General features: G+C 38.9%; 2 protein-coding genes across 2 annotated transcripts; one reads left to right on the top strand and one right to left on the bottom strand.

Annotated features, from left to right (window-relative positions):
• Positions 1-15,907: 15,907 nt before the first annotated feature.
• Positions 15,908-18,460, bottom strand: LOC149260085 (uncharacterized). Its single transcript, XM_089378812.1, has 2 exons — positions 16,671-18,460; positions 15,908-16,560 (listed from the first exon to the last, which is right to left on the bottom strand). The coding sequence occupies exons 1-2, from the start codon at positions 18,412-18,414 to the stop codon at positions 15,965-15,967; spliced, it is 2,340 nt and encodes a 779-aa protein (XP_089234938.1). The 5' UTR covers positions 18,415-18,460; the 3' UTR covers positions 15,908-15,964.
• A 28,331-nt stretch (positions 18,461-46,791) lies between these two features.
• LOC149260084 (U-box domain-containing protein 44-like) lies at positions 46,792-47,244 on the top strand. Its single transcript, XM_089456538.1, has 2 exons — positions 46,792-47,053; positions 47,171-47,244. Exons 1-2 carry the CDS (start codon positions 46,792-46,794, stop codon positions 47,242-47,244), a joined length of 336 nt encoding a protein of 111 aa, XP_089312664.1.
• Positions 47,245-72,089: the final 24,845 nt, after the last annotated feature.

Raw genomic sequence — 72,089 nt, 5'->3', positions numbered from 1 at the left:
TAGTGCAATAAGCCTTCAAAAATCCCTAAGATGAAGCCTAGGGTTAGGTTAGGGTTTCCCTATGAAAAATTCACCCTAGTGCTTGTGACGCTATCCCTAAAAAGGAAAAATTAACTGTGGAAAAGGATGGATTTTGATGCACTGAGAGCTATTCCACATGTATAACCTCGCCACAAGCCAATGCACTCCTCCTAGTTGAATTCAACCCTATTCCCTAGCCTAACGGCTTGTCGCGAAGGGCCAAAAATGTAAGAAAGATATATAGGTTTAATTTTTTTTCAATGATGTATGATCACCTATGTCAATGCTAGCATTTGATCCTTGGGTGATGGAATCTAAGGGAAACCTACTAATGGAAATATGAAACCCTAGGACAAAGTGAGGAAGAAAATCCTAGTTTACAAAAACCCTAAATACTACTTTATGAGGGATAAAATCATGAACAAAGCTTTCATGAATATCTTCAAGGGATGTCATACCTTCTCTAGTTAAGACATCCAATACATTGCTAATATTCCATAGAAAAATATTCAAATTAACAAGAAGATACAAATCCTAGCAACATCCATTCCATACAATAACCATTCAAAAGATAATCAACAATAAAAATACCTACAAGATATGCATAACCAATTCCTTTATTATTCCAAGGTGATGTCTCCACAATAAGAGCTAGTCTCCTAAAAGAAAATTTATCCACACTAGACCACATCTCCACAAGAATATAAGTCATAATATCTAGTTCGAAATCCTCGTGGGAGGCTGAAATACTCCACAAGTGATGATGGGATACAACAATGAGGTGACCTCTATTTATATGAGGTCTACCTCAACTAATTTAAGATAATGAAGCCCCTAAAATAAGCTTGACAACAAATAAACCTTGGGTTCTAAGCCAAACCACTAGCTCAATGCTAAAACATGCCATTAATGCCCACACATGTTAGTTGTAAGCCTCATAAATGTTGAAGTCATGCACTTTTTGGTTCCAAATGCCATGTCATGGTGTGATAAAGCCTGAAAATGTGTTTGTGCATCAGGATCATCCAACATTTGATGAGTGTCCCTCAAATCCACCTCAAATCATCCTCTGTGGTCCCAAATCCAGCTGGGGTGTCACCATGTCATCTCCATGGGTCCCCAATTGTCAACACAAGACCTCCTTTCTCCAGTGTGTTATTTTTCCATAGTACTAAAATCTAGGTTAGCGTATTAGAATCACTGACACTACCAATCCAAATACCACAACAAACTAATTTGCACAGTGGAAGAAAACACAACAGTAAATATACTAGTGCACAAAATTGAAAATATGGACAACTTTTTATAATTTTTAATAACCCAACTTCGTTATATTAACAAACTATAATAAAACTATCTATGGCTCTCATATTAGGGATAATGGCCCTCATATATCCATTGATACAAGGAATACTACTAGGGTTTGGTGTCAACAATTATGATAACTAATCTACCCTAAACATGATACACTGACCGTCTGGATAATGTAGTTCACCATCACATTTGCCTTGGTTGTACCCTGAACACACCCGCTTGGTCCTTTGTCTCCATATCTGTAGCAACACCTCGCTACCTATATCAATGAACCAACTCCTTTATGCCGTTGAACACGGCTCCAATCTGCTCTCTAGCTGATGATATGTCCATCTATGACTCAACACCTCAGGTCTTTGCATCTTGCCACTTGTTGCTCCTCTGTCCTTCAAGAAATAAACACCTTTTGGACTTCTTGCCCAATTGGTGATCCTTAGCCCTTCAAGGACACAACTCTTAGGGACTTATTACCACTATTATCTTCATGTGATGCTTGATGAAGACAAACTTAGGGCCGGAGGGTTGTCACCTATCACTACAAGATGTCCTTCTCCAACAATGAGCTTGGGCTTACTCACTTAGTTTCCTTTGTACTTCAAGGTGTCAACACTAGAGCCTTCAACCTTCACCCTTCCTACAACTATCAATGTCCTTCTTGACAATTGATCTAGGGCTACTCTAAGCACCAACTTGTTACCCTCCAACAACCTCAAGATGTCAAATACAAATCTGTCCAACCTGGACAACTATCCTCTAGCATCAAAACAAGTTTAATACATCAAACATCATACCTCTAGTCATGTGCTCGTTGTTGTAGCTTCACAATTTGGTTAGGTCATCCAACAAACTTGTTTGTCCCTTCCTTTCTACTCGAACAGTCCTCTCACAAGCTACAACCTTCCTTAACCTTATTTCTGCTCCTACTCACAACCCTCTAGGAGTAATTCCAGCTCTAGTTTAGGCCTTACAACCCCCTCCAACCTGAGGTACAAGGCTCGGGCCTTCTCCAAATAGTCACACAAATCTTTGGCCTAGTTATACATAGAAAACACCACCAAATATTAGCACAGACAACCCAAAACTGGTCTCCACCTACGCGACCCTAATTCTTGTTAGTTTTTGTAGCATAAGATGTATTCTAGCCCCAAAAATTGGTGGAGAGGCTACAATACATGAGATCTCCAAAACCCAGAAATCGTTTTTGGAAATTATGCCTAGAAATGACTTAATTAGATTGTTAACTAGTTTTTAAATATTTCCTAAGTCTAAACTTAGGGAATATGGTTAATCAATCAAAATTAATTAAGTCAAGGCGTGAATGATCTAGAAACTCATGCAGATAGACTTCAAGTTAATCCTAGCCATTGATTAAGATTTAATGTTGGTCGTTGGAGTCCCAACATAGGATTATAAGAAGAAGTTGTTGGGCACTTGGAGAAGACACTTGAGAAGTTCGATTTATTGGCAGATCGATTTCCAGAGTAGCAGTAGTCAGTTGCCGTAAAGAGAGCTAGTGAGATCGAAGAAGTGAGAGAGGGGCAAAGAAAGTGAAACTGAAGGAAGGTTTCCAAATCCGATGAGTGCATTTGCAAAGAGGCAGAGGAGCCACAGAGAGGCTGACGTAGAGCAATGCAGTAGCCTCTAGAGGCAAAGTCGATTCACTGGGAAAGATTGACGTTTTCATTTCTAGAGGCTGGAAAGGAGTCCCATAGTGCCGAAGAAGCATTTTTCTAGTCCGTAGAAGGCAGGATGATTTCATTAGAGTTCAGTCTGAGGCTAGATGTCTAGCCAACTACGTAGAGGCCCACAGGGCCGAAATTCTGAAGGCAAGTTGTGCCCGGTGATTCCTTGTGGGGTGAGGAAAATTCCTCTCCAAATTTTTTCTAGTATTTCTCTGTAGGATTGCTGTTGAATTTCCAAGATCTTGGGTCTAGGTTAGAATCTTAAAATATCTGACGCTACCAAACCAAGAATCTCAACAAGAACTACTTACCTCAGCGGAAAATATAAAGTAGTAAATCACATGTACACAAGTATACACATTTTTTAACAAATATTGTACAATAATGTACAACCCAATCTTCTTTGTATTAAACCAAATCTAAATAATACAACAGTCTATGGTGTATAAGATACAATGACAAACATGTTGTGCAGACTTTGAAGTATAAATTTCCAAATAAACAGAATTAAGTAAATATTTTATTAATAATTGAATGATGATTACATTTTTGTGAGAGGCCCTGGCTATATACTGCCTTAGGTGCCTCTTGGTGAATGGGAATGATCTTTGATCATGCCCTTTTGCCTGATAAACTAGAACTAACTAATTTTTACATAATATTAACTAATTTTTACATAACATTGCCTTCCTCTCGAAAGAATGCTTCGTCCTCAAAGCATACGTAACGACGGATGTTGTTGACAAAATGCTTCTGTCTTCCAAGAAGCTTCTTCTTCTGGTAAGTCCTTCCACTTGATCAAGTATTCCTTGATTGTACGATGTCGAAGCTTTCTTTCTCTAGTAGATAAAATACCTTCTGGTTCTAGAATGACCCTTCCCTCATCATCCAGGGATGGAAGTGTTGTTTGCGCTGATTGATGGTCGCCTAGTGCCCTTTTAAGGCAGGAGACATGGAAGATGTTGTGAACATGACTTTCCTCTGGAAGGCTTAAACCATACGCAACTTGGCTGATCTTTTTGTTGATCTGATAAGGTCCATAGAATTTTGGTGCCAATTTGCTTTTTCCTTTATGTTTTAAGGAAAATTGTTTGTATGGTTGGAGCTTGACAAACACCCATTCTCCTACTTCAAATTCTCTTTCGGTTCTATTTCGGTCTACTTGTTGCTTCATATGATTCCTTGCATTATTCAAGTTTTCTTTCAGTATTTGGACGATTTTTTGGGTTTCTTCTAATTGATTTTTAACAGCAGGTAGATTTGTCTGGACAATAGCTAGATCCTTCCATTTTGGGGGCTCATATCCATACAAGGCTTGAAATGGTGTCATTTTTGCTGACATATGATAAGTAGAATTATACCACCATTCAGCGAGATGCAACCATTGAGCCCACTTATTTTGTTTTTCTATAGCGTAGCAATGTAGGTAGGGCTCCAAACATTTATTGACAACCTCTGTTTGTCCATATGTTTGAGGGTGATAAGCGGAACTCATATTTAGGTAGGTTCCTATGTGGTTGAATAACTCCTAGAAATTACCCTTGAATTTGACATCTCTATCACTCACAATGACTTTCGGAAAACCGTGTAATTTATATATATTTTTGCAAAATATTTCAGCGATTTGTTTAGGTGAATATGATTTCTTTATTGCCATAAAGTGATCATATTTGGTGAGTCTGTTGACCACTATGAAAATCTTGTCCTTGCCTTTAGATACGGGTAATCCTTCAATAAAGTCCATCGAAATTTCTTCCCATTTCTGATTTGGAATGTTTAAATGGTGAAGTAATCCAGCTGTCATAATATTTTCGTTTTTATTCCTTTGACATGTGTCACACTCTACTACATACTTCTGAATATCGTGACTCATTCCTTTCCAAAAGAAAGATTGACGTGCATTGTAGTAAGTCTTAAAGAATCCTACATGTCCGGTTGATGGTGAATCATGTGACTCCTTGAATATCTTAAATTTAAACTTGGAATTTGCATTTAGATAGATTCTTCCCTTGTACCATAGAATATCATTCTTCCATTCATATTTTGAGTTGTTGGGAAAGTTATTGATTATCGTTGTTATTTCTGGATCCTTGGCATACTCACTTCGAATCTCATTAAGCCATTCAAGAACGACAACCGAGATTGCAAGTAGTGTTGGTTCTTCGTCTTTCCTGGATAGGGCATCTGCTACTACATTGTCTTTCCCCTTTTATGTAGTATTTCCATGTCAAAGGCAGCAATTTTTTCAATCCATTTTTGCTGTTCTTAGGAAAGTGTTTTTTGTTGAAGGAGGTGCTAGAGACTGTTATGGTCTGTTCGAATGGAGAACTTACTTCCCAAAAGATATTGCCTCCACTTAGCTAGTGCGTGCAAAATAGCGAGAATTTCTTTATTGTATGTGGGCTTGAGGCATTCTCTTTTATTGAGCTTCCTGCTTTCAAAAGCTATTGGATGCCCTTCTTGCATTAACACTGCACCTATACTGAATTCGGAAGCATCACACTCAATGATAAATGGCTTAGAAAACTCTGGTGTTGCCAATACCGGGGCATTAGACATAACTTCCTTTAATTTTTCAAAACACTTTCTTGCTTCCTCATCCCATAGAAATGAATTCTTCTTTAAAAGGTTTGTCAGAGGCGCAGTTATATGTGCATAGTTTTTAATAAACCTTTGGTAATACCCAGTCAAACCTAAGAACCCTCTTAGCTTGGATACATTAACTGGTTTGATCCATTCCTTTATAGCTTTGATTTTATTAGGGTCCAATTTTACGCCTTCATGGGATATAATGTGTCCAAGGTATTCTACTTCTTCCTTTTTCGAAGGTGCATTTGGATTTTTTTACGTAGAACTGATGCTCTTTTAGTAGTGTCAGAACTTTATCCAGATGTTGTAAGTGCTACTTCCAAGTTTACTGTAAATTAAAATATCGTCAAAGAGTACTAATACAAACTTCCTAAGATGTGGACGAAATAATTTGTTCATAGTTGCTTGAAACGTTGATGGTGCATTGGTTAACCCAAACGGCATTACTTTAAATTCATAGTGACCTTCGTGTGTTCAGAATGTCGTTTTTGGTATGTCTTCCAACCTGATTCTGATTTGATAATAGACTGACCTTAAGTCCAATTTTGAGAAGTATTTTACGCTATGTAGCTCATCCAAAATTTCGTCAATAAAGGGAATTGGGAACTTGTTTTTAATTGTTATTTTGTTTAATCCTCTATAATCAATGCACAGCCTGAATGAACCATCCTTCTTCCTTATGAATACCACTTGAGCAACATACGGACTTTTACTTTTCGAGATGATCCCACACTTTAAAAGGTCTTGGATTAGTCTCTCAATTTCCGTCTTTTGGTGGTGCGGATACCGGTATGGCTTGATGTTGACAGGGTCTGACCCTGCTTTGACTTTTATTGTATGCTCAATTTCCCTGTTAGGAGGCATTTTCATGGGCAAGTCTTGAAATACTTTTTCATGCTTCTGAATTAGATCTTGTATTTCTGGTGACTCTTCACTGATCATATTTGCTGAATAACATTTCTAATTGGTGACATTGTACTACATAAGTGGGTGCTCCTTTTCGAATCATCTTCCCTTTTCAAATCATCTTCATCATCTGAGATGATGATACAATTTGATTCTCTGGTGCTTGGAATCCATGTAATTTGTACCTCTGACCTCCCCATTTAAATCTTATGAATTGTACTTGATGGTTGGCAGCATAAGTGCCTAGAGTTCGTAGCCATTGGATACCTAACACTACATCTACTCCACCTAATGGTACAGTGAAGAACGAAGATTCTAAATTAAAGTCTTGAATCTGCAATTTGACCTTATGGCATTTCCCCACCTTTTCAATCTTCTTACCGTCAGCTACCATCACCTTCATGTTTGATAAGAGAAATGAAAAATAATTGAGTCTCTTTGCCATGGTTACATCTAAAAAATTGTGTGTGCTACCAGAGTTGATGAGAACCACTACGTTGTTCTTCTTTATGTGTCCTTTCAAATTTAAGGTCTGAGGTTGTGATATACCTGTCATAGCTGATAGTGACACTTGCGGAATACTTCCGTCATCTAATTCTGGTGAGAATTCTGGGGCATCTTCTGTTTTTCTATGTCAACTGTTTGAATCGTTAGTTGCTTCACAATTATATAGGTTCTTTGGTTCTTTTCCCTTAGCACACCTATGTTTGGGGTCCCACTTCTCACCATAGCGTTTGCATTTGCCTTATTTTATCCTTTGTATTTCCACATTAGATTTTTCACCTTCACGACGATGTGGTGGAACATATCTTGTATTATTTGAATCCACAGACTGGGGCACTCTTCGTCTTGAATATACTTTTTCCGGTTTTGACCACAGTATTTGTTCAAATTTCTTTTCAGCAGTTTTTGCTTTTCGTCTTGCTACTTCTATTGACTTAATGTCATGAAGGTCAAGTTCTACTTGTAAATGAGTTTTAAGTCCGGAGATGTATGATTGAACTAGACGAGACTCTGATAACCCAGGTACTCGTGTCACTAAGGTTTCCCATTCTTGAGTGTACTCATCCACACTTCCTTTTTGTCGTAATTTGATGAGTGATGAAAAAAACTCTTCTTCCCTTACACCTTGGAATCTTTTAAAGAATGCATCTTTAAATTTCCTCCAACTGATGGTGATTGTCGTCTTCTTCCACCACATATACCAATTATATGCTTCTCCTTCCATTTTCATGGATGCGTGCCTAAGCCTTTCGTCATCATCATTGATGTCATAAATCTCGAAGTATTCTTCTGCTTTATTTATCCATGCAACACTGTATTTTTCATTTCCATCGAATTTAGGCATCTCGACTTTTGCCCTTCGCCGATATGTTGCTAATGGCTGACCGAAAAAATGATGTTGATTGGTAAATGTATCCTAGAGTTGCTTATTTGAAAAAATCGCATTACTATTTTCTTGGTGGGGTGTCGCTGATTTTTTGGAGATTCAGCTTTTTGAGAATCTGTTGATTTTGTTGAGTCTAATGAATTGTGCTCTTGATTTTCTCCATCTTCTTGGAGTAATTGTTTGGGTGTAATACCATGCTTTCTACAAAGTGGTTTAGTAATGCCAAGGTCTGTTTTTGATTCATTTTGGTTTGGATATGGTTCTGCCCCATATGTAGTTCTATTCGATTTGTCGTATCCTGAAGCCTCTTGATATTGTCAGAATGCCCATTAAACTTATTCTCGAAATCAGCTAATTTTTTATTCATCGGAGTGGTTAGTAATCCTATTCTCCAATTCAATCAATCTTTTATTGAAATCGGCCATTGACATTGACATGGAGCGAGTTTGTGGGGGTGTAAATTTGTCTGCCAGCTTAAATTATTATTATTATTATTTTTTTAAATAATTAAATTATATAACATATAGTTTTTAAACTATATAATATATGTATATATAAATAAATTATATATAATATATAACTATTTAATATAATCTAGTTATATATATATATATATATATATATATATATATATATATATATATATATAATGAAAATTCAATATTGAATTTAGATCGAAATGAAATGGCACGACCGAGAGTCAACGACCACAATGATTGGCTGTAGACATTTCCAGAATCGAGGGTTAAGGAATGTTTGCGGACGACGTGTAGAGGATGGCGTACAGTGGACGGCCGACAAGCAGAGCAATGAGCCGAACAATGGCGTACAGCGGACAATGATAATGGGTCTAGAAAAGATTCAATGGCAAAGGGGCGGAAAACTGGTGCGGGGCTGTGGACAGAAGCAGAAGCGACAGGGCAGCGAAGGGACTGTGGTCAGGTCAATGTCGTGGACAGAGTGTTGTGGGGGGCCACAGGTAGTGCAGCAGGGATGGGTGCAGGGGTCAACGCAGCGAAGGAATAACAGGTACAACGGCAGGGAGTTTTGATGCAATGGCACGATGTAGCAGAACGGGGGACGATGGTATCCGGAAGGTCGACAAGGCTGACGGCCAGCAGGGTGGCGTGGTGTATGGTGCAACGAACAGGGAGAATAATAGATAATGAAGTGGACAACGAATGAACTGTTGGAGTTTCCCACGTGGGTGAAACCAGCACAAGGAGGATTCGATGCCTCTGATACCAGATGAAGTATAAAACTTCCGAATAAATAAAATTAAGTAAATATTTTATTAATAATTGAATGACGATTACATTTTTGTGAGAGGCCCTGGCTATATACCACCTTAGGTGCCTCTTGGTGAACGGGCATGATCTTTGATCATGCCCTTTTTCCTAATAAACTACAACTAACTATTTTTTACATAATATTAACTAATTTTTACATAACAAACTTGATGTCATATTTTGTCCTGTCGGTCCTTCGCTTCTGTATTGCTCACTAGTTGCCCCTTAGTCCTTCAAAGGACAACACATCGAGACTCCAAGAGGGCTACCAACTAACACTGCTACAAGTCCCTTCTACAACATGTACATGGGCTGATCCAATCTGCTCTCTGGGTAGGCTCAATTCCCGAGCTCCAATCTGTTAGGCTAGTAGTCACCTTTGTCCATCAAGGTATTGCACTTCGACACCAATCTTCACCCAACCTTTAGCTCCTCTTTGTCACGTCAATATAACTTGTCTAGGTCTACTTTGGGTAGCCAACACACTACCCTCCACTAGGTTAATGGCACCCAATACTACATTGCAAGATCTGCTCCAAAGAAGGCTTACGATCACCTAGTCACGCCTCCAAATTGGCTCTCATAGGCTACTAGATAATCTGGTCCAAATCTGACCCAAAAACATGAATCCAACACCTCAACAACACATCTCAAGCTCATTGTTTGAGGTCCACTCCTACGGTGCCACCTAAGCTTGGTTAGAGCATCATTATAGTCCCAAAACCAGCCTTCAATTTTGCCTGGTTTAGCTGTATAGGAGTGCGACTTCCCTTTATTAGGTGGCTGACCCTTCACATTGTAATTCTGGGCAGTCTAACCCTTACCAACACCCTCGACCTACCCTTAACTACTTGCGTCCCGCTACAACAAGGCACTACAGGCCTACGACTGCTTAGAATAGGGTCGGCCTCCCCTCCACTTGATCCTCAAACAACCCAGACATCCCTCTACTGCTTCGGCCTCCAGGAACAGGGCCTCGACCCTCCTTTCTACACTTCAGCCTCCTCTAAAATACCCTAGAACATACCTCAATCTCCTATGCTTGTCATCCTTTTCTGCGACCCAAAACAGTGAGGTCTCCTCTCCAACGAGCCGCTCACATGTGTAGATGTTGCACAAAATGGGTGAGAAATAACCTCTAATTCACCTTGTATATATACACATAAACAAGGGCTCCACGAATTGATGAAGACACATGTCTCTTGGACTAATTCACTTCAAGCCTACATGACTTGACTATCCAAACATTAATTATCAACATCAAAAATTCATAACTTCATTTCTAGAGCTCTGATTTGAGTGATCTTTGGAGCGTTGGAATCGACACGCCAAGCTCTATCACCTCAATTTTTCTTATGCTCAAATTCTTCAAGGTTTTGGCCAAAATCCTGATGGGTGCAAAACCCCTACCTTGGGTTCCAAGCCCACAAGTGACCCTTGTGGCACTTTTCCCTCCAAACCTTGAACCCTATGGCTTGGAGTACCTCCCAAGCTACACAAATCAACACTCCCTCTTAGCGAGGGAGGTACTTCCAAGACTAGGAAGTAACTAGTCATCGTCATCACTACTCGCAACACTTGCCCAACTCCTGGTGCTCACAATCGCAACAATCCTTGTTATGTGAACTATGAATCTCTTGAAAGTGTCACTGTCACTGCTGGAAGCACCCTGCTTCTTCTTGTTTTCCTCTAACGTCTTCCACTCTCTGCATGATTCCTTCTTGTCAGTTGTTGGAGCATCTTGCTTCTTCTTCTTTTCCTGTAACGTCTTCCACTCTCTCCATGATTCATTCTTGGTAGTTGTAGGAACACCCTTGCTCCTCACTGACCATAGACTCTTCTTGGACTGCAAAGTCTCCCTCTGAATTTGCAAGCTCCCTCTAGAACTCGACTCCCTCTAAGTCTCTGTAATGTGGACCTTCTTCTCGGGGACCTGTACCTTCTCCTCTGAAGCTTGCACTTGCACCTGCTTCTATGGAACCTACACCTAATCCACCTACTTCTTATGATCCATATGCTTTCCCGTCAGCCTATATAGACCACATTCTCTAACTCCAAGTATTATACCAGCAGAGCTAGAGCCTCTAGGCCCGATTCTTGCCTTCCCATCCTTGAACAAGATCTCAAACCCCTTCTTCTTGATCATTGAGATAGAAATCACACTATATATGAGTCCTAGTATGAACAATACATCTTGGACCCACATCACTTGTCCTATCTCCATCCTGAATGGCACAACATACGATCCTCAAATCTCCTTCTAACTCTTGTCACCCAACACCATGTGCAACTTCGAGTCACATTCAGCTAGAGTCTCAAAAACCTCCTGTGACCCTGTCATATGTTTCGTCGCACCACTGTCCACGTACCATCCATCCTCATCGATTGTACCCTGTGAGAAATGAGGGATCATAGCAAAGTCCTCCTCCTCCAATATCCTAGTAAGACCATCTATCTCAGCAAAAGTGCCAACACTAGTGACCTGCTTTCCTTTCTTCTTCTCGTCATCTGTTGTCTTCTTCTTCGGACATCTCGACGAAAAATTATCCATATTTCCACAATTCAAACACTTGACTTTGCTCAAGTCCTCCTTTGCTTGCCCTTCATTCGTGCTGCAAGTGCCACATCATCATCGAAAGACTTCTTCTTTGGATGAAGATCCTCGTCTCGCAACTCTTCCTGAATGAAGTCATCCCACAACCTATTCCGGTTTGGCAACTTATCTTTGGCCACAATCCCTTTGATGAAGGGCTTCCATTCCTCGATAAGCCTTTTCAAAGCAATCCTCACCATATCTCCATCTGAAATAGTCACACCGATGACAACAAGCTCATCTTTGACCTAAGACAATCTCGTCAGATACGAAGTCACGCCTTCACCCTTTATCATCTTGGTGGAATTCAGCTTATCCTCCAATACCAATACCCGGTTCTCGTTCTTATTATGGAACAGATTCTGAAGAGCCATCGACATCTCATGTGCGGTGTTCTTCCCGGACAAATGAGGTATTAGGGCATCCTTCACACCATCTAGGGTGATCAATCTCACCCTCATATCCAAATCTTCGTACACTTCCAGCTCTTTTGGGTCAGTTGGTTTCTTGATGGCTTTCTTAGCGAACTCGCAGATCCTATTGACCTGCAAAACCAACTTGATCTTTTCCTTCCATGGACTATAGTTGGAAAACCCCTCTAGCCTGTCCTCATACTGGATACCAGCCTGCAACTTCGACATTTTCACCTAAAATGTGACCAACTCTCTCTTAAGTTGTACTTTGTTGTGCATAACTCTGATTCACTAACTTCCAAAGTAGCTCAGACACACTTTGATACCATGTTGAATTTCCATGTTCTTAGGTCTAGGTTAGAATCTTAAAATCTCTAACGCTACCAAACCAAGAATCTCAACAAGAACTACTATGCAAAACGAATATACAAAGTAGTAAATCACATGTACACAAGTATACACAAATTTTAACAAATATTGTACAATAATGTGCAAACCAATCTTCGTTATATTAAACCAAATTAGAATAATACAAAAGTCTATGGTATACAAGATACAATGACAAACATGTTGCATAGACAGGCTGATCCAATCTACTCTTTGGGTAGGCCTAATTCCCGAGCTCCAATATGCCAGGTTAGCAGTCACATTTGCCCTCCACCAAGTTAATGACACCCAGTACTACACTGCAAGATCTTCTCCAATGAAGGCTTACGATCACCCAATCATGCCTCCAAATTGGCTCTCACAGACTGCTAGATAATTTTGTCCAAATCTAACTCAAAAGTACAGATCCAACACCTCAATAACACATCTCCAGCTCACTGTTTGAGGTCCACTCCTACGCTCCCACCTAAGCTTGGCTATGGCATCATTACAGTCCCAAACCAACCTTCAATTCTGTTCAGTTTAGTTGTATGGGAGTGTGTCTGCCCTTTATTAGGTGGCTAACCCTTCATGCTATAATTCTGGGCAGTTTAGCCCTTACCAGCACCCTCGGCCTGCACTTAACTACCTGCGACCTGCTACAACAAGGCACTACAGGCCTATGGCTACCTAGAATAGGGTCTGCCTCCCCTCTATTTGGCCCTCAAACAGCCCAGACTTCCCTCTACTACTTTGGTCTCCAAGAATAGGGCCTCGACCTTCCTTTTTGCACTTTAGTCTCCTCTAAAATACTGTAGAACAGGCCTCGACCTCCTGTGCTTTTCCTCCTATTCTGCAGCCCAAAACAGTGAAGTCTCGTCTCCAACGAGCTGCTCACATGTGTAAGTGTTGCACAAAATGGATGAGAAATAACCTCTAATTCATCTAGCATATATACACATAAACAAGGGATCCACAAATTGATGAAGAGACATTTCTCTTGGACGAATTCACTTCAAGCATACATGACTTGACTGTCCAAACATTAATTGTCAACTTCAAAAATTCATAACTTCGTTTCTAGAGCTTTGATTTGAGTGATCTTTGGAGTGTTAGAATCAGTACGCCAAGCTCTATCACCTCAAATTTTGTCATGCTTAAATTCTTCATGGTTTTGGCCCAAATCCTGATGAGTGCAAAACCCCTACCTTGGGTTCCAAGACCACAAGTGACCCTTGTGGTGCTTTGCCATCCAAATCTCAAACCATAGGGCTTGGAGTACCTCCCAAGCTACACAAATCAATACTCCCTCTTAGCAAGGGAAGTACATCCAAGACAAGGAAGTAACTCGTCATCATCATCACTGCTTGTAACACTTGCCCAACTCCTGACGCTAACAATCGCAACAATCTTTTTCTATGAACTATGCCTCTCTCGAAAGTGTCACTATCACTACTGGAAGCACCCTATTGCTGCTTCTTTTCTTGTAACGTCTTCCACTCTCTCAATGATTCCTCCTTGGTAGTTGTAGGAGCACCCTTGCTCCCCATTGACCATGCGCTCTTCTTGGACTACAAAGTCTCCCCTTGAATCTGCAAGCTCCCTCTAGAACTCGACTTCCTCCGAGTCTCTAGAATCTGAACCTTCTTCTCAGGAACTTGCACCTACTCCTTTGAAGCCTGCACCTGCACTTGCTTCTTTGGAACCTGCACCTGCTCCACTTGCTTCTCATGATCCATAGGCTTACTAGTCAGCCTATATAGACCACACTCTCTAACTCCAAGTACAATACCAGCGGAGTTAGAGCCTCTAGGCCTGAGTCTTGCCTTCCCATCCTAGAACAAGACCTCAAATCGCTTCTTCTCGATCATTGAGACAAAAATCACGCTATATCTAAGTCCTGGTAGGAACAATACATCCTAGACCTGCATCACTCATCCTGTCTCCATCCTGAATGACACAATACCTGATCCTCGGATCTTCTTCTGACTCTTGTCTCCCAACACCATGTCCATCTTTGAGTTCCATTCAGCTAGAGTCTCAAAAACCTCCTGTGACCTTGTCATATGTTTCATTGTATCATTGTCCACGTATCATCCATCCTCATCGATAGTACCCTGCGAGAAATGAGAGATCATAGCAAAGTCCTCCTCCAATCTCTTGGTAAGATCATCTATCTCATCAGAAGGCAACACCAACGACCTACTTTCCTTTCTTCTTCTCGTCATCTACCTTCTTCTTCAGTGGAAATCTCGATGAAAAATGACCCATCTTGCCACAGTTCAAATACTTGACTTTACTCAAGTCCTTATTTTTCTTACCCTTCATTCGCACTGCAAGTTCCATGTCATCATTGAAAGACTTCTTCTTTGGATGAAGATCCTCGTTTCGCAACTCTTCTTGAATGAAGTCATCCTAGAGCCTATTCCAGTGTGGCAACTTCTCTCTGGCGACAATCCCTTTGATGAAGGGCTTCCATTTCTTGGTGAACCCTTTCAAATAAATCCTCACCATATCTCCATCTGAAACAGTCATAGCGATGGCATCAAGCTCATCTTTGACCCGAGACAATCTCGTCAGATACGATGTCACGCCTTCACCCTTTATCATCTTGGTGGACTTGAACTTATCCTCCAATACCAATACCTGGTTCTTGATCTTATTCTGGAACAAATTCTAGAGAGCCATCCACATCTCATGTGCAATGTTCTTCCTGGACAAATGAGGTATTAGGGCATCCTTCACACCATCTAGGGTGATCATTCTCACCCTCGTACCCAAATCTTTGTACACTTCCAGGGTCTTTGGGTTAGTTAGCTTCTTGATGGCTTTCTCGGCAAACTCACAGTACCGTCGACTTGCATGACCAACTTGATCCTTTCCTTCCATGGACTATAGTTGGAAAACCCCTCAACCTATCCTTCGACATTGTCACCTACAATGTGACCAACTCCCTCTTAAGTTGTACTTCATTGTGCACATCTTTGATTCACTGACTTCCAAAGTAGCTTAGACCAGTGTTTTTAAAACCGGAACCGGTGACCGGACCGGTCCACCTAATGAACCGGTTTACCAACCGGAACCGGTCTAACCGGGACTGGTTTGGTCTAAACGAACCGGTTTTTAAAAAATACATTAAATAATTAATTTTTAATGAAACAAAACTATTTTTAAGATGTAAAACCATGATTCCAAGCCAATAGAGACAAAATATGCAAAGTTTGCTCATTTATATACCATGCAAAGGTGAATATATCAAAATGGCATCGAGTGCAATACATATCATCGACAAAATAGCAAAATACATAAGAAATGAGGCTCTAAATGGCCTATAAAGTCCAAAAACAATGCTGCAAGCTATGAGGCCATTGGCCTACTACAAGTCTACAATGTACACATGATCAATCATCAAGTCCATCACCACTACTAGACACAGGATCATCATCAGGAGCTACATAGACATCATCTGGTTCAGAGTCTGAGGATGCCTCTGCCTCATCTGCAACATCAGTATCAATGCCACCAATGACAATAGAAGTGGACCTAATGGAAGCACGAGTTTTTCGACCTGCACGACTAGTGCCTTCCATTGGTTCCTTGCCTTTCCTTGATGCCGCTACTGATCCTGGTTTTGATGCCGCCACATAATCTGCCTCATCCTCCGCTAAAGCCATGTCGATATCAAAATCAGCCTCAAACACAGGATCTTCAGTCTCCTCCACCCATTCTGATGTTGGATCAATATCGTCCAACACAATGGGATCTAGATCAGGTGATTTGCTCATCATTTGGTTCCTCCTCAGTCGAAGGTTGTATTGCACAAAAACAAGATCATTTAACCGTTTTTGTTCCAAACGGTTTCTCTTCTTCGTGTGTATGCGCTCAAAAACAGACCAATTGCGCTCACAACCTGAAGCACTGCAAGTTTGACTGAGGACTCTAATTGCAAACCTTTGCAATTGAGGACATTGGCCACCAAATGACTCCCACCAATGTGCTGCAAAGAAAAAGACAATAATTAGTAACTTAGTTTATAATTTGAATTGTAAAGAACGTAAACAATTTTAACTTGAAATGAAAAACAAAATGGAAATTGGAATTGCTTACCTGGTTGGTCCACATCTCTTGCCATCTTTGCCAAGTTTTTGCCAAAAGTACCACTTGCTTGATTGAAAATAGTAAGCTGTCTATGTATATCCAACTGGTCTACATGGTTAGGGACCATGCGCTCCAAGCAATCAATCAATCCAGCTCTGACCTCCCCATCATGCTGATCTCCTAGCCGATTTTTATAGTGATACCTTGGGTTCAAAAAATACCCGGCTGCATGTATAGGACGATGGAGTTGATTGTTCCATCTGTTATCAATGATCTCCCATATACGGCCATATTTAGCTAACCTGTCATTGTAAGCTGCCCGTATCTGCTCCTTTGCCTGATCCATAGCTTCATAAATGTAGCCCATGGCCAATCTTTCCCCATCCACCAACCTTAGCACCTTAACAAGGGGCTCGGTAATTTTCACAAGCTCTACAGACCTTTTCCAAAAATAAGTGTCTAACACTTTCTTTTTGGTGTCTTTTCCATCTGGTCTACGAGCCCACCGAGATTCAGACCATTCATCAGAGGAAAACATTTTCTGCAAGTTTCTATGTTGACCATTGAGACATTGCAACGTGAGGAAGTGAGTTGCAAATCTCGTAATTGCAGGCCTAACAAGCTCTTTGCCTCCAGTGTGTTTCCTCATTAGGCTCAATACCCATGAGTGGTTGTAAATGTATTTTGTAATGCACTTGGCATGCTCTACAGTGTTTTTTACCCACTCCACCTTGCCTATATCCTCAAGCATGAGGTCTATGCAATGTGCAGCACATGGAGTCCAAAATATGGTGTTATATTTGGCCTCAAGCATCTTTCCAGCAAGAACATAGTTTGAGGCATTATCAGTGATGACCTGCACAACATGCTGCTCCCCAACTTCCTGAATAATGTTATCCAAAAGCTCAAATAGAAGGCTTGCATCCTTTACCCTATCAGATGCATCAACTGATTTCAAAAACATGGTTCCTTGAGGGCAAGAAACAAGGAAATTAATGATAGTGCGGTTCTTTCCATCGGTCCATCCATCTGACATAATGGAACAACCTGTTTTGACCCATGACTCTCTAAACTCAGCCAAATACTCATCAATGGAAGATATCTCTTTTTGCAAAAGAGCTCCCCTCAAGTCATGCATACTAGGGCCTTTGAAGCCCTTTCCTGCAGCTATAACAGAGTCCCACATAGCTTGGTAATAAGGTGAGCGAGCAGCATTAAATGGGATATCTGAATCATACCACCATCTAGCAATGTATTGGTGAGAAGTTTCTTTGCATTGTTTTTTCCAATGCTGATCCAAAGTGGGTTGAGAACTTGGCTGGGAGGAAGTGGGATTAGATTTAGAAGAGGCAATGTTGGCAGAAGATGAGAAATAACTTTGGATGTTTGGTCTCTTTGCTCCTTTTGATGGTTGGCCAACTCCAACAGAAGGATGAACATAGTGAAAGGGGTCATTGGTGGAAGGGATAGAAGTGGAGTCTTGAATCTCATAATCATCATACCCACTCTCTTTCATAAGATTCATGGCTTCCATTAATTCCCTCTTCCTTGCAATTTCATCTTGGATGGCCTTCTCCCTAGCCTTATCCTCATAAAATTTTTCAAGCTTGGCAATGTATTCTGCCCTAATAGGACCTAACAGTTCTTTTGGTGCATCACATGGCTTTACTTGGCCTCTTACCCCAGCCAAGTGTTGTTTCAACCTAAGAATACCCCCACCTCCAATAGATTTATGGCATAATTTGCATATCATTTTTCCCTCAATTACATCACAATGAACCCATGCACTGTCCTTTCCTTTTGGAGCCATGTTTACTTGAAATAATAACAATTTGCAAAGAAATCTGCCATTTAAAAAAAAATTGCAGCTAAGGAACATGGAAAACCAATGATAAATGTAGGAAAAAAAATGCACATGCAAGCTACAAAAATTGATAGCATAGAGCTAGAGAGTTCATAGGCTTAGCATAGATGATAGATCATTGAAGTGAGAAGTTTATAGCACAAAAAAAATAATTCATGGACAGCAGACCCAAATGAGGAATTATCAAGTGCAAATCCTTACCTGGAAATGCAAAGTAGCTCCCTTAGCCTCCTCTTGATGATGGCAACTCCACTGACAGCTACACACTATCTCCAAAATAGCTCCAACTCCAACTCCAAGATGACTACTTCAGCAAAAACTCCACACTCTCCAAGCTCATAAACAAACTCACAAACACTCACAAACACTCCAAATCAGTTGTGTGAGACAAATGAGAGTGAGAGGGGTGTCTTATAGCAAGTGTGAGGGTGTTTTTGGAGGGAAAATTCCTTTCCCTCACCCCCAAAACCCCTAAACCGCCCTCATTTCCAAAAAACCGCTGCGCTTTTTGCTTGACCGGCGGCCTGTCCATAAACCGGCCGGTTTAGGACGGAACCGACCGGTTAGCAATAAACCGGCCGGTTCCGCCCTAAACCGGCCGGTTTTTACGGTTAGGGCATATTTCCGGGCAAATGGTGCTTTAAACCGGGTTTTTCCACCGGTTCCGACCGGCCAGCCTTCCAACCGGCCGGTTAGGCCGGTAACCGGTTTTTTCCACCGGTTTTTAAAACTATGGCTTAGACACACTCTGATACCATGTTGAATTTCCACGATCTTGGGTCTAGATTAGAATCTTAAAAGCTATGACGCTACCAAACCAAGAATCTCAACAAGAACTACTTTGCACAGTGGAAAATATAACGTAGTAAATCACATGTACACAAGTATACACAATTTTTAATAAATATTATACAATAATGTGCAACCCAATCTTCATTATATTAAACCAAATTAGAATAATACAATAGTCTATGGCATACAAGATACAATGACAAACATGTTGCGTAGACTCCATGTCATATCTTTTCCTGTCGGCCCTTTGCTTCTGTACTGCTCACTAGCTGCTCCTTAGTCCTTCAAAGGATAACACATCGAGACTCTAGGAGGGCTGCCACCTAACAATGTTGCAAGTCACTTCTGTAGCATGTACACAGGGTGATCCAATCTGCTCTCTGGGTAGGCCTAATTCATGAGCTCCAATCTGTTAGGTTAGCAGTCACCTTTGTCCATCAAGGTACTACACTTCGGCGCTAATGTTCACCCAACCTTCAGCTCCTCTTTCTCACGTCAACACAGCTCGTCTAGGGCTACTTTGGGTAGCCAACACATTGTCCTCCACCAAGTCAATGGCACCCAATACTACACTGCCAGGTCTGCTCCAATGAAGGCTTACAATCACCCAATCACGCCTCCAAATTGGCTCTTATAGGCTTCTAGATAATCTGATCCAAATCTGACCCAAAAACACAAATCCAACACCTCAACAACAGATCTCCAGCTCACTGTTTGAGGTCCACTCCTACGCTGCCACCTAAGCTTGGTTAGGGCATCATTACAGTCCCAAACCAGCCTTCAAGTCTTCTCATTTTAGTTGTATAGGAGTGCAACTTCCCATTATTAGGTGGTTGACCCTTCATGTTGTAATTATGGAAATTCTAGCCCTTACCAGCACCCTCGACCTGCCCTTAACTACCTGTGGCCTGCTACAACAAGGAACTACAGGCCTGTGACTGCTTAGAATAGGGTTTGCCTCCCCTCTACTTGGCCCTCAAACAAACCAGACTTCTCTCTACTTCTTTGGCCTCTAAGAACAAGGCCTCAACCCTCCTTTCTGCGCTTCAACCTCCTCTAAAATATCCTAGAACAGTGCTCAGCCACTTGTGCTTGTCTTCCTTCTTTTCTGCGGCCCAAAACAGTGAAGTCTCCTCTCCAACAAGCTGCTCACATTTGTAAATGTTGCACAAAATAGATGAGATATAATCTTTACTTCACCTTATATATATACACATAATCAAGGGCTCCACGAATTGATGAAGATACATGTCTCTTGGATGAATTCACTTAATTCCTACATGACTTGATTGTCCAAACATTAATTGTCAACTTCAAAAATTCATAACTTTGTTTCTAGAGCTCTGATTTGAGTGATCTTTGGAGCGTTGGAATTGGCATGCCAAGCTCTACCACCTCAAATTTTGTCATGCTCAAATTCTTCATGGTTTTGGCCCAAATATCGATGGGTGAAAAACCCCTACCTTGGGTTCCAAGCCCACAAGTGACCCTTGTGGCGCTTTTCCCTCCAAACCCTGAACCCTAGGGCTTGGATTACCTCCCAAGATACACAAATCAACAATTTCAATTTTAGGCATCTAGTTGTACTCAGATTATTTCACTGTTGCTTAATATTAAAACCCTCATTTGTTGCACCGGTTTTCCCAAGATATGTTTTTTCCGGGGACATTTGTCCAAAAATAATTGTGTTATTTTATGTGTGTGTGCTAGCATTTCTTCCAGCGTTTATTCTTCCGCAGTTTTATTTGTGTAGGTTGTAGTGTTAGTTATTCATTATTTGTTGTAGAAAACAATAAAATAAATTGTTAAATTAAAATAACAATTAGGATAATAATTTCCAGTTGTTGCAATAAGATTCCAGTTTGGAATTTTCACATGGTATCAGAGCGTAGTTGATCAACGGGAGAGCTCAGTAGTGAAGACAGAGGGAGTTTCGTTGTTTAGTGTGGGCAACAGATCGAAACCCCCAGAGGTAGCGCACTCACTTTATCGAGACATCGAGTTACTTGAGGAGATTCGATTTTTCTGAGTGAGGGACAAAAAAATTTGATCTCTCCAGGTCGAGTGATTCGAGAGGCAGAGGGAGCAACCCACTATTTTCGCAGAGCAGATCTCTAGCTGGACGCAGTGGTTTTGCAATAGTTTGCTAGAGAAGAGCTAGCGTCGGGTGGATGGAAGAAGAGCAGACACTGAGAGAAAATTTTCCTGAGGGAACTTCTGGTCTCAAGAAGTTTTATTTTCCTTGCAGACCAACATTCTTTGTGAGCATAATTTCTCACCCCAGAAGGCAGTGCGAATAGCTGAGCAACAATTGAGTAGAAGGGAAGAGGATATTTTCGACATTTGTTGAGATGACCACTAATGGGCTTCGTGATCAGGACGGGTTGGATGGAGCTTCCAACTATGTCATATGGAAGGCAAGGATGTCCTTCCTTCTAGATGAATATGGCCTGAAGCCATATATTGATATAGTGGTAGCAGTTCCCTAGGATGCATATCAGCTGGACGAGTACAGAAAGGAGATGTCGCAGACAAAGAGATTGATCCTAGATAGAGTTCGGGATCATATTGTCTCACATATAGTGACCAACGGAATGACTAAGGAGATGTAGGAGAGTCTCTCTATGCTATACCAGGGCACTTCTGAGCAGTAGAAGATGTACTTATAGGAGAAGATGAGATTCATCAGGATGCAGAAGGGGGAAGGCATATATCGCTTCCTCACTATGATTCAGGAGGTTTGGGACCAGTTGTTAGTTGTTGGTGCAATGGCTCAACCCATAGAGCTAGTGTGATTGGCACTAAACAATGTCTCTGAGGAGTGGTAGGTATTCGTCCAAAGTATTTTGGGCAGAGATACCTTGCCAAGGTGGGATAGGATGTGGTACGATTTGGAGCAGGAGGAGTTGAGACAAGCTCTATTGAAGAGCTCCATCAATGGTAGCAGCAACGGATCGAAGACGGTGAAGGAGGAGGAGAATGTGGCCCTCACATCAAAGGGTCCTAGTCAGGGACAGGGGGAGAAAAAGAAGAAGAAGGACCTGTCGAAGGTCAAGTGTTTCATATGTACTGAGTTCAATCACTACAGTATCTAGTGTCCTCTCAGTAAGAAGGAAAGGAGGAGAAGGAGGACCAGGTTGCAACTCATGAAATCGATAAGTTGTCCTCCAGATTGGAGGAATACTTCACCATGTTTGCTGACATCCCCTCCAGGAGTGAGGTGGGGAGATTTGGTTTTGTGGCCCCAGAGCGCTACAGATGGGCAAGATCCTTGAGGATTCCACCTCATGGATCATTACCTTGTTATAGGGGCCCACAATATTCAGTAGCAGGATGGATCAATGACAATAGATGCAGTCAGAGACCGAGTGACAGTTGCAGATTAGTAACAGTCAGATGCTGGGGAGTGCAGTGCAGAGTTGGCAACAGTGCAGTTGGCACAATGCAGAGTCAGAAGCAACACAAAGTCTTCTGTAGAAAGAGTAGTAGCTAGTAGTAGTCAGGACTCGGGAGACATATGAATTATATTGATCACAGTTGATCAGTATTTAGGATGCTTCTCAGTTGTAGTTGTTGCAGTTGCAACAACAACAGATAAGAGGGAGTTGCAGTGCAGATGCAGTGTTGGCAGTAGTTCAACAGGGTCAGCAACAACACAGATGCAACATATATCAGAGTTGCGCAGTGGTTGGTGGACAGTATGGCCAGACATTAGCAGTGTGACAGGAAATGATGCAGAGACAGGGTGTTGCTACAGGGTGTGCAGTAGCACTAAATCACATTCCTCGCTAAGAGGGAGTGTTAGTTTTTGTAGCATCGGATGTGTTCTAGCCACGAAAATTTTTGGAGAGGCTATAATACATGAAATCTCCAAAACCAGAAATCATTTGTGGAAATTCCGCCTAGAAATGACTTAATTAGATTATTAACTAGTTTTTAAATATTTCCTAAGTCTAAACTTAGGGAATATGGTTAATTAATCAGAATTAATTAATTCAAGGCGTGAATGATCTAGAAACTCACATGGATCAAATTCAAGATAATCCTATCCATCGATTAAGATTTAATATTGGTCATTGGAGTCCCAACAAAGGATTATAAGAAGAAGTCAATGGGCACTTGGAAAAAACACTTGAGAAGTTCGATTTCTTGGTAGATCAATTTCTAGAGTAGCAGCAATCAGTTGCCGGAGAGAGAGCCAATGAGATCGAAGAAGTGAGAGGGGGGCAGAGACAATGAAGCTGGAGGAAGGTTTCCAGATCTGATGAGTGCATTTGCAGAGAGGCAGAAGAGCCACAGAGAGGATGATGTAGAGCAGTGCAGTAGCCTCTAGAGGCAAAGTCGATTTGCTTGGAAAGATTGACGTTTTTAGCTCCAGAGGTCGGGAAGGAGTCCCAGAGTACTATAGAAGCGTCTTTCTAGTCAGCAGAAGGAAAAATGACTTCATCAGAGTCCATTCTGAGGCTAGACGTTTAGCCAACTACACAAAGCAGCGCAACGGCCGACAAAGAGGCTTAGAGGGCCAAAATGTTGAAGGCAAGTTGTGTTGGGTGTTTGTCTTTTGGGTGAGGAAAATTCCTCTTCATATTTTTTTTAGTATTTCTCTATAGGATTGCTAATTTAGGAACCCAATTGTACTCATATTATTTCACCGATTCTTAATATTAAAGCCCTCAGCTGCTGTACCGGTTTTCCCAAGTTGGGTTTTTTCGGAGACATTTGTCCAAAAATAACTGTGTTATTTTATGTGTGTGTGCTAGCATTTCTTCTAGCATTTATTCTTCCACAATTTTATTTGTGTAAGTTGCAGTGTGATTTATTAAGTATTTGCTGTAGCAAACAGTAAAATAAATTGTTAAATTAAAATTAACAATTAGGAGAATAATTTCCAGTTGCTGCAATAGGATTCCAGTTTGGAATTTTCACAATTCTGTTAATTATTTCCAGTTGCTGCAATAGGATTCCAGTTTGGAATTTTCATAATTCTGTTAATTTACCTCATGGCTATATTGTTTTTTGCTTTGATAATTTCATTTATATATTCTTTTCATTATTTACATACTCATTCACATCAAAACATCATCACATCATATGTAATTATGTAGAAAGAACAACATCATATGTAATGTAGCTGAACAACAAGAGGAACATCAGAAGAAAAACATGCACACAAAGAGACACTAGGATTGTTCAGAGACCAAGGAAAAAGCCCACAAGGGGGAAATCGTAGAGTCAATTCTTCTTCTTCTATTAGATTTCATCGATTTTTCAGCTGAGATATAAAGTACAATCACGAGACATAATTCTTCACATCATGCTACCTAATGCCTAAGTAGATCTTGTTCACAACTTCGTTTGTGAACAAGATTCAAATCATGAAGAAGGGTTACAACAACATCAGAATCTGAGTTTCTCTTCAGGGTTACAGGTAACAAGGGCTTTGCATATAATGATTAGGGTTTCTCTAGGAGATAGGGTCTCCACATACATCTCAGAGTTCCCACAGAATATTAAACGTAGATACATCTATTGCAATACATAATGATATAGGATCCACTACTGCAATACATGGTGATATAGGAGCCACTACTGCAATACATAGTGATATAGGAGCTATTGTTGCAATACATAATGGTACAAGAGCCACAGGATATAGTTGCTATTATTGCAATATATTTAGGATCATACCTATGTCATACTAATCTTCCATACATGTTGCTCATATACATCATCACACATACATATAGTGCCAAGAAACCACATATATAAATCAATGTGCCAAAATTACTATGTCGAGACTACTATGCCAAGGAGCAAAACTATTGTGTCAAGACTGATCATAAATTATGTATTGATGCAGAGGAACAAAATTTTTGCAAGATCATAGAACAAAGATGCGAGACTATCATACCATTGTGTGACCATAGAACAAATATTGAAACCATATGACATTACATAAACTTATTCATATGCATACACCATTACAGAGTGAGATCATACAAAGTGACCAAACCAGAGTGATGAGATTATATCCATTACAATGATATTTATAGATTTGGAAATACAGTAAGACGAGATCAAGAGTTAGTGAATGCCATACAGAGAGCGAGAGATCATGGTCATTATAGAGATGTGGGATTAACAACGAGATTGAGAGTTGTGAGTCCTGAAGCCATTATAGACAAACTGATAGCAAAATTTGAGTGCCATTACATTAAGAGTGGATGCCATTATATATACCGGAGCCATACATATCAATAGAGCAATCATCGAGACCCTGTAACTGTAACACAACTCTTGTAACGATAAGAGCGAGAACTTGAACTAAAAGTGAGAGACTATATGCAACGTGAGATTGCAATAATGAGACCAAAACTATAAAGGAAAAATAGAGCAAAGCAGATGTTGGTTTTTCTCCCATAAGGATTTCCATCTTATATCTCGTGTTCATGTGTTGGTGCATTGCTTTCATGTTTATATGCTGCTTATGATGTGTGCTTAGATCTACTGTTAAAATTGCTGGCCATTAATGAATAATTCAGTAATTTGTAAAGAGAGGTAAAAAGATATAATTTGGTGATCCATTGCACAATATTGATTCACTCCCCTCTCTCAGTATTGTCAAGCTCCCAACAATTGGTATCAGAGTGGGTGTCTTCAAGTGCAACTTGACCATTGGAAGGCATATCTGGTAAGCTTTTGAAAAAAAAAAATCGAAATGGATTATCAAGGTGTGACCTTGCTTAGTGCTGCAAAATTCCAAGTATGGCATGAAAAAATTAAATCTAAATTATTGGATTATGGATATGAGATTTGGAAGTTAGTGTGTGAAGGATGTGGAAATATCCTATTCTAGTAAAGGTGATGCAATATAATTCCCAAGCAAAATGTGTGATCTACAAAAATTTTCATAATGCATATCTGGAGAAGATAGTAGATTTAACATCTGCTAAAAATATTTGGGACATATTGTAGGTGCTATGTGGAGGATATAACAACAACAAAAATGGAAAGAAGGAGAGCAAAAGGAAGCAGGAAAAGAAGGCCTTTCACAAGATAAAATCTCATCTTGATGAAATTAATCCCCCTAGTGTGAGTTCAAAAACTGATCTTCAAGGGAAGAAATCAGAAGATGAAGGTACAAGAGAACCAGTTGTATTCCAAAAAGGTAGATATGAAAATAATGATGATTGTGATTCAATTTTTAACTGTGTATTAGATGGATCTAATGTTAGCCATGTTGAGTTGCATAGTGAAGATGAGGATGATGTTATGCTTCTCAAAGTTGAATATGACAGCCATGGCTGTTATAGACAAGCTATCTATTGAACTAAGTAGGATAAAAAACGCATGCAAAGATTAAGAATAATTGTTGCATATCTTTGATTCCAAATAGGTTGAGCTCAAAGAAGAAATTATCAACTTGAAGATCCAACTACAAGAAGCTAAAATAATGGAAGAGGTTATGAGTAGCCAAGAAAAAGAGAGAGGGTTAAATTGAAGATCTTGAGGCTGAGATTGTCTCTATGAGGAAGTGGCTTGAAAAAAAATACAATCAACTCAAGCAGGAGAAGAGTGCGAGCCTCTTGGACAATATACTTAAAAATCCAAAGATCTTCCATGAACAAATCCGATCTTGGTTTTCACGAGGGAGAGTCCAAATCACAGGCTCATGCAAACAATGATGCAACACCTAAGATGCCTATAGCAGATAATGGCACCAACAAGAGTGACAAAATAGGAGAGAAACAACATATCCAACAACAATGAAGAGAATATCTTGGAGCACCCTTGTCAAGAAGATCATTTGCTCTTATATCTGATGTTGGAAGATTTCAAAGGAGGAGTCAAAACACCTTTGCTCTTTTGATGGATGATGTAGAATGTTACATCTGCCACAACTATGGACATGTTGCAACCAATTAGAGAAGTACAATGTTAAAATCTAATCAATAGTATGGGGAGAAGTTTGGGAAAAAGGGAGATTACCAACCATCAGGTATACAAGTTCATTTCATGGCTTTTGTTTCTCATGTAACCTGTTTAGCCATAAGGCAATTGATTGCAGATCTAGTCCATGGAGTAGAGGCTCAAAACAATGCAAGGCAGAGATTTGACCGTCTTGCCTCATATCTCAGACATGTGAGATGTTATGTTTGTGAAAATCTTGGTCACATGGCAAGAGATTGCAAGTTGTTTGTTTTTTCAAGACAAAACAGACCGTAGGCCTAGCAAAAAACAATAGGAGAATATGCGTGGAGGCTGCAACAAGTAAAGTGTGGTATTTCTCTATGTACCTTTGATGATGATCGATGCTACATGGATAGTGGTTGTTCCAATCATATGTCAAGGGACAAGAGAAATTTCCTCTCCTTTCAGAAGACCAAAGATTGCCATGTCATTCTTGAAGACAATAGACATGCTAAGGTGTTGGGCAAAGAAAAGGTCAATCTTGGTGATGAGAAAACTAATGCAGCTAATATGTTGTTGGTTGAAGGGTTGAATCACAATATCTTGAGCATAAGGTGGTTGATGGAGGCAAGGAAACGATCTTCAACGCCAAAGGGTGTTGCATCAGAAAATAAAAGTCAAAGAGAGTAATTGTAAGAGGAATCGAGACCTCAGAAAATGTGTATATGTTGAAGGGAAGAACGAGTAGAAGCAAGAGATCGAGGACAATATCTTCCTCTTTAGATTTTAAGTAGGAGAAGCGAGACTCCACTACAGTCCATTATTCTCATATTTACTCAAGCAAGATTGCATAATTACATGTGAGGTCTTTGTGGTCTCAAGGCGAGTGTATGGTAGTAGCATGGAAGCATGAAGAACTGATGCAGAGTAGTAGCAGTAGCATGGTGTGTCAGAGAGCCTAAATGCATGATTAGGTCCATAGGATCAGTAAGGTGATTGGATCTGCAAGAAGGTATAATGAGCTCAAGGGGAGCTAAGCATGCTTTATGGTTTCAAGGTTTTATATTATAGATCAACAGTTGTTGGATCCCCGCCCTTTCCTCCTAGCTCACCCCCTGCTTCTCTCTTGTTATTGATTTCTTCACTGGATTGTTCCCTCGTCCTTTGGTTTGTTGTTTTCCCCTTTCTTTTTTATATATATATATATATATATATATAATCTTTATTTATATAAAATATTTTATTTATTTATTTAATTTTTTCAATAATTTGATAATATTATTAATATTTTATTTAAATTTGGTTATCCTATATTAGTATTATATTCAAATTAATTATCCTATATTTTATTGAAAATAAGATGTTTTTGGTACGAGGTTATTATTATTATTATTATTTTGCACCTTACTTGATATAAATAAATAACATTTTATACATAAACTTAACTAAAATAATTATAAATGTATAAAATAATTAATTGGCTAATTAATATGCGTTAGCTTTAATCCCTATTTATCCCATTATTAGATTAAAAAATATATAAATTTCATAATCGAATTATCTAATTATTATAAATAGCTACATATAATAGAATTAACATAATTTCATTTATTTTTATTTATCTTTTAGTTAGAAGAAAATTCTCCATATTTAGTTACATATATAGTTAAATATTAAACTTATTAGTCACTATTTAACTAAGTTATATAATTAATAATCTTTTATAATAATTCCTATAGTTTATATAATATAGAGTATATTAATTTTTAGTTTTAGTTTAGGTTAAAAGAAATAAATAGACCTAACAACTAACTAATTTATTAACCATTTAATTTTCCTGTCTTTATCTCTTGGTCAAGTCAATTATAGTTGTTGCCCAGTCCATTGTAACCAATTCCTTGGTTAATAGTAGCTGTTTTTCTAACCATTGTTTGATCTGCTCTCCCTATTTAACATGTAGCCACGTTCTGGTTATTCATCTCGTCCTGACTATGAACCATACTTGCTGGTTCGAAACTGGTCGACAAATAAATTTTGATGTGAATTTCGGCGAGAACTCTCCTCAATAAACTTGATATGGATCAAAGAAACCTAAATTCAATATTTTTATCTTGTTTTCGGTCATTTGATTTGTAATAGCTCCACTTATTGTATACACTAATAGAAAGCTATAGATCATCCATATGCATGTATGTGTTTATCATTTGGAAAAATTAGTTGAAAATTCCCTTGTACCAGTTATGCATAATAAGAGTCATGGATTTGGAATGTATTTCAGTGAGCCTCTTATATGAATCATGCATTCACCCTGGAGTGCAATTTATAGCCCTATACTTTGTTGATTTCATCATCGAGTCTGTTGGTTGGTTAATACTTGTTCTACGACGCATGGAGAGGAGAGAGAGTCATGGTTTCCATGCGTAGCAGTGAGTTATATATTTCATCCATGTAAAGGCTTTTGGAGTCATTGTTATCATGCCTTGTATTCTCATTATGAATCCAGATACTATCATGTTCATTATTTCGTCATTTGTTGTGGTGTTTGGCTCTTGCAAGTGGCAAAGAGGCTTATGGAAGAGAAGCAAAAAAATTTAACAACGACGAAGAAGTTGGTTATAGATAACCGAGTAAATGTTAAGGGGAGCATCTTTAGCAATAACAAGGTCATTGTTGGCATTGTTGTTATTGATGTTTGTTGGTTGCAAGAGGTAGGAAATTCTCTTTTTTTCCAATGTCTATTTTGTAGGAGTGCTGTAGTTGGTCATGTTACATCAATAAAACAATTTGTATCAACAGAGTTCAGTCGGTGTTAGCCTGGTATTTTAACGAAACTTGGACCACCCTTTGCCATTGATGTCAAAGGGGGTGATGTCAAAGGGGGTGAGTGAGCCATCCATTAGAGCGAGATTGAGACCAGCTAGTTAGCAGTGATGAAGATCATTTTCGTGGAGTGGCTAAAGGTTGCCATCAATGCCAAAGGGGGAGATTGTTGGCAGCATGGTTTTGGCATTGATATCAACCATAGAGAGTAAGTCAATTTGGCATTAATGTCAACGGCTAAGAAGAGATTTTGGTGATGATCAGAAGAGTTGCATAAGTTGACAAGGTGTTTACTTGTGCTTGAGGATGTGGTGATGAAGGTGGAAGCAGATCTGGGCAAAGAGAATTGAAGTTTCTTTGTGAACAAAGATTGTCGTAGGCAACCCATTGTCATATAGCGGCGTTGCCTCACTGTCATGGTCATGTGACGCCTGCATGCAGCACTTGCTACAATCTGCTCAGCCTATGCCCACGAAACTCCACTGTAGCTACGAAAAAGAAAACCACGGTCACAAACCAGTTACAATTTGCTCAGCCTATGCCCACGAAACTCAATTGTAGCCGCGAAAAAGAAAACCACGGGCACAAACCAGTGAATTTCCCAAGGATTTGTCAGCATTCGAAATGTTTGACATGGTATTCAACAATCATTTGGATTTGGTCATCAACAAGAGTGTAAACGCATTGATTAGTTGGTTATGGCATTAGTGGTCTATGATCTAGTCTGCAGAGTTGAATTGGTCCATTTATCCTATGTGTTTGGTAGCTGGGAGAGGTGTGCTTAAAATGTTGACATTGTGTATTGATCAGAAAGTTAGAAAGTGTGAGCATCACCTATAGAAAGCAATTTGGAGTGATCGCACTATTATAAAGTGTGATAGTGCATTTAAAAGCAAATAATATGCTTCTTTGTATATGATATGTGTGCATGCAACGGGATTTGAATGTGCACTCCTGCATATTCTAGTGTATGCACAAATGTATGAGGGATCATGGCTATCTATAGTTTAGATGGTCTATTCCTTGGCCCTGTGTGAATGACAGAATGTCTGAGATGTTGGCACTTGGTAAAGGGTCATTGTTCCAGTGTTAAAATGATGCTACATGTGTATGGAGTGACTAGTTGAGAGTGTTGTGTGCACCTATAATAGAGAGGGGTCGAATTGCATACTAAGCAATATGAGGATACGTGGTTGGAACTCAGAGTTGCACTTATTTAAAGATTGTTTGTTGAGCATGTGTGTTGGAGCACTATATGGTTGAATTTGGTGGTAGAGACTGAGTTTGTGACTGTTTTTGTACGGGCATAGAGTAATGGTCGAATATTGTTTGTATGCTAATAGTGTTGCTGTAGGGGTTCCATAGTTGTCTGATATTGTTTTGAGTCATGAGTTGTGGCTAAGAATAGAGTTGTGAGTTTTTGTTGTTGGATTGATGAGCCTTGTAATGTTTAATGTTTTGCAGAATATTGTGATATCTAATTATGTATTCTGCTAAATTTTATGAGAAAATTTGTATAAGAGAGTATATTTTGATTGTGTGTTGTAGAGAGGTTTTATGTAGTGGATTTTTTGTATTCAATTGATGAGAAAAAGGATATATGTGGGTCTAGTCGAAATAAGATAAAACGAGGCCTACAAGTGTTAGAGATGAGATTGTGGGCCCTAGTTTGAAAATGGATGAAATGTGGTCCACAAGGGTTTGAAGATTGGGGCCTTTAATGGGAAAGTGGTGGCTTGCAATTTCAGGTCGTGGCTTGAAAAGTTTGGGAGTGGTGGCTTCCCCCAGGTAGTGGCTTGGGAATCTATTGGAGGTTGGGGCCTCCAACAAGTAGTGGTCTACATAGTTGAGAAAGTGGTGGCTTCCAGCTAGTGGTGGCATGTAAAGTTGAGGAAGTGGTGGATTCTGTCAGGTAGTGGCGTGAAGCGAGTGGTTTCTTGTGTGCATCGCAAGTTGTGTCTTGCACATTGGTGGTGACCGATGCATGATGTAAAAAAATATTTGAATAATAAAGAAGAAGAAGCAAAGCAATGTAGATGGTGGTTTTTTTGCTAGAAGGGTTTCCACCATATATCTTGTGTTCATGTGTTGCTTTCATGTTTATGTGTTGCTTATGATGTGTGCTTAGATCTGCGATTGTAATGTGTTTCTCACTAATGAATGATTTAGTATATTGTAAAGAAAGGTAAAATGTTATAATTTGGTGATCCACTACACAATACTGATTCATCCCAACACCCCCCATCCCCCCCCCCCCCCCCCCCCACCAATATTGTCAAGCTCCCAACAAAATTTTCAAGTGAAAACCTCGTTTGATGCACATGGAACAAAATCTAAAATATAAAACTTCAATGAGGTAATTTTTGAGTTTGTGAGATAAAATTACCCATCTAGAAAACCCTTTATAAGGCTTGGTAGGGAAAATAAAGAGTGAAAACTAGAAATGGAACCATTACCCTGTGTGAAGAAAAAAGGATTTTTTTTTTCAAAATAATCATTTTTCATTTTTATGTGTAGATGTCTATGGCCTTCTTGTAGAAAAATAACCACTAGATCAGACCATAAGGCTACAGGGGTATATATATATATATATATATATATATGCAATAGAAACTTGGTTTCATTTGACATAAATAATAAAACTAAAAATTATGTGTACCTGTCACAATTTTCTACTTGATTACACCTTGTCTCAAATTCCCCATTCATTCTTTTCCTTACCTGATCCATATCCATCCATAAATACCACTTTCCACATGCCCAATGTCACTTGTAAGTTCACTCTTCTCACCCAACATATTTCTACATGAAGGTAGTAGACAATCTTGTAAATTGATAGGATATCTATAGGCGGTGTTATAAATCTGTAGGAAGGCCTATTGAAATTCGCAACTAGGTTCGGTCTTCATAATGACATATGTAATCATGATAAAATTATTTTGTTATGCTTGAGGCATGGGTTTTATCCTCAAGGAATTTGATTTTGTAGGTAAAGCTCCCATTGAGAGCTTCTAGGGCATGTCATGTGGTCTGCAAGTAAAATGAGTCTTTGTCATGTATAAGAGACCCTTCTTGGGCATGTTACATATTACATGAGTCTATAGATTTTCAAGGAAACCCCTCCAAGACCAAGTATAAAAGATACAAGTCAAGTTGGCCTATATGCGTCATCAGGTTAGCATGCCAGTGAAATCAGCCTATTTTGGAGCCCAACAACGCCTATATAAATGAGGCCTTGACCTCTCGCAAGGGGTCTCAATTAAGTATAAAAAGTTCGATCTAGAGATAAGACCAAGCCTCAAATCCAGTGAAAAGGAAAAATGAAAAGATGAATATGAACCGAGATTTTAAGCACTACCTTTGGGTTATTTATTTCACACGTGAAAAGCAGTTAGGGCTACTCTCTTTGGTTCAAAAGGTCGAAGTTACATTCATCTCAGAAAGTCGAGAAATTGAGGTATCAAGGTTTGCTAATGAAGCTGAGTTGTTAATGAAAGAAGATATCCCACGACGAAGAAGTGAAGCCTAGTAAATATGTCATATTCAGTCCACACATGAATAATTTCAGAGATCACAGGTAGACTAAAAATGCAGACCTATGATAGGTACCGAAAAGGTGAAGAAGAGCCAAAGTTTGTAGTAGAATATTCAGTTTGACCAGCGTTGAATCTGTGGAAGAAATTCTAATTGAAATGAGTGATTTGACTTGGTCTTAGAGGGGTTCATAGTCAAGGGTCTAGGTCTTGGAATTTGTCAATTAAAGATTCTATATGAAGAATAATTCTTGTGGGTTTTCCTCTCATTGGGAGAGGTTTTGGCTCTGGCTGATCTCCTACATCTTTTGTCTCTTATCTCATTTTTATTTATGCTTTTGATAAATGTTTGATGAAAGGAACACAATAATAATCAAGTTGAAGAAAAATCTAATGAAGAAAAAGTAAAAAGTCATCACAAGCAATTATCATTGTAAGAGAAAAAACCTACTCTTGGTGCCCCTTGATTTCTCAACATGGTATCAGAGCTCAGGTAACTTAAATGAAGGACCAAAAGGGGGCCAAGATTAAGATCTCAAGAGGTTACAAGAAATGTGAAGAAGTGTCTCCACCCAGAGAAAAATTCTTGATCAAATTCTGGGCTCAACCCTCTCAAGCCCTAGTTGCTACATTCAAATTAGAAGCAGTCAGTAAGTATAAAAATCTCAAGCATTGATTCGAAGACCAGATAATTCTACCGTCAAGATTTGTTGAAGACCAAATTCATTGCAAGGAAAAGTGAAAGTCTGCTTGATTTCACCATTCCATGAAGTCAAATCTTCAACCACAAATCCGAGATCTTCAACCACAGATCCAAGATTCTAAGTCCTTCTCCAAGTAAGGAAAATTTTGAACTATGTGCATAATGAAGCAATTTTTGAAGATACCACATCATTGTTTCAAGAGTCTGAATGCCTAATTTAAATATTCATAATACTCTGAATCCTTTGATAAGCAGATCGAATCTATGTGACCTAAAGAAGAAGATTGTTTTCATCACCACATGATCTTATATCCTCATAAAGGAATCAAACTCCTCAAGAAGAGAGAGAAATTCATATCACAATTTGCAAAGCACCGAGTTTGGGATAAATCAATCATCTATGGCACTGAGAGTGCAATCATCTTCAAATCAAATATACTTATTCTCTGTAGAACAATCAATCATTTGAAAAGGCTAAATTGCCTCTACAATCATCTATACATTTTTTATAAGTAGTCAAATCAAGAAACTACAAACAAAAAGTGCAACAAAAAGAGTCTCCATTATGAAGTTTTGTTGCAAAGAAGTCATGTAGCCATCAAGGTAGCAAAAAGGAGCTACAAAGGAACTTGTGAAGAAGCAGATCTCAACAACGACAATAATTTCCCTGATTAAAGAATTTTTAAATAAATCAGAAAGGTCAGTACCATGGCATCCTGAAATACCGAGCATTACATGTAGGTATTCATGAGGTATGTATGATATTTTTTGAAAAATGGTCCATCATGAGATGTTGTAGGGTTAAAATTATGATTCTAGGGTTTGTCGAGATTATAGGACATGGGATAAACCCCAGAATGACATGAAGAGAAAATAATATGATCTAGGGTTTGAACTTAAGAAACTCTAGGATGACCTCTTGGTTGCATAGAAACCCTAGAAGGATAACTTGACGTCGTGTTCTAGAATCGTATTTTTGCTTGGGTACTTGTTAATTTGTATTCCAATTACAAGAAGTAAAAGATGGATGGGTTGATCCTTTGAGAAGCATGATGGAAGAAGGGAACTATACAGACCCTTATATGCTATTCGTGATATATATAACACAAAAAATAAAAATAAAAGGATGAAAGACCTCTGCCATGATTGAAGAATGATAGGATGCATCTTAGTAAGAAAGCATCATAGTAAGAATACAATTGAAGCAAGGGCTCATGTAACAGCTGAAGTAAAAGTCTACATACTTGCAACAGTCATCATAGGAAAAACTAGCTCTTAGTAACCTCATTAGAAGCATAAGTAACACTTATGGAAGAAGGAAGTCATCTAGTATAGATCTCATCATACATCATTGAAAAGGAGAATCTACAAGATGAGGATAATCAAGATCCTCTGCTAAAATCTTCATTGGAAGGTTCATCTCTTGAAAGATGTCTCGCTAAGAATTCCACTTGGAATGGGATTCATTGTTTAAGAAGAATGATGGTATGGTGACAAAGGAATGCAACAGGTCAAAGATGATTGAAGCACTCTCAATCAATGACAGGTAGCTGTTGAAGGAAGTCTAAATGACCAAAGAACAAAAGAGGTATGCATGGATATGTTCAATGTGTCAAGTCATGTTAGTATATAGTTGCAGATAGTAAGGATGCATGCTTTAGCTCATGAGCATGATCAAGGGAAATGGATCTCTTTCATTAAAAGGATGCATAAAGGCATGGGTCACATATTAACTAGATGAAATAAACATAATATGACCTCATATGGAATATGAGGTGGTTGAAAAAATGAAGGAACTATGATTGGGAGTTACTGGGAAGTAATATCTGAATAAAGAAGAGATTGTGAAAAATGCAACTATGGAGAAGGCAATCAACATCTTATGACTAGAAAAGTTGACTATAATATCTCCATGGGAAAGATATGAAGACCTTGGAAAAGTCTGAAAAGAAAGAAGACCCTTGACAAATGAATATCTTGGAGATGTGTCAATATGAATGCAGGATGTTGATGTTGCAACAAGTAGATGTCATGACAAAGGGTCATCACAAAAGTTAACATTTGATTTGATGTTCATTTATGAATTTTGAATAATATCTAGATGGGCTAATACGGGGCTACCTAAAGAGAAGTGTTGATGTCATCTAAAAATGATACACATGTGGAAGGATGAAAGATGCTGAAGAAGACATGATGTGAAAGAGGTAGATGTATGAGGAAAATCCATATATGGTCCAATGGATCACTCTCTAAGAAAAAGGAAGAATGACATAACTGCCTGGATTCAAGAAGGAAAGTGATGGATGACTGATTCCTTATGTAAAAGTCCCAAAGATGAAGGCTCCATAATATTGAAATGAAATTGATGATATTGAATTGAAGAGCTATACAGGAAGTTGAAGGTCCCATGATCTCCACAAATGAAGGAAGAACTATTTTTGGAAACAGGTCGCTAGTTAAGAGGGAGCCTAGAAGAAAGTTTCTAATTAAGAAGACAATTGAAGCAAGTCCCTAAGCTAAGAGGTAGCTTGGACAAGTCCCTGGTTAAGAGGGAGCTTGGGTGCATTCCTTTAAGATGAATGAGTACATTCTTTCATTGGAATGGGTATATCCTCCCTAGTTAAGACACATAATTCTTGTCTTCACTTGGAAAGAAAGAATGGAGGATTGAGTAAGCATCTAGCATCTGATACTCTGAGGATGTGGTAGGGCATACAAGATAAGATTAGTCATGGAGCACTGATATTCTTTGAGGACTGGGAATCCAAGATAAGAATAGTCCTAGAAGGACATACCCTGTGAACACTCGAGTGGGGTATGTTCCTTCAGAGGCAATGATGAAGGTGTTTATAAATCATTAGTCTCGCGAGCATCGTTCTATGATCTTATGGAGAGATAGAGTTGTTAGTCAAGGCCTTGCTATGTGAAAATGTTGGATGATATGATGCTATACAATTCTTCAGATTGAGAATGTCCATGTACCTTGTATGGATTATGAATACCTCCCTAATTAAGAGGGAGTGTCGTGTGAAAATTTCAAAACTGAAATCCTATTGCAGCAACTGGAAATTATTCTTCTAATTGTTAATTAATTTTAACAATTTATTTGCTACGACAAATATTGAATAAATCATATTGTAACCTTCACAAATTAAATACTAAAATCCTATTGCAGCAACTAGAAATTATTCTTCTAATTGTTAATTAAATTTAACAATTTATTTGTTACGAAAAATACTGAATAAATCATACTGTAACCTTCACAAATAAAATACTATGGAAATAATAATGCTTGAAACTAAGAAAATACTAGCACACACACACACAATAAAAATGACACCAATATTTTGGGACAAATGTCCCCGAAAAACCTAACTTGGGAAAATCGGTGCAATAGTAAGGGTTTTTATTATTATGTAGTAGTGAAATCTGAGTATAATCTATACGAATGCCCAACTAGTAATCCAAGCAACAAGAAAATCTGGCCAAAATTATTTAAGGGAAATTCCCTTCTTCCACAAGTAATCCTGACACAACTTCCCTTTACAAAATTCATCCTTGTAGACCCTCTACGTTAGCCTTTGTGCAGTGCTTACATAGACCCTTGGACATCTAAGCCTAGAACTGCCTCTGATGAAGTCATTTTGTCTGTCTCTGCTAAGGAAACTATTTCTCCAACCCTCTGGAAGACTTTCCCAACCTCTAGAAGTTGAATCGATTTTTCCTTCAACCAAATCGAATTAATTTTTTGTGAACTGATTTCTTGTGTATATTTTTCAAATCCGAAGGTCAAAACAGTGACACATGGTACTGCATACAAGTTCGCTCTTCTGAAAAGGTATATAATCAGGCGATCTTGGGAGATTGTGCATAACTCTTTCTTGGAGAATCCAATCTCGATAAGACTAGTGGCATTGGAAGGAGGACGCAGATGGTTACTACAGATCATGATTTCAACATTGGAAGATCCAAAATTACAGAGTTACAATCATTTCAATATCGAGCTCCTAAAATCAAGAAAAAGCGAGATGAGGAAGTTTGATGGCAAGGATCCAATAAATTGGATACTACAGATAGAGAAATATTTTGATCTACATGGTGTACCACTGTCACAAAAGGTACGTATTGCATCTGACTATTTAGAACCAAATCATTTTTTATGGTATAAAGGGCTTTGTTCGCGTAAACCACTTGTCACGTGGTCAATTTTCACAGAGGAAATGATAGCACATTATGAGGATACAAAGAGAAACACCTTCTTTAGCCAATTGATAAATCTCAAACAAAAGGGTTAAATGGCAGAGCACATTGAGGACTTCCAAAAATTGAATATAAGGGTAAATGATATTCTAGAGAAGAAAATGGTGGATGTCTTCATAGGGACTTTAAAGGATAACATTCAACATGAGGTTCGTCTTTAGGAACCTGATTCATTGGAGAAGGCATTCAGGTTGGCAAGAAAATTTGAAAGTGACATTATGGAAACAAGGACTCCACCACTCACAACTATAATTATGGAAGTGTTTTTTCTCCTAGCCTTGCACAACCTACAAGGTTTACACCACAACAATTGGAAGAAAAAAGAGAAAAAGGCCTTTGTTACAATTGTGATAGAAAATACACTAAAGGTCATAAGTGTGTTGAGAAGAAATTATTTTACATAGATTATGAAGAAGAGGAAGAAAAGGATTAAGAAACATAAAAAAAGAGAGGATATACACCAGGAACACACCCCAGAGAAAGAAGAAATGAATCCGACCATATCTTGTAAAGCATTGGAAAGAATTACCACTCCTCAAACTCTCAAGATAGAAGGACATATCACGAATAAAAAGGTTCAAGAAGTGAAAGATCACATCGAGAAAGAAGAAATGAATCCGACCATATCTTGTAATGCATTGGCCGGAATTACCACTCCTCAAACTGTCAATATAGAAGGACATATCAAGAAGAAAAATGTTCAAGAAGTGAAAGATCACATCGAGCATCAAGAAATGAATCCGACCATATCTTGTAATGCATTGGAAGAAATTACCACTCCTCAAACTATCAAGATAGAAGGACATATCAAGAAGAAAAAGGTAATATTGTTGATTGATTTGAGTAGTACCCATAATTTTATTCATTGTAAGATAGCCAAGGAATTGAATTGCTTCCTATATCCAGCGCCAGAGTGTCAAGCGACGGTTGTAAGTGGAGGAACCATAAATTGCTCTGAAAAGTGCCATAATATCAAGCTATCCATGGGAGAATATGTATTGAATAGCGCAATGCTTTCCATTCCAATGGGTGGTGCTGATGTTGTACTAGGAGTCCAATGGCTACAATCCTTGGGTATAATAGCTTTTAATTTTCAAGAAATTTTCATGAAATTTTCTTTAGAAGGAAAGGAAGTTGAAATAAGGAGTATCACAAGGAAACCAGGAAAGATAATCAGCTCTAACGGAATGAAAAAGCTTCTAAAGAAAGAACAACGAAGCGTAATTGCACAATTATGTTCCTTAATAGTTCCCACATCGAAATCATCTATTTCTCCAGATCTCCAAAAAGCCTTACACAATCATTCCATGGTATTTGACACTCCCAAAGGCCTCCCACATATTCGTGATCATGATCATGCTATCCATTTTATTCCAGAAAGTGTTCCTCCAAACATCAGGCCTTACAGATATCCATATGCCCAAAGGAGTGGGAACTCATTCAAAAGTTGCAGAAAATCCCAGTTCAAATAGTATTGCAAGAACTTGACAAGGAAGGAAAAATCATATTGGAACCTGAAGCAGTCACAGAACCGAGAAATCAACAACTACGAAATAGATCAATTTCAGAGTATCTCTTCAAGTGGAAGAACTTACCCGTTGAAGATTCCACATGGGAGGACAAGAATTTATATAGAAGCATCAAGAACTACTCAAGCGTTGAGGACAACACTTTTTGAAGGAGAGGGGCATGTTAGGTCTCTATACTACTAGTGTAACCCCTTATTGTTATTAGTAAAACCCCCTTATTATATTGTTGTGCCCATGTAGTCCCCATATTGTTATTATTGTGCCCCATAGAAGCCCACTTCTGTTATTATTATGCCCTTACATTATTATTTTTATGTCGGCTCTGATTATATTATGACCCCTTAGACTCCTATATATAGAAAGGAGGTATTGTCATTTGTATCATCCAAGAATTGTTCATTTGTGTAATGTAAAGGAGGTTGCCCCCTCGAAGAGGCTTATTTCTAAGGCATTGATCTATCTTTTCTATCTTTTTGTGAACTAGTTTCATAGCAATTGTGTAGTCCTCTATGCTGCTGATGAGCCCCAAAAATGTACAACTATTTGGGCTCATTCAACCTCCTAATTTGGCTTAGTCCACCATTCTCATTTGTTTATTGCATGTTTTTGATTATTTTTATGTTAATAGAATGAATTTGGTTAGTCATTATGTCAACAAGTCTAATGGGTGCTTTGTGTAGCCTTTTTGGTCAACTTGGAGACAAAATTGAAGGTCTTAATGAGCACTTGGCAGCCAAATTCGTGGGAGAACAAGCTAGAGGATTTGTAGGAAGGTGTCCCCCTCATTTATGGGCCCTTACCTCGAATTCTCCACCATCAGCTCGGAGTTCAAGGGCCACCGAATCCATCAGCACAAGGGCAGCCAAGCAAGTCAAGTAGGACTGCTGTTAACTACAAGTCTTGGGCAGCCAAGTCCCTAACTTTTAGGAGGACTGTTGGGTCCTCAAATTGTATAAATAAGAGGGCTTGGGGCCTCATTTTGGTTAGCTAGTGGTTAGTCATTTTGTAGCTAGTTAGTCATTTTGTTTTAGCCATTAGTTAGCTAATTTGTAGTTCGATTTTTATGCAATAGATTAGCTTTGCTTTCAGCTCATGTTCAAGTTCTCCTTGTGGACAGTTTTGATGTACTTTTCATTTCTTGATTAATAAAGATGGATCCAGCTTTGCACCAGCTCTAAATCTTTCATGGGAGGCTGTAGCTCTTGGGGTTGGGCCCATCTCAAGCGCCCAGTACCTCCCTTGTTTCTCTTTATGTGTGTTTGCTGCGTTCTTGAGAAAAAAATCTGCTCTTTAGATTTAATTCATGCTGTGTTACTTAGGTTGCTTTCGATGGTTAAAGTAGTTTCTTATGTTTAAGATAGATTGGTACGAGTTATTCATGCATTTATATCTCTTTGATAATGTTTTTTTCACAGGTTGTACGTGATTCTTTTCATGAATAAGGTTGCTGTCCACCGATTTCACTAACTTGTTAGATAGATCACATGATATTTCGATTGCATGCAAGATGTAGTTGGTTTGATCAAGCAACCACTATGCAGGGTATCTTCATCACCTCCTCGTTCATTTGAGCTTCGTTCAGATCAGCTCCTCCATCACCAAGTCTGTTCCCTCATCTCCCATCTTCTCTTTTGCCAAGTAACCTTACCTTCTTCCCCATTGTTGTCTCAACTACCTTCAAGCCAAGTCAGCTTTCCACATCATCTCACCACTCCATCCATCAGTTCCTGGGTCACTTCAGACCCCCATCCTACCTCCATAACCATCCATGCATCTTCCCTCAACCATCCATCCTCAAAAATCCAATTCGTAAACATCCTGTAGAAGAATTACAGAACATCCTGTAGAAACCCCTGCGTTTCCTGTAGAATCCCCTGCAGACATCCTGTAGGAGGCCACTCACTCGGTTGCTGAGCCTCTGAACGTGAGGAACCTCTGTGGACTGATGCTAAGGATCTCTGGGGACCTCTCCTAGCCTCCCCAACCTTTCCCAAGCTTTCCTTCCTTCCGCATCACATCTGCACAACCAAACCCTAATAAGCACAAAATCACAATCACTCCATCCACTTAAAGAAAAAATACAAAAACATGTCTTTTAAGATGCAAGTAGATTAGATTCATGCATTTTCACTTATTAGAAGTAATGGTATCATTGGTAGAAGTTTCCTTCACATTCTTTGCATCATAGAGGTTAGACTAGTTAAATTAGGGTTTCCTAGGGTTTCCATGTTTTGATTTGCTTTCAGTTCATTTTTGCCAAGTAGATTAGTCTCCTTTGAGTTAGCTTTCGTCCATCATTGATAAAGCTTCTTCTGTGAGCCTATAGAAGTTGGCTTGAGCCCTAGCGGACTTGTGCCAGCTGACCAAGTGACAGCTGCGACAAGAGCTAGTACTTGTGCATACAGCACCGTCGCTTCCAAGTTTGTACGAACTACTGGGTTGATAAAATTAGAGATAGGAAGCTCCAGGAGTTGTAGCATTATTGCTACAATACTGGAGCCCACCATCTTTTTGGCGCCGTTGTCGGGGAAGCGGCAGAGTATTGGTGATTGTTGCTATTCTTCTATTTTCTACTACAACCTTCTGTTGAGCAGTTTACTTCATTTCCATTCTGCAAACGTAGCATAGACATTTCCTGCTTTCATAGATTAGCATTTCCTGCTTTCATAGATTAGCATTTCCTGCTTTCCTAGATTAGCATTTCAATTCCGCATTTCAATTTCGCAAGCGTAGCCTAGCATTTCATTCCTGCAATTTCATTTGAGCAAAATAGATTAGCCCTTTCCTGCTTTCATTTCAATTCCGCATTTTCATTTTAGCAAGATAGTTAGTTGCCGTTCAATCTATTTCAGTTTTGCAAGTAGAAGTAGAAAAAAACAAAAATCAAGCAAAAAGATTTCATTTCATGCCTTGTAGGAGTAGAGATAAGTTAGAAAAATGATTGCAAAACACCCCCACTGCTTCACACAGCCAAGATTCTCTCTTCTTCGATGGCTGTGATTGAAGAACCCCTGGGTGGACATCAAGACATATCTGAAGAACCTCTAAGGGAGAAGAAGAAGAAAACATTCCTCTGGAGCAAATGGCTACAAGCAGAGATGTTGGGAGCAACATCTTGTCCAAAGATGAATTTGAAAATCAGATCGAAGATTTCAAGAGCGATATGAGGCAGTTCCTTGCCATGCAACTGGATACCTTGCGGATCCAAAAGAAGCAAGAGGAAGCCAAGAGGGCTTTGGCCATTTTTTGTCCTAGGTGCACTAGAAAGCATCCTAGGAACGAATGTCCAATGCACCCTCTAGAAGTGTGTTTCATCTGTGAAGAATACCATCCTACAGATCAGTGCCCTTCCTTGCCCAGAATCAAAGCTACATATCAAAGAGCCAAGGGAGCCACTGAATCACTCCGTTATATGAACCAAAGGAGGCCATATGGACCTAGATCTTACCAACAAGAACTGCAAGGGACACCCGAGACCTATTATGACCCCTATCAAGCCACTTTCATGCCTTCTTGGGGTCCCCCTGCTCATCCTTCCTGGTCTACACCTCCTCCTTGGTCATATTCTCCTTGTTCCTTCACAGATCCATATTATGCCCAACCAGTTGCTCATTCATTTCACTCTTATGCTCAGCCACAGCCTCAGTGGAATGCACCTTATCAGGAGTGGAGACCCCATTACAACTCTCGTCCCGCTCATTTTCCTCCACCACCTGCTCATCCACAACCATCGCCTCCTCCTCCACCAAGGCAACCCCAAATGCCTACCCAACCACAATGCCATCCATCTTCATCTCAATTTCACACCCCCACTCAGCTACCCGTACCTCCATTTCCAAAACCCTGCAATGGAGCAGCTCAACCCAATTGCAAAGCTGAGGCACAACATGTGCAAATGACTCCTTTTGAGCTCAATGATGTTCACCAAAGCTCAGGAAGAGTGTTGCAAAAGAGAGAATCTATTGACAACATTGAAGGACCAAAAGCAAAAGAAGATTCCAAAGAGGAGATCAAAGAACCACGGGCTGCACTTGATGAAGAGAAGAGATCAGAATTAGAGATCGAGAGAGTTCCCTCATGGTTATCATCAAATCCTCCATGTACTCAAGAGAAAGATCAACAAAAAGAGGAAGATCAGAAGGTCATGATAGAAGGTGACATGAAGAATGATCCAAATCAGCAAGATGACCAAGGATATCAAAGCTATATTGAGATATGGTTTCAGAAGGTCACTAAGTTGCAGCAGTACTCTCCTCCTCAGCTATGTTTTGTACTTTCAAAGTCAGATCATGTTGTCTCTGAAAGTTGGATAGTTGTCAAAGCATGCATTCCGAGCCTTTACATCATCTTGTCTCTAATCTCGATGTGCACATGGCTCCATTGGAAGTATTCTTATACTTGAAAATGATTTTGTTTTTCAAGTAGGGTAGGGTAGAAAAAAAATGAAAAAAAAAAAGAAAAAAAAGTAAAGAAATGAAAAAATGAAAATAAGAGAAAAAACAAAAATCTAAGGTGAAAACCTCCTCGGAGGCGCCTTAGATTGGCTCATTGATTGAAAACCTCCATGAGGCGGTCAATGGGTTGGGAAAAAATAGAGAAAAGAGAATAAGATCTCTGGGTGAAAACCTCCCTTGGAGGTGCCCAGGGCAGGCAATTGGGGTGAAAACCTCCATGAGGCGCCCTAGTTGTTTTTCAAAAAAAAAGAGAAAAAAAAAAAGAAAAAATAAAAAGCTAATCTCCATTGAATAATTTCATGTTGCAGCAGTGACATTGCAGGTTGCAAGAAGGACATTGTAGGTCAGGTGGATCACTCAAAACAAAGACAAAGGAGTTTTTGTGCCTTCTACAGGAAGTTTCGTATCTTCTACAGGAAGCTTACAAAAAAGCCAAATTGATCTCCGAGGAGGACCTGAAGGCTTGGAATATGTCCATGAGGCCTACCCACATCCATGTTTCCATTCCTCACCCCTTTTCCATCATTTTTTTCATGTCATTATGCTTCTTTCCTCAAAACTGTGTCTTCTACGGGAAGCTCTGTATTTCTACAGGAAACATCCTGTAGAACCTTTGGACGAGCCAAATCCAATTTCAAAAGTGAATCTAATGGTGGGAATCTGTTGATTAGGCCTACAAGCACTTGTGTGCCCATCCCTTGCCTTCATCCATCATTTTTTCACCTCCTTGTGCTTCTCATTGTGCTTCTACAGGAACTTCCTGTAGAAATTGTGGGAAACTAGGCATGCATTTCAAAAAGTGGTTTGGCAAGCATGGTAGCTTCCTCAAAGGTTCAGAAGTCCTCATGCAAAATTCCAACTCCTCCTCCATCATCTCCATACCTGCATCACAGCCAAAATTCATTTTGTCATCCCATGCAAAAATTTGCAAGAAGCCTTGAAGCAAAAAGACATAGAACGAAATTTGTTTTTGCCATAACTTGAAAACCATGCATCCATTTGACAAACCATTTTATGGGGAATTGTACAAGGTTGATGACAACATGCCTGAGCAGTTTCATGCAATTCCGGTGCACGGTTTCCAAGAAATCAACCTCCATCACCATCAGCCATTTTTGCATTTTCTCCATGACCGTGCATCCGTTTCAAAACCTGTTTCATGGGGAGATGCACATGGGTGATAGTAGCCTACCCAAGCAGTTTCAGTCGATTCCGATGCACGGTTTCCGAGAAATCGAGCTCTGAAATCTTCAGCCATTTTCCATTTTTCTCGAAATCCGTGCATCCATTGATCACGAATTTGCTATGGGAGATGCATAATGATGGTAGGAACATGCTCACCGAGTTTCAGATCAAACCGATCTACCGTTTGGGAGAAATGGCAAAAAGAAGTTCTGGTTGTGACCATGCAGCAGCAGCAGCTTGAACAGGCAGAGTTGAACGTGGAAATGAACGCGTGCAGCTTAGATTTGTCCAGAGGGTACCTGCACAAGAAAAAACAGCCATAAATCATCAGTCAAGCCACCATACATGCAGCAAATGAAGATCAACACATGCATGCAGCAACACGCTTCACAATCAGCCGTTTAACTTTCAGGTACTTGACTTAACCTTGTTCATCTATTTGCATAGATCTAATCTAAAGCAATGCATGAATGAATGAGATGAGTGGATTCAGCCAAGAAGGGAGCCACGTTCAATTGCACTCAGCAAGGCAGAAATCACGCATGCATGGATCAGCCATTCACGTGAAGTTCAAAAACAAGACACAGTCAGTTGGGGATATTCTAAACTCTAAGTGCAACTAATGGAATTGAGTACAAGCAGAGAACAAATAAATAACAACAGCAGTTCATGACATTACTGCAGTTCTAAAAAGCCACACACGCTTGGCCACTGCACTCCTTCACCACAAATCACGCAAACATTAATCAACGCTCAGCTGAAACTCACAGATGGTTGCCAACTTGCACTTGCATCATGTTTAACTCGGAGTATACATCCTCTGCCTCCACAGTCGACTTAACCTATCGTCCTCCACTGAGTTTCCTACCTGGTTCAAATTTCACTCGTGCATCGGGCTCACTCAAAGGCAGAATCACGTTCTACAGGAAACGGGTGGGGTCTTCTACAGGAAAGTGCAGCAGAGCAGCAAAGCCTGAGTTTCTCTTCATCAAGTTTGGAGCTTGAAGAAAGGTGAAAATAGCTGAGGTGGATCATGCTATTTTATTGTTCGTTCACTTGCACGTGATATTGCAGAGGGTATGAAAGCCGTGGAATTGCTTTTAGAGCTTTCAAAGGATATGGCTGTGTGTGAACAGATTGGCAAGGTACAAGGTTGTATCCCCCTCCTTGTAACAATGTCAAATAGCGACAATCCTAAAGCTGCTAAGGATGCAAACGGAGTTCTGGAGAATCTCCCATACAGTGAGCATAATGTAGTGCAAATGGCACAGGCGAACTATTTCAAGCCCTTGATACAGAACCTGAGAGAAGGGTCTGACACAATGAAGATTGTTATAGCAAGTAAGTTGTGAGAGATAGGTTTAACAGATGAAAACAATGCTGCATTGCTCAAAGAGGGAGTTGTATTTCCACTTCTTGAAATGATTTCAAATGTTAATTTGAATTCAAAGTTAGCAGCCATTGGGGCACTTCAAAATCTTTCAAGTTTACCTGAGAATGCGTTACAAATGATCAAAGATGGGGTGGTTTGACCCATCTTGGACCTTCTATGCACACCACCGTCAACTATATTTACTTTGAGAGAAAAAGCTGCTAATACCTATGCACACCTTGCTATGTCTACAGCATTTCCCCAAAGAACAAATGACACAGCAGCTGCATTATTGGGATCTGATGAGATCATATACCAGCTATTATCTTTAATAAATTGGACACCACCTTCAATACATGGAAGCATTGTTCGAGCATTCCATGCCATTTGTTGTGTACCAGTAGCTGTTGAGGCAAGGACAACTTGATCTATCTTATGTTCTGTTCTGCTTCTGTTATCAATTCTTAGTAGAAGTTCAATAAGAATGCCATTCGATTCAGTTAAAGGCTTGCAAACACTCTTTCCCATCCAGATTTGGCATGCACTATCTATTCTCGAGCAGCTCATTGTACTTGTGTGCTTTTATAATACATTAGACTTGCCATTCATGTTGGATTCGTCAGCTTTTAGGCAGCACAGTTCAAGGAGAAGGAACCCCCGGCCAAGCAAGTAAAATCAGTGAAATTGGTTCTACAGGAAGTTAGCAGACTGCTTCTACAGGAACACAGAGACTGTTTCTACAGGAAGCCAGCGAACATTTTCTACAGGAAAGTCTGAAAAGCGGGAAGCCAAAGGAGAAATCGGCCGAGATGCTAGCCAAGGAAGTCACCAAGGCCATCAAAGACAAGGGGAGAGATTTGGTTGCTCAGAGGATGAACAACACTTTCAGTAGGGGGGTGATGATGAGCCCCAAAAATGTACAATTATTTGGGCTCATTCAACCTCCTAATTTGGCTTAGTCCACCATTCTCATTTGTTTATTGCATGTTTTTGATTATTTTTATGTTAATAGAATGAATTTGGTTAGTCATTATGCCAACAAGTCTAATGGGTGCTTTGTGTAGCCTTTTTGGTCAACTTGGAGACAAAATTGAAGGTCTTAATGAGCACTTGGCAGCCAAATTCGTGGGAGAACAAGCTAGAGGATTTGTAGGAAGGTGTCCCCCTCATTTATGGGCCCTTACCTCGAATTCTCCACCATCAGCTCGGAGTTCAAGGGCCACCGAATCCATCAGCACAAGGGCAGCCAAGCAAGTCAAGTAGGACTGTTGTTAACTACAAGTCTTGGGCAGCCAAGTCCCTAACTTTTAGGAGGACTGTTGGGTCCTCAAATTGTATAAATAAGAGGGCTTGGGGCCTCATTTTGGTTAGCTAGTGGTTAGTCATTTTGTAGCTAGTTAGTCATTTTGTTTTAGCCATTAGTTAGCTAATTTGTAGTTCGATTTTTATGCAATAGATTAGCTTTGCTTTCAGCTCATGTTCAAGTTCTCCTTGTGGACAGTTTTGATGTACTTTTCATTTCTTGATTAATAAAGATGGATCCAGCTTTGCACCAGCTCTAAATCTTTCATGGGAGGCTTTAGCTCTTAGGGTTGGGCCCATCTCAAGCGCCCAGTACCTCCCTTGTTTCTCTTTATGTGTGTTTGCTGCGTTCTTGAGAAAAAAATCTGCTCTTTAGATTTAATTCATGTTGTGTTACTTAGGTTGCTTTCGATGGTTAAAGTAGTTTCTTATGTTTAAGATAGATTGGTAGGAGTTATTCATGCGTTTATATCTCTTTGATAATGTTTTGTTCACAGGTTGTACGTGATTCTTTTCATGAATAAGGTTGCTGTCCACCGATTTCACTAACTTGTTAGATAGATCACATGATATTTCGATTGCATGCAAGATGTAGTTGGTTTGATCAAGCAACCACTATGCAGGGTATCTTCATCACCTCCTCGTTCATTTGAGCCTCGTTCAGATCAGCTCCTCCATCACCAAGTCTGTTTCCTCATCTCCCATCTTCTCTTTTGCCAAGTAACCTTACCTTCTTCCCCATTGTTGTCTCAACTACCTTCAAGCCAAGTCAGCTTTCCACATCATCTCACCACTCCATCCATCAGTTCTTGGGTCACTTCAGACCCCCATCCTACCTCCATAACCATCCATGCATCTTCCCTCAACCATCCATCCTCAAAAATCCAATTAGTAAACATCCTGTAGAAGAATTACAGAACATCTTGTAGAAACCCCTGCGTTTCCTGTAGAATCCCCTGCAGACATCCTGTAGGAGGCCACTCACTCGGTTGCTGAGCCTCTGAACGTGAGGAACCTCTGTGGACTGATGCTAAGGATCTCTGGGGACCTCTCCTAGCCTCCCCAACCTTTCCCAAGCTTTCCTTCCTTCCGCATCACATCTGCACAACCAAACCCTAATAAGCACAAAATCACAATCACTCCATCCACTTAAAGAAAAAATACAAAAACATGTCTTTTAAGATGCAAGTAGATTAGATTCATGCATTTTCACTTATTAGAAGTAATGGTATCGTTGGTAGAAGTTTCCTTCACATTCTTTGCATCATAGAGGTTAGACTAGTTAAATTAGGGTTTCCTAGGGTTTCCATGTTTTGATTTGCTTTCAGTTCATTTTTGCCAAGTAGATTAGTCTCCTTTGAGTTAGCTTTCGTCCATCATTGATAAAGCTTCTTCTGTGAGCCTATAGAAGTTGGCTTGAGCCCTAGCGGACTTGTGCCAGCTGACCAAGTGACAGCTGCGACAAGAGCTAGTACTTGTGCATACAGCACCGTCGCTTCCAAGTTTGTACGAACTACCGGGTTGATAAAATTAGAGATAGGAAGCTCCAGGAGTTGTAGCATTATTGCTACAATACTGGAGCCCACCAGCTGCCTCACTGGGAATAACTCGGCCTCCATGCTTCTACCTCTCTAGATCTAGAAAAATTCCTTCGACCTCACTGTCCCTGCCCCTCACTGTCTCTGCTTCCTCACTGAAGCTCGAACTCTCCAACGGTTCTGGAAAATCAAATTCTCCAAGTGACTTTGGTGTGTTCTTCATTGCCACATCGATCCCTTCTTATATCTTCTTGTTGGGAGTCCAACGACCAAGATTAAATTTTAATCAATGGCTCAGATCATTTTTGGATCGATCTGTGTGAGTTTCTAGAGAATTCTCACCTTGACTTAATTAATTCTGATTAATTAACCAGTTTTCCTAAGTTCAGACTTAGGAAACATTCAAAAAATTGGTTAATAATCTAATTAAGTCATCTCTATGTGGAATTTCCATAAATGATTTCTAGGTTTTTGGAGTTCTCATGTATTCTAGCCTCTCCACCAATTTTCGTGGCTAGAACACATTCAATACTATAGAAACTAACATGTTGAAATATGTAACTAGGTTCGGTCTTCATAATGACATGTAATCATGATAAAATTATTTTGTTATGCTTGAGGCATGGGTTTCATGCTCGAGGAATTTTATTTTTTAGGTAAATCTCCATTGAGAGCTTCTAGGGCTTGTCACGTGGTTTGCAAGTCAAATGAGTATTTTTCATGTATAAGAGACAAGTCGGCTTTCCAGTTAAGTCGACCTATTTTGGAGTCCAACAATGCCTATATAAAGGAGGACTCGACCTCTCTCAAGAGGTCTCACTCAAGTATCACAAAAGTTTGTTTGAGACAAGAAGAAGCCTCAAATCCAATGAAAAAGAAAGAAGAAAAGATGAAGATAAACCGAGATTTCAAGGACTTTCTTTGGGTTATTTATTTCAAACATGCAAGGTCAAAGTTATAGTCATGTCAATAAGTTGAGAAATTGAGGTATCAAGTTCTGCTAATGGAGCTGAGTTGTTGATGAAATAATATCTCCCACAATGAATAAGTGAATCCTAGTAAATATGTCATATTCAGTCCACACCTAAAGAATTTCAGAGATCACAGGTAGACCGAAATTGCAACCCTTTGATAGGTGCCGCAAATGTGAAGAAGAGGCGCTTAGTTTGACTAGCGTTGAATCTGTGGAAGAAATTCTAATTGAAAGTAGTTCTTTGACTTGGTCTTGGAGGGGTTCATAGTCAAGGGTCTAGGTCTTAGAATTCTCCAATTGAAGATTCTATATGAAGAATAATTCTTGTGGATTTTCCTCTCATTGAGAGAGGTTTTGGCCTTGGTTGATCACCTACGTCTTGTGTCCTCTTGTCTCATTGTTCTTTATACTTTTGATAATTATTTGATGAAAGGAACACAATAATAATCAAGTTTAAGAAAAATCTAACAAAGAAAAAGTAAAAAGTCATCACAAGCAATTATCATTGCAAGAGAAATCACCTACTCTTGTTGCCCCTTGATTTCTCAACAAGGCTAAACATTCATTAGAACATACAACTAAAGCAAGGAGATATCATTTGGGCATGAAAATTACAAGGATAACTCTCTCTAGATAAATAAAACACTCAATAAGATGGTACAATTGAATTGTATCTCCTACAGGATGCTCTGTCTACCTATATGATTCTCTGCAAATAGAATTATATAGCCACTACCTTTGATCCATGTTTCATGGCATAACCAACCAATCCATAAGCAATTTACATCCCTCGGGTATGAATCCTTAATCTCCCTGCTCTCGTATGGTTTGCATGTAGATTACATTATGCTTGGTAACGAGGTTAGGACACCAAATTTGTTAGAAAAATGTAAACATTGTAGAAAACTCCAAAAAAAGTGTTAGGTGTTAGAGTGGTGGCTTTCCACACATGTGAAGGATCACAGATCAACTCGAGCAAGGAGTTGGTCATGTCCAAAATCAATAGGTCGGTTCCTGCCCAACATTGAAATATTCATCCATCGAATGCCAACTCTACTTCACACTTAGATAAATTTATGGTAAAGCTCCCTATTTACATACAAAAGAGAAATTATCCAAGAATCAACACTCTGCTCTCTTCTACAGGGCCTTTGCCACTGGAATTTTCTACAGGGTTTACTACATGAACAACACATGCAGATTCTAGAGTGACATCTATAGGTTCTTCTCCTATAAGAGTTGTGATTATGAGGCCTGTGGAGTAACAACATAGTTTGTTTGCAAAAAAAACATGACTATTTTCCCCTATATTGAGGTTGGTCACCCTGAAAATCGTCTCACTTTTGACTTATTGCGTTATCTATTTTTCTACATTACGTTCCTAGCGCCACCATCACTAGATACTCTAGTTTTCAGGAGACACCCTCATAGATTCAATCCCTCAATGACAATTCCCAATTATTTCCATATTTTAGACATTTCTACATAATATATAAATCCCTATAAGTTTTTACATTGGGGGTTGGGTTTAATCGAAGAGAACCCACATATATTTCCATAATCCACCAAAATCCTATAATTGTAAACATCTTCCAAATGAGTCAGTGACTAGTATTATTTTAAAAATTACATCGATATGATGATGATGATGTACCCACAAAGTTTTCTTTCCATTTTCATAGCTACAGAGGGCAGGAATATGTTACAATAGTTAAGGGAATAGAGATTCATATTAATGAGATTGTCCTCAATAGGGTAATAAGAATTCCTACAGGCTTGCCCTGGGACAAAGAGGAAAGTTAGGAGTTTACCCTTTCCAAGAAGAATTTCTTCCTCCAAAATTTACTGAGGTTGAAAATGGAATGAAAAGGGAGATTCGACCAACCCCCTGGAACGAGGTTTCTTATCCCATCTTGAAGTACGTTTCTTGTGAAGGGAGAATCAACGTAGTCTATGCCTACCAGTTTAGGATGTTTTATCAATTAAGAAACCAATCCCATATTCTACTAGCCCAAACACTCAACATTCCTTACTTCTTGTTATAGTGCTTAAACAAGATGAGTGGGAAGGTCAAGGAAAGGAATCAAGAATCCCTATCCCACCATGGGTGAATTAATTCGATAGACTCTCATGCACTAGAGAGACTAGACCATCCTATTTCATGGTTGAATTTGTGGACATGGATAGATAGTCCTCTATAGAGATCCAAAGGGCTTTGTTACAACAAGGGTCCCCCATAGTGGTTAAAGGGGAAGGGAAGTCCATTTCTAGGCCTTAACCTTCTAAGAAAAAGAAACCTAAGTTTGTAATCATAGAGAAGGAGATTGCAATAATTGTGGTTAATATGGGAGGCCCTCCTAAATAGAAAAAACCTCCTAAACCAAGGGTATCACCTAAGCCGAGGGGCCCAATAATAAAGTGTGAGCAGTAGACTTTTAGGAGGCACAAGCCAAGGACAAAGATTCGTATTCAAAATAAGGGTGTCTCTCAGACAATGGTTCAAGTGGAAGAGACATCTAATCCTAAGGAGCAATATGAGACACCTCCAGTAGATAGAGCAAAGACATAGGAAGAAGAGGAATCATCTAGGGAAGAACTGCATAGAGAGGAAAAGTATACTTGATAGAAAAAGTAAGGAAATTACATGAAACATTGTAGATAACAGTGTGGGAAGAAAAACCATTAGAGGGAAAAGAAATTCAAGTATAATTGTAGGAAGATCCATCACAAGTAACACTACAAAAAGAGGTAAAAGTGCCTCATTCCTAGAAAGAACAAGTACAAAAGGGGAATTTTCACACACAACCTCAGTAGGCTAAAGAACCTAGATCCTTCATAGTGAAACAAGAACTACAACGCCTAGGAACAATTGCACCTTCTATAGGAAGATGGTTACAACTAGACTCTTTAAGTCTCCTTCCTAGGGGAAAACTACTGCCTGCTCATCTCCTAGCTCATGCAATGATCTAGGTTAAGAAAGAAAATATAGAGGCACACAGGTGGAAAAGGATATAAACATAAAAAGGAGTTGGTATGTAGTCAAGCGTGAATATGAAGTTAATCAACTCAGAGAAGAGATGATGATCCTCAAGATTCAAGAGGCCAATTGAAGGGAATGGCTAGAAAAAGAAAACAACCATTTGAGTTAGTAGATACAATAGGTTGAATCAACAAGAACTATCAATAGTGGCCAATTAACAAGGATGGAAACTAATATGGGGATTATGGCCCACTTATCTTTAGAAATGGCTAGCTATTGACAACCAACTAGGACCTACAATTTTTTTCTAAAGGAGAAATGGTATAAGTTCCAAATATCATGTTCAACACAACAAGGATGAGATTACATATATACTACTAAGGACTTCATTAGATTATGCAAGAAATGCAACATTGAAGAGAAAGTCAAGATATGTAAATTCTATGTACACAACATGGTGTTTCCTAACTCACCATCCTGGAACCTAACCCCGTATGTAGGGAATGTCGAAATTCTAGCCCTAGCCTTGGCATGAAGAGATGAGGGCTAACGGGGTGAAGAAGAAATTAGAAGAAGAATTAATCATGCCACTATCGGTAAGGGACGCTGTACCTAACTCTCTGACTATCATGATAGCCCACACCATCCTCATGGAGGACCAACAAGTGGCTTAGATCTAGAGACAAAGACAAGAGGAGGCTATCCTCCACTTTGAGGATATGCTTATATTACCAGGAGATGATGCCATACAAGCATGTCAAATAATATGGAAGGCTTTACCTTATAGCCTACAGTTGGAAGAAGTCCAAACACCCACTTGGCCACACAATTCCTTTTCTAGAACACCACTCTACAAAAGGATCCTCCAACGACAGGGTATATAATGGATTAGATTGATATTCAATCCCCCAATGCTACTAAGATTGATACAGTAGACCAATTAAGAACAAGAGTCATAGGAGTGGAAAAGGATAGAGAATGGTATTTTATCTACTAGAGGAGTTGCCTATATATATAGCATGTGACGCTAGAAAAGTTGCAAAGGAGATGAGGGAACAACAACTCAAGGATCAAGAAGATTAAAAGGGTACATTTTCCCAAATATGAACAAACATCTAAGAACATGGGTATGATGAGCCCTTTAATTGAATATTTATATTCTCACCTCTAACCTGTATCACCTTGGAAAAACATGCATTTTTTACCTTTTATTATATGTATTTTGATCATCTACATGTTATTCCTTGTGTTGAGTGTGTGCTTAAGAGATTTAACCATACTAATGAATTGTGTGACCCTTGACATCCTTAGCATATTGGTTTGGAAATCTTTTTGAAGAAGCAACGAGTTTCTCCAACAACTCTTGAGTAGCCTATTATGAAGATATGGGCCCTAACCCCCCAACTAATAGTATGCAGTTACAAGACTACTAGAGAATAAGACATTAGCAATTGATAAGAGGTGGTTGCACGACAATATCTAAGGAACCATTTCCATGATTTTAGGGATTTTTGGAGGGAAGGAAACCCTCCTATTGAAGATGTTGTCCCATCAACATTGTTTATGAAAGGAGGACTCAAGGTAGTTGAGAGAGAGCATTTGAAGAGGAAGAAAAATATTGTTTTTATTTGTAGTCTTGCAACTTCTTTACTTCCACACTTATGTAATGCCAATTTGCATTAATGGAGAAGCAACTTCTTTTATCAAGAATTTTGCATTGATTTCATTCAAGTTACTGAGAACCTTGGGGAGGGTCCATCGACAGGGTGTTTTAGAAACCCTTCTTGTACCTTATGTACTTTATTTCCATGTAATTTTCTTAAGTTGTTATCATTTCCTTTATTGTTTTAGTTAAGTTCCATGAACTAATACAAATTGATGTTTCCTGTGAATACTTGGAATTTGAGGTTTCTTAGTTGTTGAGTGGTTATTATGGTTTTCGTGCGCTAGAATCAATTTCAACCGAGTCTTTATCTTCCTTTCATCAGGTTGTTGTACTTTAATTAATTCTGGGATTTTCCTATAGAATTATAGGTTTTTATATAGAATTACAGGGCTTCTTGTAGAACAAGTTTGAAAGATTTTTTTTGTGTGTCATTTCTTATGGCTTTATGTTATTCATTTAGAAACACCTTGATTATTCATTTTAAGCATGATTTAGTGAATGGGGCTAGGTTGGAGGAGAAAATTGTCACACTTACAGGATTTCCTTGCAGGATTGAGAATTTCCTTATTGCTATGGTTTGATTTTTTTTTTTTCTATAAAAGTAGAGTAGAGTTTATTTCCTTGCAAGCATAATGTTGTTACTTTATTGCAAATAACATAATCTTCAATTCCTACAACTTCACTTTCCTATCTTTTATTTCCTGCAAGTTTATTTCTACAAATTCAATTCCTACACTTTAATTCTTTCATTCTCAACTCCTACAAGATGAGGCCAAGTTAAGTGACTGTTGATCATCATGACCACCCCCTCCATTTCATCAAAAGGAAAAAATGTCTTCCATAAGTTAGTATGCATTGAGAAGAAGGAAAAATTGTGAATTGCATATACAATGCACGATACCTCTTAAGCATGTATGAACCTCGAGTTAACATATTAAAGTTGAGACCTCCAAGACTACAACATTTTTTTTAATACTTACGACCATGACTGTTATAACCAATTTATCCTTCATTATTTGAGAACCTCGTGTTGGTGCCCTATGTGGTCTTCCATTACTTGAGCCATTGTAGTCCCTTTTAAGGGTGGGATGGATAGAGGATGATAGCCATAAAGTGCCATAAATGTAGACATTTTTCATGGAGTATGAAAAGGTGTGTTGTACCACTATTTCTCCAAGGGCAAATATTTGATGCATTGTGTTTGTTTATCATATGAAAAGAAATGTAAATATTCTTCTAAACATTTATTCACAATCTCATTTTTCCTATCAGATGGAGGATGGTTGATATGTAAACTTCTGTGGATATTCCACCAGATAGTTTGTCACAATATATACTTTGAGGGTTTATTTCTCTTTAGATTTTTGGACTATGAATTATTGTTTATTTTGTATCGCACAAATTATAATTATGCAAAAAATAGAGAAAAATAAAATAAAAATTCAAAAACCATGATTCACACAAGTATAACCTGGGAAACTCTTTAGGGACAAAACACAGCTAGAAGTTGAGGCCGCTCTACTCTCTTTCGCTGAATAGAAAATGGTTGCGAGTACAAAGAAGTAAGGCATGTGGCTCATGTGCTACTACAATGAAAAAATCCTCTATGTCTGCTCTCTCCTTAACCCTCTCGACTACTTTGCTCGTCTATGGAACAAAATTTCCCTTGAAAATAATGGAACCCCTTTTCCTCTTAGTGGCCTCGTTATAATACAACTTGATAGCCTACAAAGTGGTTAGGTTTGACTCCTTCAATGCTTAAATAGAGTTAAAATATGGAATATTATAGAGTATTATTCATCATGATCACGTGGCTGACATAGCATCCTCTCAAATTATTGTGGCCAAACAGGAAGTTCAACTTTTGAGTGGCATAACTTATGCATACAAACTCTGATTGAGGCGATTCTTGCATTGTTGGAAAGGCCACTGTGTATAATAGGAAAAATAAATTCTATGCTAAAGCGGAAACGTTTTAACCCCTAAAAAATATTGTTTGATGCGTAAAAAATGTTGCCAAAAGGTTTCAGATCCCAATTTTCCAAACTAGGCACCACTAGTAAAAATGGTCCTGTGAGCTTATTCCACTTTATCAACTCTAAAAGCATCAATATGGATGAAAAACAATATAATGATCCAATTCAAATCACACCTCCCCATTTTAGGAGGCTTTTGGTCCCTAAAAGCTTCTACTGGATGAGGTGAGGAAAAATTTCCTCCACCTTCTCTCGAGCATACCATTTAGCTTTGCCTGGAAGTTGTCCTGTCAACCCAATCAACCAAAGGTCATATTGCCCTTGCCTTGTAGTTCTTTATCTCTTCTACAAAATTGTATCTTATATCAACTCTACCTTAGCATCTGGTTCCAAATCTTCTACAGAAGGTACGAATTGTTCCTCTTCCTTACATGGAAGGCTCATAGAGTTTCAGATTCTCTACATTGACAACTAAGTAAATGCACATGTATGGGGGTATACCATGTCTATAGGCATTGTCACCCACCTTTTCTAGTATTTCAAATGTATCATACCACACAACATTGATTTTCTTAATAGGACCCTATAGCCTCTCCTTGTTCAATTGTAATCATAATTTGTATCCCACCTTGAATGACTTATCTGTTCTATGTTGATCATGCCCGACCTTGTATTTTCCTGTGACTTTTGCAGTGCCTCTTGTACTTGTATATGGATTTTCCAGATCTTCTCCACAATTTCTTTAGCCCTAAAGGCATCCCATGTAAGATCCTCCCTCACTCTTCCTTGCTTCCCATATGCAATATCCAAAGGTGAAGGTGGAAAATATCCAAAACATGTTTCAAATAGAGAGTCCTTATTAGTAGAAGTGTGGACTAATCTATTATAAGGGTGTATATATATATATATATATATATATATATATATATATCTAGACACACACACACACACACACACCATATTTTCATCCCAAGTCTTCAGATGCTTACGATTATAAACCCTCAAAAGTTGCACCACAATCAAGTTGACTACTTTTTTCTTCCTATATCCATGTGGATGGAATGTTGTAAAAGTCGTTCACTTTGTTTCCATCTTCTCCCATAGTGTAGTTCAAAATGTACTAACAAATATCATGTCCCTATATGAAACGATGCTCGTCGGTACCCCAAAGTGCACCTAGACTTTTCCAAAGGACAAGTTCATTGCTTCTTGCATGTTAATGGTCTTTTTATAGGGCATAAAAAAAACATCTTGTTGAACCTATCAACGACCATGAATAGGTAGTGATTTCCCTTCCTAGTTACTGGTAAAGATCCCACAAATTCCATGGAAATGCTTTCCCAAGGATGAATGGATACAACTAAGGGATGATATAGACCTTATTTCCTGTTACTAGGATTTTTGGTACAATAAAACATGCATCCTCTTATGAACCTAGCTACTTATTCTTGCATCTTAGGGCAATACACATACCTCTGCAAAGTTGGAAACTTCCTTCCCTACACCAACATTCCCTATAACCTTGGAGGTTTGAGCCTCTCTAATCAAATGCAATCACTCACCTTTAGGAGCACATAACTTGTCCAACCTATAGAGTAACATGTCCTAAAGATGGTAGTTAATTGTGTTGTCACCATCGTGCACATGACTCTGGATCTATAACTGCTAAAAGACCTCATTGAAGTCCTCGTCCTACAAATATGCCTCTCTGTATGCATCATGGGTGAATGGCTCCATGTGCATAAAAGTTCCCAAAGTTGTGATTTCTGAGGTGGGTGGCCTTGAAAGCATGTCGGTTAACTTGTTTTTTCTACTCTTCTTATGCTTGATCACTAAATGTAATTGTTGTGAAAACCCCATCCACTTTTAATGCATGGTTTGTTGTAACTCACTCTATGCCGGTAGGTACTATAGTGGCTAGTGATCTGTGTAGATTATTGTCTCCTTTCCCATCAGATAGTGCTTCCACTTCTTCATAGCTTGCACCCAGGGCATAGAGTTCCTTCTCATAAGTAGGGTAGTTAAGAATTTCCCCATGAAGCACTTTAGAATGGTAGCGTGCAAGCTTTCTCCCTACATAAAAATTGCTCCTATAGCTTATCTGATTTACAATATTAGATTGGTGTGCTAAGATCCTCCTCGATTAGAAACAAAATGCTTTCATTGTGCTTAAGGATTTATGAATTTTTGCAAGTGAAAAATGAGTTTTTATGTTAATTTTATGAGCAATTTAACATAAATAAGATACTGAACAACAACATAAACATGTACAGAACATTATCAAAAACACATTACAACAGGAACATGATAAATGAGTTCACCCCTCTTGGGCTACATCTCCTTGGTCGAGCTTCCAATGGCTTGGGCCTCTCTATTATGCTCAAAAGTGTAAAAATATGTGTTCACAATGCTCAAATGCTTCTAAAACCTACTCCAATGAGTCCAAAATGTCCAAAAATGGCCAACTAGCCTCCTTTTGCATCCAATTTGGTTGAAAACTGAAGAAGTTATGACCTCTCCTAGTTTTCCCACTATCCGCTCCACAAATTGAACCAAATCCGGCGTGATCGTACAATTTCACCCCAAAAAGCGCTAACTGGGTGAAAATTTCTCTGCGCGATGGGCGAAATTGTAGGACGGTTAAGCCCCCCCATAACCTCGTCAACGGTTATAAAAAATGTCAGCTCTATGAGTCACATGACGCGTTTAGGGTCTGACAATTTAAGCAGATGGTGGAGGCCACAACAAATGTCGCGGTCTGCAGATAAGTTGGTCACATGGGTGTCTGGACTAGCGGTTGGTGCTACCGTTACCGTGGCAGCAACATAACTATTGCGGGTTGTGGACAAGGTGGTCACATGGTAGGATTGCCGGCGGTTATGCTGGCAGTCTCCCCCCAACCTGGCAGTCATTTCATAATAATACAAAACCGCTTGCATTGATAGTTAAGAACCATCATGAGGGTGCAATGGTAGGCCTTGGCACTGTGAAACTGGAGGTCGCGGGATCGAGCCCGGCCTCTGACCTGTCTTGCCAACCAATATTTTAGCCGACCATTAGGAGTACATGAGGCGGTCTCTGGCTTAGCCACATGTCACCTCCTCATTGACCAACACTATAACACATGACCAATCAAATGATGCCATTGCAACGAAATATTCCAAGAATATTCCACTTGCCACCTTGGCGGTACGAATGCCCAGTTAGCATCCTTGTCATCCTTTTGTAATTTTTCTATCGGTTTGACAAAGTGAACAGATCGTGTTTCTAGGAGCATACGCTGTCCGTTTAGCACAAAATGAGTTGCGCCAAATTCATGATGACGAGAACTATGCGGATGTTTAGGTTCGACATCATTTTAACAACTTTGATTTTTGAGCATAATTTTGAGCCCTTGATCATTCCTGCCCATTGGAAGCCTTTTGGACCCCAAAAGATCACTTTCAATTATCCAGCAGGTGAGGGTACAATTCTCTCATCTTTCCAAACTCGATCCATTTATCACTGACTTGGAACTTGTGATCTACATGATGCTTGTTGTGCCTTGCTTTGTACTTGCCTTTGCTCTTTCCAAGTTGTTCTTGCATTGTTTGATTTACCATTTGGAGTCATTCAATGAACTCTTTGGCTTTGTTTATGTTATTATCAGTAGCAACATCCTTCTTACCAAGATGATACAACACATTATGATGCAATTTGTAAACAAATTCCTCCACTTGATTCCTTTGACTCAAGCTTGAATGTACATCTTAAAAGTATGTATTCTTCTGAACATAAGTTTCATGTAAAACAAAATGATGCTTGAGGAAAGTAGTTATATAGACTATAGGCATAGAAAGTACATCAACGAACTTGTCGCTTATACCTTTCTTATACTTTTTGACTGAGTGGAATAGTAGAAGAAAACCCATCCAGTGGAAGTGCCTTTATCGCTGCAACTTAAACACTTCACCAATGAAATTTTTTGAATGAAAAGAAACAGGCTTACCACATTGCATAAAGATTGCGCCCGTGGCATAGTCACATACATCAACCTGAAACTCAAATGACTTTTTCAAGTTTAGAAGAGAAAGTATAAAGGTTGAACTGATCTTTTGTTTTAAAGCATCAAATGCCTCTTGTTGCTTGCCTCCCCACTGGAAGACCTTTCGCACAATTGCCAAAGAATGAAAATGAGCTACAATAGAAGAAAAATTAACAAAATCTCTCGTCCAACATTGGGCTGCTCCCAAAAAACCTCTTATCTAAATGACTATCTTAAGCATTGACCAATCCATGATGGCATCAATCCTTGAGAGGTCTAACTTCAGCTCACCTTCTCCAATATCATGGCCCAAGTACATCAAATAAGTTTTATCCAACATATATTTTGACATCTTCAAAAACAAATGTTCTTGACTTATGACATCAAGTATTTTTCTCTCACACATGACATGTTCATAATGAAATTTTTTGAAAATAAAAATGTCATCCAAGTAGACTATCATGTCTAGAGATGGCTTCAACACATCTTTCTTCATATGCATGAAAGTAGTAGGATCATGGAAAAGACCAAAAAGCATAACAAGCCATTCAAATAAACGTTGTTTGGTTTTGAATGTCGTCTTCCATATATCTCCTTCAACTACTCTACTTCAATGAAAATCACTTCTTGAATCCCATTCAATGAAATGCTTACCATTCTTCTTGGGTGCCAAAACAAGAGGTGCACCACATGGTAAAGGAGAAGGTCGAATGATCCTTTTGTTCAACAATCCTTTGATTTGTTATTTATGCACTTTCCCTTCTTAACATCCTGTGCATGTCAATGTTAGGAAGTGTTATCTCAAAATCAGGCCCTGGAAGGCTGCAGACCAGGAAGACTTCAAGTAACTATTTCAACCTACTTTAGGCTGAGGCTTAGCCTCCTCAACCTGAGAGGGCTCTCTCTTGATGGATTAATGATTTTGATTAAAGATAAGATGGCTAACTCTTATAGAACAACTGTGAAAAATATGAATGGTGGAAACACATTAAACAAAACTATCCATTGGGCTTATGGAGTCAACAACACCTCAATATAACAATGAACTCAACCTTACATGGAAGTCAGGGCATTCAGCATTTAAACATTCAGAACATAAACTCATATGGGACCACACAGTTTATAAATGTATACAGGAAGTCAGAGCACATTCAGTGAATTCTGAGTGATTATACATCCATACCACTGTAAGAATTAAGAAAAGGACAACATCACATATTCTGAACATAAAAAATCCTTCATGAATCCTGAGAAGTAAAGTCCAGCATGTATATTACTGAAAATGAGTCTTACATAGGCCAAATACCAATTTTTTTCATAAAATTTCCAACCCTTTGTACATCAGCTCTTCTGCTATATATAGAGCTCTTTACACAACTTAGATTCCTCTTCTAGGATGAGGAAAATTCGAATTCTACCTGACCTGACACCTAATGACACTCAAAACTAACTATTAAATGCAAATGACACCTAACTAGCAGTCCTAGAGACCTAATACAACTAGGAGTGTATCTCCTTATCATGATTACAACAACCTTATCTAAGCATTAAACACTCCTTTTGACACACAAAACTCCATGAAGTCGAATTTGATGAAGCCCATAACCTTCCAGCTGGCCCTTGATGACTCATCCTTTTGGTGTTCCTAGAAACTAGGAGACTGTCCCTTGCTCTGTTCTGGCTGAAAAATAGGTCTTGGGACAGAGCTCATAACTTCTCGTACAAAATTTATTTGGAAAAACTGAAGGAGGCTTTTGTGAACCAATCCATTCTGAACAAAAACCTCTTTTGGTTTTTTGAAACACTACTCCAGCTGCCCAGAATCGATCCTTGAAGAAGATGTGTAAAACAGGAAATTTTGATTTTTTGAAAAACTGCACCTACAGCAGTTTCGTAGCGCAAGTTTAGTCTTTCATTTCTCCAAGATCATAATTGATTTGAATAAATTGGAAGAGGTTTTTGTACTTCAGTATCTTAGGAATGAAAACCTCTTTCACTTTTCAGAGAGGAGTTTTCCACTGCTCAGAAACTCTTCTAGAAGTTGACTGGTAGAAACTAGGAGACAAAGTTCCTCCTTTTTAGAGTTTCATTTTTATTCTTGCCTTCGACCTTCTGCTACTTGTTTTGCCCTTGCTGGATGTTTAAACCTTGTAAATACTCCCTTTCAGAAATCCTTTTTCACAAATATTTACTTTTTGTCTCTCAAAATTGGTCCATCAAGTCATAATATGCACCTACAGCAGTTTCGTAGCGCGCTACGAAACTGCTGTGTAATTACAAAAACACAGCTAATTACTGGTATAGTTGATGCAAAGAATCCCATTGGAATGAATGGCTTCTTACCAAAGACATTATGAGCATATACTTCATCTGAGATTATTAACAAACCTAACCTTTTAGCTGTCTCTGCAACCTTAGCCAAATGATCATGGGTAAAAGTGGTGCCACATGGGTTGCTTGGATTGATAACAACCATTGCCACTGTGTTGCTGTCTGCAATTGTATGAAGTTGATCTAGATTGATTTCCCAACCCCTTTCTGGAACTGAATCATGATGCCTTGCTTCCTTTTTCTTGCATTGCCAATATAATGGTAAGTGAAGATGACATGAGATATAAGCTTCTATTCTGGCTGAAAAATAGGGCTTGGGACAGAGCTCATAACTTCTCACAAAAAACGTATTTGGAAAAATTGAAGGAGGCTTTTGTGAACCAATCCATGCTGAACAAAAACCTATCTTGGTTTTTTGAAACACCTTCCCTACCACCCAGAATGTGTCTTTGAAAAACAGGTGTAAAACAGGAGATGAAAAATTGCACCTACAGCAGTTTCGTAGCACAACTTTGGTCATTAATTTCTCTCAGATCGTAATGGATTTGAGGAAACTGAAGGAGGTTTTTCTAGTTCAGTCTGTTAGGAATAAAAACCTCTTTCCATTTCCCAAAATAGGCTTTCAGTTGCTTTAGAGACCTCCTAGAAGTTGACTACCTTTTCATAATAAAACTTTGGAGTTCATAAATGTATTTCTTTTCTTTGCTTCTTTTTGAAACTTGCAACCTGTGCATACCAAGACAGCTAATGACCTAATGATGAGGATTCTGATAAATATGACAGCTGGGTGAGATTTTCTATGGATCAGCACGAAATCACCTAGATCGGGTCTACGAAATCACCTAGACAGTTGCGCTGCGAAAACACCTAAAACTGACTTATGCCCTACGAAATCACCTAAAGAGCTTTGTAGAACATAATAACCTTTGAACAGAGCTGACACATTGAAATTGTGTGACTTATGAGACCAATGGTGAATGAGAATGCATAGTGGACTCCTAAGACTCAGACTCTAAGACAAACAAAAACTCAAACTTAGACTAGCACCGAATCTTTACCATCAAGCTAGTATGAGAAATTTTGGCATTAAAATTCTTTAGTGATAACAGGAAGAAGACACTTTTGCTGCAACGATATTTCATGTTGGATTCTCCTCTTGGAAGGAAATCCTTTTTCTTTCTGAAACACCTCATCATCATGGTTAAATACATCAACCAAATCAATTTTCAATTTTCAATTACAACCATCTAATGCTTCATAATCAATATCAACATTGGGTTTGATCATAAGAAGCACTAAATTCTTGCTTGAATTCACTAGCCTTTTCATTTGCCTTGTATTAACTAATGAAAGGTTTAGTTTCTTGCGATGATCTCTCACAATATACTCCACACCATCCTTGAACAAGTGGTACTTGTTTTCATGACGATAGAAGATTTCTTTTCTATCATAAAGGTAAGGACTACCCAAAACAATTCCTAATATATCAAGCGGTACAACATCTAATTCAACTTCGTCAATGAAGTTTGTTGTGATTGCAAACCGAAGAATACATTTTCTTGTAACCTATAAGTTTGTGTCCTTGCATATCCAACCCAATGGATATGGTTTGGGATGTTAAATGGGTTCAAGATTAGGTTTCTTGACTAAGTCATGAAATATCAAATTAGCTTGAGACCCACTATCAAAAACTGTGTCGATTTTTGTATGTTTTGAGATTACCTTCACATGAAATAATTCAATCCTTGTTTCTTCATTTGGAGTACTAGTGTGACAATTTGATATACTAGTGCTAGCAATGGATTGTTTTCCTTTTATACCCATCGTAGTAATTTTAGTTTCATCACCTGAATCGGATCCCAAATCCTCTTGAATGACAACTGTTGTCTTTTCTTTTCCTTTGTTGTTGAATTTCTTTGGTTTCATTTCGGGATGAAGCTTCCAACAATGAGATTCATCGTGACCCTCTCTGGAACAATGTTTACATATTTTTTTCTCACTTTCCTTTTTAATGGATGTATTTTTCTTTCCCCTGAAACCCTTTTCTTCTGTTTACCCTAAATGGATTTTTACTACCTTCTTTTGCAGTGTTTATCCCTCTTGCCTCAAGATGAGTGGCTTGCACACACACATCATCTATATTATTGGGATTAAACATTAAGGTAGTATACCTAAGGTAACTGTGTAAACCCCCTATGTACTTCAGCAATGTGTCATGTGATTGCAAATCTACACCTAACATTAAAGACCTTTTTCTGAAATCTTGGGTGTAATCTTGCACATTTTGACCTTTGAGTTGTCTAAAGTTCTACCAATTCATGATGGCTTTCTGCATATAAGCTAGAGGGTATAATTGTCTTTTGATTGCAGCAATGAAAGCATTCCAAGAAATTGAGGTCTTATCGTTTTTTTTTTATCTCCTATTGGGTTTTTGATACCCACCATACTAGTGCTGCACCCTCCATTCTCAAAGAAGCTAACTGAGTCTTTATGTCATCCTCTTGAAGGTTTTGAATTCTACAATAGACCTCCAATTGACGAATCCAATTATCAAGCTTCTCTGCATTCACTTCACCATTATACACGGGCAGCTCAAATTTAACATCAAGTTTTTAAAAAGGTGATTTACCAGTTATTTTGAAGTATGATGATGAGTATGAGTAAGGGTTGTGTTAGTGGAAGAGGGTGAAGATGCTTGTGAAGAAGAAGATGAAAAATATGGTGGAGAGGGTCGTGATTTGTCTCCATTTCCATTACCTCCTTTTCCATTACCTCCTCTTGAAGAAACTTCTCCTTTGGGAGGTTTGGAACTTTCCTCTTGCAACCTAGTATTCCTCTCTTCATAGAGGACCTTCACCATCTCTGTCATATCAAAGAAAGCCTTTCTGAAGGTCTTCTCATCTTCTGTCATGTTTGTAGTTTCTCCTTCATGAGACATGATCTCCGAAGTCTCGACTGCAACTTAAGGGTGAACTGGCATTGGAGATTGTGGAAACCTTGCTCACCTTCCCCTTGACCTAACTTCAGGGCTTCCCACTAGATTCCCTTCTCCTCTTTTGAGTTTTAACCTTGTAAGCATGACATAAACTTGCAAACAGTTAAATCCTTCTTTCACAAAGCAAACCTAGTTCTCTGATACAAAAAATGATCTAATTTAGAATATTAGATTGTTGTGCTAAGATCCTCCTCAGATTAGAAACAAAATGCTTTCATTGTGTTTAAGGATTCATGAATTTTTGCAAGTGAAAAATGAGTTTTTATGTTAATTTTATGAGCAATTTAACATAAATAAGAGACTGAACAACAACATAAACATGTGCAGAACATCATCAAAAACACACTACAATAGGAACGTGATAAAGGAGTTCACCCTCCTGGGCTACGTCTCCTTGGTCCAGCTTCTAATGGCTTGGGCCTCCCTATTATGCTCAAAAGTGTAAAAATATGTGTTTACAATGCTCAAATGCTTCTGAAGCCTGCTCCAATGAGTCCAAAATATCCAAAAATGGCCACCTAGTCTCCTTTTGCATCCAATTTGGTCGAAAACTGAAGAAGTTATGACCTCTTGTAGGTTTCCCATTATTCGCTCCACAAATTGCACCAAATCCGGCATGATCCTACAATTTCGCCCAAAAAGCGCTAACTAGGCGAAAATTTCGCTGCGCGGCGAGTGAATGGTTAATTCCACCCATAACCCTGCCAACAGTTATAAAAAATGCAGCTCTACCAGTCACATGACGTAGTTAGGGTCTGATGGTTTAGGCAGACGGTGGAAGTCAAAACAAATGTTGCAGTCTGTAGATAAGTTGGTCACATGGGTGTTTGGACTGGTGGTTGGCGGTGCGGTTACCATGGCGGAAACATAACTGTTGTGGACAAGGTGGTCACATGGGAGGGCCGCTGGCGGTTATGCTGGCGGTCTCCCCCCAATGTAGCAGTGAGTTCATAATAATACAAACCCGCTTGCATTGATAGTTAAGAACCATAATGCAGGCACAATGGTAGGCCTTAGCACTGTGAAACGAGAGGTTGGGAGATCGAGCCCAAACTCTACCCTGTCTTGCCAACCAATATTTTAGCCGACCATTAGGAGGACACATGGCGGCCTCCGGCTTAGCCATGCATCACCTCCTCATTGGCCAACACTTTAACACATGACAAATCAAATGATGCCATCGCAACAGAATATTCCACTTGCCTGCCACCTAGGTAGTACAGATGCCTAGTCAACATCCCTGTCATCCTTCTGCAATTTTTTTCCCTGTTTGACAAAGTGAAGAGATCACGTTTCTAGGAGCATATGGTATCCATTTTTCACTAAACAAGTTGCGCCTGATTTAGGATGATGACCACTACGTGGTTGTTCAGGGTCCACACCATTCTGACAACTTTGATTTTTGAACATAATTTTGAGCACTTGATCAATAGCAAACCCACTCGAATATGTCTCCACTTTAAAGGGTTGTTGCAAGTTTAGAATTTATAGAACTAATGTTTGAGTGATATTCTTCTTTAGCTCCTCAAATGTTGTCCTTTGTTGACCTTTTCCCCAATGGAAACTCTTGTCACTTGTTGTTATGGCATTGAGTGGTGTTGCTACTGTTGAAAATGAGGGTATTAATTTTCTCAAGTATTGTGTTTCTCCAATGAAGCTCCTAATCTTAGAAACATTAGTAGGCATCAACCGTTTTATGATGGCCTCCATCTTGGCAGGACCTATTTTCAGCTCTCCTCCACCTATCACATACCCTAGATACACCAAATACTATTGTGCAAACTCACACTTCTTAAGATTTTCTAGTAGCTAGTGTTACTTTAATGTCTCAAGTGCCTATGTCAAATGTGATATATGCTCCTCTTAGGAAGCATTGTATACCAATATATCATCTAAATAGATAATAACAAATGAATCTATAAAAGGGTGCAATATATTATTCATTAACCTCATAAACATAGTTGGTGCATTGCATAGATCAAATGGCATGACTAACCACTAATACAAACCTTTCATGGTTTTAAAGGTAATATTCTAGGTATTTCCTTCTCCAACTCAAACCTAGTGATATCCAAACTTTAAGTCTAACTTGGTAAAGTATTTCTCCCAACAAATCATCCATTCTTGTGCAGGGGCCACGACCTATTCTTGAATGTGATTATGTTCAACGCATTGTAGTCAATACACATATGCTAAGTCCCACCCTTCTTTGGAAAAATGATGATGGGTGACCCAGATGGTGATGTAATCAGTTGAATGACATCTTGTTCCAGTAGTTGTTGCAATTGTTTATTTACCTAACTTGCTTTAATAACACGTTGTCTATATAGCCCAATGTTTGGCAATGGGGGAAGTCTGACATAAGCTGGATTTTGTGCTCCACTTTACTCTTGGGTGGTATCCCTTTAGGCTCCAAGAACACATCCATGTATGCCTATAGTAACTCTTCTAGTTTTTGTTTTTGTTTCTTAGTACACCCCTCCATGGATGCCTTTCCTCTTATTAACTCTTCTACAGACTAATTTTCTCTTAAAAACAATAAAATATACTTCTTGCTAGAACTGATCAGTTTCTTTGCTTAGTTGGAACTTACCAATGAAATTTTCAACCTGCCTTTGTGCATGTTGATGGTCAATGATTTTCCATTCTTAAAAAAGTGGTACTAGCACTCGTCACGAAAATTTCATCTCGCATGTACATATAGGGACTTCCAAACACCACCCCACATACATCAAAGGGAAATTCATCTAGTTTTACTTAATCAATAAAATAAACATTGACAAAAAATCTAAGTTTGCATTGTTTTGTTAACTTTATCTTTGCATCCTTATTTACCCATCCCAATGGATATGGGCTTGGATGATCACACAATTCCAATCCCAATTTGTTGACCAACTCTGCTGCAATGAGATTCACCTGCAATCCTGAGCCAAATAGAGCATCAATCTTGGTCTTTTTAACCCCTATATTTATATGGAAGAGGCTGGTCTTTTCATTATCTTCCTATTGCAGAAGGCTACTCAAATTCACCTTCTTCGGCACTGATGTACATATGATATTTTCATCCACGTGCGAGTTGCTTTCAACCTGGTTACTTGAATCAATGACCATGAGATTCTTATTATTATTATCCTTCTTCTTTTTCGTCGAGTCAAGCTCTGGATGTAACTTCCAACACTTCTCATTTGTATGATCGTCAATGTTACAATGGTTGTAGTGGTTTCTAGGATTTTTGCACTAGTGTTCTATGCATACCATCTTTTTATCTTTTCCCCCTTTCCATTTCTTCTTACCCTCCTTAGAAGTGTCTTTTTCTCCTTCTGTTTCAATCCATTTGACTTCCCTTTTTCTCAAACCTATGTTCTCCAGGTATTGTACCTATATACAAGCCTCATGTACCGATCTAGGCTTGAATAACATAACTTGCTTTCACAGATGACTGTGTAGACTCCCTAGATACTTGAGGAGTACATATGCTATTTTCATCCATGCATGAGTTGCTTTCAACCTGGTTACTCGAATAAATGGCCATGAGATTCTTCTTATTATTATCCTTCTTCTTTTTCGTCGAGTTAAGCTTTGGTTGCAACTTCCAACACTTCTCCTTTGTATGATCGTCAATGTTACAGTGGTTGTAGTGGTTGCTAGGATTTTTGCATTGGTTTTCTATGCATACCATATTTTTATCTTTTCCCCCTTTGCATTTCTTCTTCCCCTCCTTAGAAGTGTCTTTTTTTCCCTCTGTTTTGATCCATTTGATTTCCCCTTTTTTCAAACCTATGTTCTCCAGGTATTGTACCTATATACAAGCCTCATCTACTGATCTAGGCTTGAACAACATAACTTTCTTTCACAGGTGACTGTGTGGACTCCCTAGATACTTATGGAGTACATATGGGTTCTTTTGGGAGATACCTAGCATTATGGCCATCTTTCTAAACGTTGTTGCGTACTCTTGTACAATCTGCCCTTGCTTCTGCTTGAAGTAGTGCCATCAGATCCACCGGTCCTCTACATACTTGTTATGGTAAAATTGTGTCTTTATGAGGGTTTTAAAGTCCAATGTAGTCACTATAGGATATCCCTCCAACCTCAAGGTCTTTGTGTTGATTTCCCACCAAGTCATGGCATGACCCTCTAATTTACGCTGTGAAAATGAAATATTTTGTTCTTCCTCTCTAGAATGAACACTGAAACAAAATTCTAAATATCGCAATTATTGATTTAGCTTTAGACCATCAATATCACCTTGATATGGCTTGATATCCACCTTCAATTCCATTTTGAACAGGGATAGTGAATGGTTCATGACACAGGAATTGGGTTGATCCTTTTCAGGTTTGTTCTACAACTCCTTATTTGTTTCATCCCACTCGCCTAATTTCCCCTATAATCAGACCTTTGTGTTAGAACCCCCATTTTCTCCAAATAGCATAAGCCTATTGGTCAAGGATACCATGAGTAGATTCACGTTACAGTTTATATCTGCAACTTATGCTTCTAGCTACGAAAACCTTTCCTCTACAGGATCACAATGGTTATTCACGGATTTGTCAACCATGATTGGCGTTTTATGACTTTTGGCTTATCCAATCTTAGATCTCTTGCAAATATCCACAATAGACTTAAAGAAACCTACTATGATACCAATATGATCTGTAAACTACCATGACTATTCTCCTGGACAATTCATTGCAATTGATCTAATAAATTATATCTAAAAATATGAAATCTATACTATAAAGGTTAATTTCTCTCTAGATTCCCAGATCTGTAAATTATTGTTTATTATGTATGCATGCAAATTATAAGTATGGAAAAAATAGAGAACAGTGAAATGAAAACTCACAAACCGTGATTAACACAAGATATTATTGAATTTTGTATCTATAGTCAGTCTTCATAACTTATTTTAGCCCTACAAAAACAAAAGAAATGAGAAATATGAAACATATTTCAAGTCAGCTTCAAAAGAGGGAAACTAATTTTTTAAAATTTAAATTATTTGTCTCCACAACGTCAAGTTGGCCAACCTACTTTTCACACCTATTTGAGGTCATGAGATGAATATATATAATACTCGCCCTCCTCCTCAAGGCTCCAATTTGGATCACACATCAAACGTATTCTTCTATTCACCTATGCGAAGGAGAGAGAAAAAGGAGAATGAATTTGACTAGAACAATCCAACGTTGACCAAGCTATTGTATCTCTATTTTG

The sequence above is a fragment of the Pinus tabuliformis genome, chromosome 6 (assembly GCF_031772625.1).
Source record: "Pinus tabuliformis cultivar Carrire ecotype Pingquan chromosome 6, CPIR1, whole genome shotgun sequence".
Taxonomy (NCBI): domain Eukaryota; kingdom Viridiplantae; phylum Streptophyta; class Pinopsida; order Pinales; family Pinaceae; genus Pinus; species Pinus tabuliformis.
This window is presented reverse-complemented; position numbering and strand designations above follow the sequence as displayed.

What these genes read in the sequence shown, in the direction of transcription:
- LOC149260085 (XM_089378812.1), bottom strand. Translation starts at nt 18,414, where the DNA reads ATGATATGCAAATTATGCCATAAATCTATTGGAGGTGGGGGTATTCTT. An exon ending in AAGAGATGTGGACCAACCAG is followed by an intron (nt 16,561 to 16,670) that starts GTAAGCAATTCC and finishes TTTTCTTTGCAG; the next exon opens with CACATTGGTGGGAGTCATTT.
- LOC149260084 (XM_089456538.1), top strand. Translation starts at nt 46,792, where the DNA reads ATGAAAGCCGTGGAATTGCTTTTAGAGCTTTCAAAGGATATGGCTGTG. An exon ending in AATGAAGATTGTTATAGCAA is followed by an intron (nt 47,054 to 47,170) that starts GTAAGTTGTGAG and finishes CAAAGTTAGCAG; the next exon opens with CCATTGGGGCACTTCAAAAT.